General features: G+C 38.5%; 4 protein-coding genes across 6 annotated transcripts; 3 read left to right on the plus strand and 1 right to left on the minus strand.

The window, feature by feature from the left end:
* Positions 1–1,522: 1,522 nt before the first annotated feature.
* Positions 1,523–5,901, plus strand: LOC143876135 (transcription factor bHLH74-like). 3 transcript variants are annotated; one of them, XM_077377807.1, is made up of 8 exons: positions 1,523–1,948; positions 2,832–3,639; positions 3,753–3,983; positions 4,067–4,132; positions 4,230–4,298; positions 4,811–4,882; positions 4,992–5,174; positions 5,279–5,901. In XM_077377807.1, the coding sequence occupies exons 2-8, from the start codon at positions 2,941–2,943 to the stop codon at positions 5,399–5,401; spliced, it is 1,443 nt and encodes a 480-aa protein (XP_077233922.1). In that variant the 5' UTR covers positions 1,523–1,948; positions 2,832–2,940; the 3' UTR covers positions 5,402–5,901. The 3 variants fall into 3 exon arrangements, with proteins under 3 accessions (XP_077233922.1, XP_077233924.1, XP_077233923.1); XM_077377809.1 differs by having other exon boundaries at positions 2,980–3,639; XM_077377808.1 differs by lacking the exon at positions 1,523–1,948 and having other exon boundaries at positions 1,955–3,639.
* An 8,344-nt stretch (positions 5,902–14,245) lies between these two features.
* LOC143876136 (uncharacterized) lies at positions 14,246–28,359 on the plus strand. The gene is made up of 4 exons (XM_077377810.1): positions 14,246–14,434; positions 14,581–14,781; positions 20,348–20,413; positions 27,995–28,359. Exons 1-4 carry the CDS (start codon positions 14,264–14,266, stop codon positions 28,151–28,153), a joined length of 597 nt encoding a protein of 198 aa, XP_077233925.1. The 5' UTR covers positions 14,246–14,263; the 3' UTR covers positions 28,154–28,359.
* Positions 28,360–41,328: 12,969 nt separating this feature from the next.
* Positions 41,329–42,826, plus strand: LOC143875762 (receptor-like protein 44). Its single transcript, XM_077377364.1, has one exon. The coding sequence runs from the start codon at positions 41,703–41,705 to the stop codon at positions 42,528–42,530; it is 828 nt and encodes a 275-aa protein (XP_077233479.1). The 5' UTR covers positions 41,329–41,702; the 3' UTR covers positions 42,531–42,826.
* Positions 42,827–52,199: 9,373 nt separating this feature from the next.
* CSLC12 (Cellulose-synthase-like C12) lies at positions 52,200–58,092 on the minus strand. Its single transcript, XM_077377811.1, has 5 exons — positions 56,513–58,092; positions 55,613–55,921; positions 54,534–54,824; positions 53,189–53,302; positions 52,200–53,070 (listed from the first exon to the last, which is right to left on the minus strand). Exons 1-5 carry the CDS (start codon positions 57,242–57,244, stop codon positions 52,447–52,449), a joined length of 2,070 nt encoding a protein of 689 aa, XP_077233926.1. The 5' UTR covers positions 57,245–58,092; the 3' UTR covers positions 52,200–52,446.
* Between the last annotated feature and the right edge of the window lie 5,870 nt (positions 58,093–63,962).

The raw sequence follows: 63,962 nt of genomic DNA on the forward strand, positions 1-63,962 counted from the left end.
ACAGTGAATTGTTGAAACCAAAATACAATAGAAAACTGTACCGAAAGATATGGGTGGAAAGTATCAAAACAAGTGGTTGGCAACACTGGCTCCATTATTAAGGGAAGAAATTGGGGAGAGTACTCATTTGAGTATATGCTTGAAGAACCACTCCCCAGCTGGAGACCGTACGAGGACAAGGAGGTAAAGATAGATTCTATATGTTTATGGAGATGGAAGAATAAAAATAACATAGAAGAAAGGAAATATGGTTCATTTAGTCGCAGGGACAAGGAGATGAATAGATGAAACCTCTATAATTCGTAGCAACAGGATCATCTTATGGAAATGATTTTTTGGGGTACAACCTATTTACGACTTTTTGGGAAAAATACACTTAAGTCCCCCTGGGGTTTCTGACACACTCAGCTTAACCCCTAATGTTTAAAACGTTACAAGTAGACCCCCTGTGGTTTCAATTTGTATAAGGTAGGCCCCCTCTTTTGAAACACTATCAATGGTAATGAAGACCCCATACACCCCTCCAAACCCGAATCCAAACACTATAAAAAACACAGTGTGCCCACATTGTTTGGATGATCCAAAGCATTCATTTGATGGGCCCTGACATAGTGCCCAAAAAATCAGCTCCATATGAACATCATAACCCTTCAATCTGTGAACCAACCGTCAACTAAGGGGGTCTACCTTACACAAATTGAAACCACAGGGGTATACTTGTAACTTTTTAAACACTAGGGAAAAATACACTGAATAAATCACTGTGGAAGGAAATTGAAAATTTCCAAGCTTGCCCTTGAAAGTCCCTCCCTGGTTAATCTATCAGCTTCTTGATTTGCTCATTGTCTTACATGATTGAAAGAGACAGATGAACCGGCCACATGATCTATGATCTCGTCTATCTAATGAGTAAATCTCCAATGATGGGACTGACTTCCCATCACCCATTTTATCACATTCACATTTAGGGAGACCTTATCATCATATTGGGATCAATAGCCTTAATTCCATGATGCATTTGAGTTTGCAATACCGATCGGGTCAGAGAACGTCCATATCGTTGCTCCATCGTAACTACGTAGGAGTCCACCTACTCCAGCTAGCTTGAGTTCCCAAGGTTAGAACCATCGAAGTTTAACTTGTAATGACCCCTATTAGGAGGATCCAAATGTTGAGTAATAACTATTCTCGCCTCACTACTTGTACTTATGTTGTACCAACCTCGCCATAGGTCATATGCTGAAACAAATCGAAAACTTGGAATAGCTCTAACGTGGTGTACTTTTTGGAATAACCGTTATCGGCTAACTATTTTATGGCAAAAAATGGACGGTTTGGATCATCTTATGGAGTGGGAGCGGTATTTGTGAAAAATAATGGACCATACAGCCACTCATCATATAAAAACTCCCTAAATACATTAGAAAAATACTGTACCAAAAGAGATGGGTGGAAAGGACCAAAACAAGTGGTTGGCAACACAGGGTCCCATTATCAAGAGCCAAGAAATTGATTCTCTAGAACTCATTTGACTATGCTTGAGGAACCACTCCCCCAGCTGGATAACGTAAGAGGACAAGGAGGTAAAAAGATGATAAGATTCCATATGTTTGATGGATAGAAGAAGAAAAATAACAGAGGAAAGGAAAAGTTGAGAGGGAGAAGATAATATAAGAGGAAAAAAGATATGTGGGTTGTCAGTAAGGAGAAAAAATGAGTGTAGTACAACAAAGGGTGTATTGAATAGTTGGCAAGGTGTCAGTAAAAGATTTCAAGCTTGGGGTTGAAGAGAACCTGTTGTTTCCAGTTGTAAGCAAAGGAAAATTAAAAAACAAGATAAATCATGCCTAAAGTTGTGGAAGATTAGGTTTGAATTATTTTATAGGGAGAGTAGTTGGCTGTAGTTAATCATCCATACAGCTATTTCATTTCACCCCCTCTTTAGCAGGTAACAGTCTGTGATCTCTCAGCTCATTTCTATTCCCTTGATTTTCAGTTAGAATTTGATGCTTTTTACAAGGACCCAGTTGGGTTTTCTTTGTTGTTCTTATTTTTGTTTCTCTTCTGATTTTAACAAGGATTTGATGCCTTTAGGGTTTCTGTTAACCCCCATTTTAGAAAAATTCTGCTCTTGTCTCTGTTAGAACCCTAATCCAGTACCACCCATTTCCATTCTTGTGAATTTGAACAGAATTTGATGCTTTTAGAGTTTTTGTAGATACCCATTGTGGGAAATTTCCAAAAGGGTGTCTGTTCCTTGTCCCCTTTTCGTTGTTGGTGGTACTTATTTGAAGCTTCAAAAATTCTTATACTTTTGGGGTTACTGTAGAAATCATTGCTTTCATTATCTGGTATCATACCTTATAATCTGGTTTTGGAACATAGGAATTCAAACCTGGTTTAATCAAATTCATGAGTTTGGGGGTTTTTTGTGTTTAGCAAATGAGTTAGAGGCTGTCGAGTAAAAGAAGGAATCTGCTTTCCTTTTTGCTAGTTTGGTGAGCTGTTTAACTAATGCCACTCTTTTCTTCTTTGCCTCCTTTATGCTCTGAAAGGTTCACTTTCTTGTCTGTGGGGTATTTAACATTATAGTAGGTTTGATCTTAGGGTAGTTTTAAAGTAACTAGCTGGTGGAATGATGCTAGATTATATGCCTGATACATTGATTTCTCTTTTCTTTGTCTGAGGATTGCTTTTGCTTTCACTCTCTTGGTATAAAGCTGCCAAGGTTATTGTTCCTTGTTGAGCCCTGCAAGAAATTACCAGCTTTTTTCAGTCAAAACTCTATTTCTCTTTAGTAATAGATCTTCTTCTATTTTGGGCTACCTTAGTTTCAGGTCTGGGCATTGGGTTTTCCCATCTGGTGGGTAGAATTTAAAAGATTTCCCTAGTGGGTTGGGGCTGCAGCTTGTTTTGGGGGGTATTGTTTGATTTCAGAACATGGGTGCAGACAATAATGGTGATTTTGGGTTTGAACAGAGAAGGAACCTTCTAAATTGTGGATCCTCTGGGACGTATTCAGCTTCTCAGTCTGAAAAGATTGCAGAGACGATGATGAGCTCCATGTCTAATTGTACTGTGAAGGCCAATCCTTGCTCTTCTTCAAATGCAGTAGACTCATTCTTCTCTAATGGTTTGGATCCACTTGTTTCAGTGGCACATGATGTGAGCTTTAAAGGATCAATGGCTTCTCATCATCCCAATGATTTTCCTTCTTACAATATTGGTGTTCTAGGAAGCCAGTCAATTGGCAACACCTCTCACCTTGTTCAGTATCCATCTGAGACGAGTTTCGCCAAGGTTGATCCTAGGCTTTCATGCTTTGGCAGTGGGAGCTTTTCCAATATGGTCAGTTCTTTTGGTCGGTCCGAGCGTTATCAGATAGCCGGTTCTGTTTCTTCTCCAGATTACCCCTCAAATGAGGAGTGTGGCACTGAAAAGAGGACTTCAGTAAACACAAGGAATGGAATTGTGGGTATTGTTGAAAGATGTGAGGGGGCTGATCATGGCGCAACCAAGCAAGAGGATCACCAAATTTCCGATGACAGGATTGGCGGACAATCGATCAAGGCAAAGAAAAGGAAAAGGATAGCTGAGTGGCCTGTAGGGGACTCCCATTCTCAATTCGATAGCATTAAGGTAAACTTAAGTTATTATAATTCATTTAGTTGGTTCTTACATAAGTAGATTCAAGATCCTTTTGTTTTCTGACTCTTTAACCAGTTATTAATTTTGTTGCATCCTTAAAATAGAGTGTTGGCATGGAGCAACAAAATGACAATTCACATACCACAGTTCAATGTTCAAAAGAGAGAGAAGAAAAGAAACAGAAGAGTGAACAGAACCCAATTTCATCTGCTCGAAAGGTAAATAACAAACAGACTAAGGACCGTTCCCAGTGTGCGGATGCTGCAAAGGAAGACTACATTCATGTCAGAGCAAGGCGAGGCCAAGCTACCAATAGCCACAGCCTTGCAGAAAGAGTATGTTTGAACACAAGATATTCTTTTCTATTGCTCAATTTCTTGTTTGCCAAAAAATTGAGCCTGAAATCCTTCACATACAGGTGAGAAGAGAAAAGATCAGTGAGAGAATGAGGTTTCTTCAAGACCTTGTTCCCGGATGCAATAAGGTAATTCAGTAGTAATAGCTTTTTTATGGTTAAGCTCTTCCTTACATGTGAACTCTTTCATTTGTGACTTTTATTTAATCTTGTTCTGTAATTGTAGATTACTGGCAAGGCTGTTATGCTTGATGAGATAATCAACTATGTGCAATCACTGCAACGACAGGTTGAGGTATGCTATTCCACTAACCTACTAAGGCTCTGTTCATTTTGGATATTGAGAACCGATTTTTAGTCCAAAACTGATTACCGGACTCAACACTGTGTTTAATTTATTGAATCCAATAATCACTTTCGGACTCAAAATCAGTTATCAAAATCCAAAACGAACGAGGCCAAAGAAAGCATCATCTCTTTTTGTTTCGTTTTTTTCTGAGGCAAGCCACAGTTAATATTAATAAACCTTATATGCTGCCTATTAAGTCACCTCTAATCCAAAACCATGTCTCACCACAAAAGTTGCTTGCCTCTGCACTGTTAAGAGTAAATTGGCAAGATATCCTCTCCTTAAACCTTTCCTAAGCCATACTGAAAATTATTCAACTGATATTGCAGGAATTTGTAAACTTGGTATTAGTCCTTTAGGTTGTTCAGAAATTATATCAAGCAACTCATCTTTTTAATTATGCTTCTTTTTTCTACTTTTACCCCGTGATATTAAATGGTTACTTTGCTTTATTGTAGTTTCTGTCAATGAAGCTTTCCACTGTCAACCCAGAACTACACATTGATATAGAACGGCTTCTTTCAAAAGATGTAAGATCATTATAGTGATAGAAGATATAAACCACTTCAATTCCTTTCGGCGATGGTAATAAAATGATGAGTTTTATGATGAGCTTTATCTCTGTTCACTCCCCTGTAGATTCTTTACTCACAAGGTGGTGGTTCAGCTGTTCTAGGATTTATTCCAGGAATGAGCTCCTCTCACGCTCATTTGCTTGGAGCCCCACAGGGAACCAGACAAACTGAAATGCTGTTACGCACTATTGACAATTCGGGAGACATTCTGAAAGCTACAAACTCCCATTTTTCCTCCATGGCTCAGGTAATCCAAAGGGTTCGTTATATCCTACTCTCAACTTTTATTCTTCGGTAATACTCCATTCATGTCTGCCTACTGTTTAATGGATTTGTGGCATCAATTTACAGTTATCAACCATATGGGATGATGATCTTCAAAGTGTTGTTCAAATGGGCTCTGTCTCCGATGCTCCTCCCGACGGTTTTGGGCTGCATGGTGAAATGCAGTATTTGATTCAGGATATTCCATAAAACTGATTTATGTTGATTATACTGATTGAATCCCGTTTAGTCCTGTAGGTCCAATGAAAGTTGTGCTTTAAAATTTTCAGCGATAGAATGCCTAATCCTACCAACAGTGCACTTTCAGTATGCGCTCAAGTGGGGGGATGGACATTTAAGTGGGCTTGCCTGTTTGATTGAGTCAAGTATTTTAGGTTGGTTTGTTTATAGCAGTTTCAATTCAAAGATGTCATGACCCTTACCACAGACAAAACTTTCTTGTGAGTTCTATTCTGCGGCTCCTAACTGTTTGTTCTTCGATTTTTAGAAGAAGAAATGACTTGATAGATGCAGACCATGTATAGTCAGGATAATATTTAGGTGATTGATTGGGTGTTTGGAAGAAATGATTGTTTTCACCAGTATTATATAGTTTGTATGGGAGAAATTCCTCTGAAAAAAAAACATTGTTATAGTAAGATGTCTTTTTACAGTGCAAGAAATTGTTAACTGCAAACAGAGTTCTTGAATTGGGATGTGATCAGTTTGAGTTTCATGGCTTGAAGCTTAGCTCCATTCTGCTATCAGGCATATGGGCACCTCCTTTGAGTTTAAAAATTCTTATTACCGAATCATTACATAAAGCTGTGTTTTTATTATTTATTGAAAAACAACCTGTTGAAGTTGGCAACATCTAATAACAAAAAAAAGAAAAAAAGATTGTTTTTCTTTTCTTTTCTTTCTTTTTAACTCTTTCTGTTCTAGTTTAATTATGTTGTTCACCTTGAGAGAGTGTTTCTCTGATCTACTTTTTTGTTGAGCATTTGTCAATTTGATATTTAGCTTGGATGATCTCAAATCCATCAATATTCTTTTGGCTTACACTTGTGGAAACATACTTAGGCCATAATTCCATGAGTGGGAAACGAGTGTGAGAAGCTATGCAGGAAGTAGACCTGGGAAGGTATAGGTCTAGAAAAGAGAAAATGCGGAAAGTGAAAATCTCTAAATATGAAAGAGAAAATGCATGAGAAGGGCCATTTAAAGTCAATATGAAGTATGTGATAAACCTTGTTGGAAGGGAACAAGAAGTTTAATGAAAAAGTTAGGTTATTGTAAGTTAGGGAGGAAGGTTTGACATATATAGGTCAGGGTTACAAGTTTTATATGAAACTTAAGATGAGTTTTTAAGGTTTAAACGTACTCTTTGAAAACTACATTCATTAAACACTCACTTAGAAAAAAAAAAGGTAATCACCTGACTCAAGAGTGTGGGGAACTTTGCAGATTTTCTTGGACAAGGAAAGAATGTGGATAACAATAAATATATGGGATTTGCTAGCGTCCATCATCTCATAAAGCATTTCGCGGATGGTCTGTTGCATGTGGAAGGCTTCCTCCATAAAAAGGGGAAATGTTTTATATTTTCATTGATGAGAATAAATTCTAAATTTCAAAATTAATAATCGAAACATCGGCTCACTCTTTGTTAGAATTTTTAAACAAAATAATAAAAAGATTTGAAAAGTCAAAGATGCTTTTTCTTTTTGTTTAAAAAAATTTGGAGGGAAGATTCAAATTATGTTTTCCTCTCTTGTTTTAAAGTAAAAGACTTTTGCATATGTGGGGACTTGAACCCAAGACCTTGGTGAGTGTGCTTGTGGTGTGTTATCAAAACCAAAACCGTTTTTGTCTTTTAATGGTAATTAAGAGAGAAACGTTTATGTCTTTTAATGGTAATTAAGAGAGAAACGTTTTTTGTCTTTTAATGGTGATTAAAAGATAAACGTTTTTGTCTTTTAATGGTAATCAAGAGAGAAACGTTTTTGTCTTTTAATGGTGATTAAAAGAGAAACGTTTTTTGTCTTTTAATGGTGATTAAAAGAGAAACATTTTTGTCTTTTAATGGTGATTAATTATCCTCCAACGGTCATATTCTCATCTATAAAAAGAAGAGAACAGCACCATTGAAAATATAGTTTTTTACAGAAAACATCAAAGTTTCTGCTTGTCTTCTTCCTTTCCTCCGTTCTGATCTGAGCACAGTTCTACGGTGATTTTGGGTGGACCAGTCAGCGAGTGCACGTGGACTGGAGCCAACTTTGGCTGTTTTATCTTGGAGCATCGGTTCGCGGATCCCGGTTTGCACCGGTAGGGGGCGGATACGATTCTTAAGGAGAGTGACCAGTGGCACGACTCAGCCTTCTTTTTCTCGATCTGTTTTACAGAAATGTTTTCTACAAAAACTAAGTACTGATTTATTTACATTTCTAATTTCTGGATTCAATCAAGCCATATATCAGACCCTACTGGACAACATATAATTTGTCCAACAATCTTAAGAATCGTATTTTTCAAATCTGATCATATGGCTTCTGATAATCCGAACCCAACTTCTGTTGATACCATCTCTGTTGAGAATTCCAATCCAACGGTTGTTCGCACCTCTGTTGTGAACAGAATTCTCAACACCATTCCAGATTTTCCAATATCGAACGCCTTACTGGATTGAACTATAAAAGATGGAAACAACAGATCTTGTTTGCTCTACAACAAATTGGTGCCGCTTTTGTTCTTACACAATCAAAACCATCTGAAGATTCTGCTGATTTTGAAAACTGGAATAATGCTGATTATATTTGCAAAAACCCATCTCTTATTTGGTTTGGCAAATTAAAAGGTTGAGTACCTTATGACTCAATATTGTTATTGGCACCTAAACTAGTAGATTATATTTGTTTGGCTTTGATGATGGATTTTCTTATTGTATCTTTATACAATTCCCTCAACATGTTAAATTTCTGTTTTAAGAAATTTTATTGGTTTGTTGATAAAAGAAAAGGGAATTCATGGTTGATCATCATATGGGCTTGATATTTGGACCGTTTGTGGTGGCTCATAAAATCAGTAGCCTATGTTTTGATATCAACACCCATTTATCTAGTTAAATGTTTTGACACTCATTTGTTTTGGTAATAGTATATAGTTAAAAAAAAAATGATGCTTGTCAAGTGTTTGCTAAAATGCCTTTAAGAGATAAGCATCTCTTGTTGAATGCTTGTAAATGAATCTAATGGCGATATAAGTAATGATTTATTTTCAATGAGAAAAAATCCGCATTACTTGAATGGGAATGCTATATAGTTCATATACTATCAAAGTTTAAAGTTCTTGTTCTTGTTAAGGAACTTGATGTATTGGAAATGATGTTTTATATGTACTATGGCATGGGAACTCTAAGAGCCAAATTGGGTTTGGCATTACCCTAACTAGTTTATTCCATCTAAAGAAGAATTGATGAAATTCATCAATATAATGCATGTTAAAATGTCATTCTAATTTTCTGTATTTTATTTGAAAAATAAGTAGATTTTGCATATTGGAACAAAATTTGAACAATATATGCATTATGTGCCTATTATATACATATTCTGCAGGTTGTAGAAAGTAAGAATACTTATATAAAGATTGGATAATTGAATGTAATTGCGTATGAGTATCGTATGGACATGACTCTAAATTCTTGAATGGGAGGCTAACCATAATTTTTGGAGTATGGCGGCTTAAAATGTAAATGCCATGTACTCACTTATGGTTTGTTGCTCGAAAGGTACATGTGTACATCAAATTGGGATGGGTAGTACCTGATAACTCAGAATTAAGAGGTAATTGTTCAAATTGTGGGGGCCCTGTTGTTCAAGAAGGCTAGGTTGTGCTAATGGATCTCTAATTGAGAGAATCAAGGTATACCAGTGGGTACTTATTCACCCTTGGTGGTGGTGCGATTTCTTGGAAATCGGTTAAACAAACTTGTAGTACAAGTTCCACTATGGAAGCGGAATTTATAGCCTTAGCCCTAGCAGGAGCTGAAGCCGAATGGCTCAGGAATTTTATTGCAGATGTGCCTTTATGGCCAAGGCCAGTTCCCTCGGTGTTTCTATATAGTGACTGCCAAAAAATGCTATAGCCCAGGCAAAAAATAAGACCTATAATGGCAAAAGAAGGCATATTTGCCTAAGGCATAATTTGGTAAAGCAATACTTGAGTGAGGGAACAATAGCACTCGACTTTGTAAGGTCGGAGAGGAATCTGGCAGATCCTCTGACAAAACCACAAATAAACAAGGTGGTTTATGAGACATCGCAAGGAATGGGGTTAAAGCTCGTGGCATGAATCATTAGTGATGGACACCCAACCAATGTGAAAGGAGATCCCTGGAATTTGGTTCAATGGGTACTAACAAGTCACCGGATGGTTTGTTAATACTATCACCCCCTACTCCTAGATGCAAAATGATGAAAGATAGTGTTCACTGCAAATGAGAGAGGATGAGTTATAGACTCTTAATCAGATCATAACCTGTATTGGGTGGTATGTTACTTGCAGTGCATACTTGATGACTGACCTAAGTGAATGTGGAGGTAAGGCCGCTTCCTATGAGAATTTAACGAGTAATTCTCAAGAACATTCATGAGAACCAAGAGGGGAACAAGGCCAAAATGTTCCAAAACTGTGAATGAATCACCAAGGAATCGAATGTAGAGTGTGGATAACAGGTTAGTCAGTTACACCCACGAGGAAAGGTTGAAGGAGTCTAACTCTACCCGTACTCGGTAACGTAATCTGTTTATCCTAAATATCGGTTGAAGTCCAAAAGACACCGGTATGAATCCACTCTATTTTCTAATGTGCTCAGATACTTCCGTTTTCAATTTTCAACTGTAATTTGAATCTTGTGGGGGATTGTTAGAATTTTTAAACAAAATAATAAAAAGATTTGAAAAGTCAAAGATGCTTTTTCTTTTTGTTTAAAAAAATTTGGAGGGAAGATTCAAATTATGTTTTCCTCTCTTGTTTTAAAGCAAAAGACTTTTGCATATGTGGGGACTTGAACCCAAGACCTTGGTGAGTGTGCTTGTGGTGTGTTTTTAAAACCAAAACCGTTTTTGTCTTTTAATGGTAATTAAGAGAGAAACGTTTATGTCTTTTAATGGTAATTAAGAGAGAAACGTTTTTGTCTTTTAATGGTGATTAAAAGAGAAACGTTTTTTGTCTTTTAATGATAATTAAGAGAGAAACATTTTTGTCTTTTAATGGTGATTAAAAGAGAAACGTTTTTTGTCTTTTAATGGTGATTAAAAGAGAAACATTTTTATCTTTTAATGGTGATTAATTATCCTCCAACGGTCATATTCTCATCTATAAAAAGAAGAGAACAGCACCATTGAAAATATAGTTTTTTTTACAGAAAACATCAAAGTTTCTGCTTGTCTTCTTCCATTCCTCCGTTCTGATCTGAGCACATTTCTACGGTGATTCTGGGTGGACCAGTCAGCGAGTGCACGTGGACTGGAGCCAACTTTGGCTGTTTTATCTTGGAGCATCGGTTCGCGGATCCCGGTTTGCACCGGTAGGGGGCGGATACGATTCTTAAGGAGAGTGACCAGTGGCACGACTCAGCCTTCTTTTTCTCGATCTGTTTTACAGAAACGTTTTCTACAAAAGCTAAGTACTGATTTATTTACATTTCTAATTTCTGGATTCAATCAAGCCATATATTAGACCCTACTGGACAACATATAATTTGTCCAACACTCTTTGACACGTACATTGAAAAATGGTGAAACTGTGAAAGGGTGCCAAGATCAATGTCATTGGCCATTGGGTACTGATGAATGTAAAAATCGTTGGCCAATGGAGACTCAAAGGCGGTTAGGGCAAAAGGGTAATTTCATTACTCAGACCGATCTAGAAACTGTGAACTCCTTCGCATGGTATTTTATAAAACTTGATATTCTAAGAAATTGCTTACCCCTTGTCAAAGACTCCTTGAAAGAAAAGAATCCTTGAAGGCTTGGACTCTAGTCTATAAAAGGGAAACAAACTCCATTTTGTTTCCCGCTCTTGTTTTCATAGGCAAGTTGAGATCGAACCTGCGACCTCAAGGTTGAGGAACAAACCCTGAATCATAACCATTGAGCTACAAACACAACCCCATTTTGTCCCACTCTTACCCCATTTTGTCCCACTCTTACCGTACTCGTCGTTGCTCTTGTGTGCATGCGGCAGGTCTTCTTCAAGGTATCATCCTGATCAAATAGTGACGATGAATTATAGGATTCAATGTACAGAGACATGTACGTGCAATGGAGGCCGTTGATCTTGTAGAACATGATGGGACAACTGATATGCTCTTGGTTCCAAACTGAAAAGAGAGATTTTATACGGTGTAAGCCCTTATAGTCCCTTATTTTTCAAAAAGGACTGTGCGGACCACACTGTAGGATCCATATCGTCCATATGATGCGCCATAAAGTAAATAAGATGTGCCCAAAAAATCATTTCCATTGGATGATCCTAGCCCTCCTATCTATAGATGAACAGCATTTGTAGAGTTTTTATATGGTGCGTGGTTGTGTAGTCGGTAGTCTAGTATTTTTCAAAAAGTACTGTATGGCTGACCCCGTGAATGGATCCAAACTGTTCATTTCCATAATAATGTGCAGTCTCTATACAGATCGAGGGTTAGTATCATCCTGTGGAAATGATTTTTATATTTACAATGTAGCCCAACATATTTAAAAAATCTTAGTAGGGTTTTTTTATTTTAAAAAGTTAAATTCTTCATATCATTAGACTTTCATTGCTATAGCCTTTTTCAAGAAACTAAGGTAATTTTGTAATTTTCATACAAATTTCTTTGCCGTTCGAGTTTCCATTGTAAACTTGATGGCATGCAATCATTTGACATTACATAACACAAATAATAGGTGAGCTACTGTATTTCCTCAAAGCAAAGGTGATTATTTAAGAATTCTTCATATGCTCAAAGTGGAAATGTAAAAACTAACCTATTTTCTGTTCTCTCTTTGCAAAATGAAGTATAACAAGCAAAAGTAAAATGAAATGGACTTCGCTTGTAGACCAAGGATCCTCTTGCATGCTCTTTTTTAAAACTCTGTAAGATAAAACTCCCATTCAATCTTTTTAGGATAATGCTTGTAAATAATAAAACTAATCTAAATTACATACAAGAAACCCGTAATCTCATAAGAGTGCGAGGGCGATGAGCAGCAATGAGCAGCGACAACAAGAGCGAGAGGCAGTGGGATCATCGCCCTTTTGTAAAATGGTATGACAAAATTGAGCAGTCCTATGAGTTTTGTTAAACGTCTGGATCTGATCTGAAGTAAGTTTTGATTTTATCATTGGGATCCGAAATTTGTTCATGGATCATGATAATTTGTCTAGATCATGTCAATTTTGGACTTGGATGGTCCATTGTACCATTTGGGTCAGGGATGGCAAAATTGGCCGAACTGAACCAAAACTGAGCCGAAACTGAACTAAAAATTCAGTTTCTGTTTGTGCTATACTCTTTTATGCATGAATTTCCTTTCTACCTCTATTGTGTATGGAATTTATGGTTTCCATTGGTGCAAATCCAATCACCTCCGTAACTTCGCTCTTCGATCCTTCGCTATCGCAAGAATATAGCGATCGAGGGCCCACCAGCAGGGGAATTAGGTACCGGCGAATGACCAAGGGACACACTACCCGATAGATACAGATGCCTGGCAATATGCGTAACTTCAACGAGACTCTGAACAGTTGATCATATGATCAACTGTGGCTTCGTGGCTTGTTCTCACAGTATTCTACCGATATTCCTTACTTTTCCGATTAGCATCTCCTGACTTATGCTAGTTAGCAGCTTAGCTAGGGATGAGTTATATATATATATATATATATATATATATATATATATATATATATATATATATATATATATATATATATATATGTTTGGTTCGGTTCTGGTTTGGAGTGCAAGTATGTTCGGTTTTGGGGTCGAACCGAACCGTTATCAACCCTAATCTGGGTCCATGAAAGCCCCTTGAAAGGCTTTTGAGCATGGTGAACTCCCAGCAGAGATGTAGTTTCAGCAAATGCTAGTAAGAGGGCTCACCAACCCTGAAAATTGAAAGTTAAAATAGGCTACAGATATTGGTGCCTCCATGTTTTGATAATCGCAATAACTCAGCTCGCCTTTTCTTATCTAAACAGCTGTAAAAGTGATTACAGTTCCCCATACAGCTCTTAGAAGCCAATTAAAACGGAAAAGACAAGCTTAGTTTGTGCAATGATTAAAACATGGTACTGCCCATATCAGTAGCCTTAAAATATCTAATGAATGCAGTTTTAGTTAATAACGGGCCCGCAAAATGAAGAGACCAGATACCATATACGTGTCCATGCGTGAGGACCACTCCCCATTCTATACTCCCTCTATTCACACTACCATGTTTTAATAATTGAAATAACTGACCTTGTCTTTTACTGTTTAACCAAACTTTCAATGGTTATTGCTATTCCCAAATAGTTCTGAGAAGCTCGTTAAGAAAGAAAAGACAAGGTGGGTTAGTACAATTATAAAAAACATGGTAGTTTCAATATTAGTAAACTTTTTTGGCTATTGATATTCGCACTACAATGTTTTAATAATTGCACCAACTGACCTTGTCTTTTACTGTTTAACTAAGCTGTCAATGGTCATCGCGATTCCCAAATAGTTTGGAGAAGCCCATAAAGAAAGAAAAGACAAGGTGGGTTAGTGCAGTTATGAAGACAAGGGCTACTGATATTCGCACTACCATGTTTTAATAATAGCACTAACTGCCCTTGTCTTTTACTGTTTAACCAAGCTGTCAATGGTTATCACAATTCCCAAATAGTTTTGACAAGCAGATTAAGAAAGAAAAGACAAGGTGGATTAGTACAATTATGAAGACATGGTAGTGCCAATATCAGTAACCCTTTTTTCCAAGTCTTAAGATTTAAGAACTCTTTAGGTCCTGAAATCTCCCTACTTGGTATTTCCACGCTCCTCCAATGGAAGCGTTTTCTCTTTCTCTCTTTCCTTCTCGAATTCCATCCAAACTTTCTTACTTATCCCAAGCCCAACATCTTAATCCTCTCTGTGCAATAATCTCAACCCATATTCAAAACCCTCGAATTCCTTCTCCTCTCCGAGCTTCAAGAAGAATCTCTAACTACACACAGGTACGGCTACCAATCTCCTATCTATCGATCTTTTTTATATTTTCTTTTGATTCCTTTCAAGACCCATTTAAATAAATGGAAATAGTATCTGGGTTTTGATTTGCAGAGAAAGAGAGGCATTGAATTACCTGTAAAATTTTAATCAGGAAGCTGGGTTGGTTGCAGAGCCTCGTGAATGGGCTGGGGTCGGTGGTTTTGAAGACGATGATGAGACAGATGATGAAGATGATGAAGATCGGAGCTTGGATCTTTTAGTCCGGTTTATACAGAACATTTTTCGTAAGATCTCAAGGCGGGCGAGGAAGGCCGTTCGATCAATTCTCCCCCTTTCAATCTCCACAAAGTTGGTTAGTCTTCCATACTCAATTCTTCATTGCCCCCAATTTTAATGATTTTGTTTGTATTAGTTTTTTAACTATGGGATGTATAATGGAATTTGATTATTGCTAGAAATGAAAAGTTGGTTGGTCTTCTACACTCAATTCTTCATTGCCCCCAATTTTAGGCCATGTTTGTATTGCAAGGAAAACATTTCTTTGGGAAAAATTTTCTTTCCACAATTTAGAGGAAAATGATATGATTATTGTTAATTTAAAGGGATATTATCATAAATTGAAGGTCCCTCTATGTAAGAATTGATTAGGGTTGGCGTAAGTTGTCTTTTTTCGTAAGTAAAAAAAATTAAGAAATTTTAGAAATATTTTCCTTTCCAATCTTTTCCATAAAATTCCTGTATTCCAAACAGGGCCTAATACTGGCTTTTTTTTGTCATTCAAAAAATATATATATATACTGGCTTTTTAGTATTTGTTTCAACCATGGAATGCATAATGGAATTCAATTTTTGCTAGAAATGAGCTTGGTTGATGGTTTAAGATTTGAGTTTCTAAGTAGTATTTGATTAAATTTGTGGTTGTTTTTTTATGCTGGAGAAAATGGAGGAGATTTCTCCTGCAAAATTGTATTAGTTATCCAAGACGTGTGACTTTTCGCCATGTAATAATGTCAACAAACAAAAAAAACTTTCAGGATGTGAATATATGATCTGATGCAGAAAAGGTCGTGAAAGGCAGTAACTATCGTGGACATTTTAAACAAGAAAGTGACATATCAAATGATCTCTTTCATATATTTCTTTAACAAGAAACCTTTTACCCTTTGTTAATATAATATGCGTAATACGAACGGCATTAAGCCCATTGATTTACGGAAGAACAATGGTAAGCAGGGGAGGACGGTTGATCCTTGTTCATAATTAAATCTATTCACCTTAATATTAGCATCCCTGTGGCTACCGCTGAGTTTGTTATCCGGTAAACATCGGAGAACCTATAGATAGAGGCGAGCAATAAGGTCAAATATCTCATATAAAATGTCCCATATTAAATACCCCAATGATGGGTGGATCATGTCTTAGGTACTAAGTTCCATAGTGATGGCTGGAAGTCCATGCTTGAAAGAGTCTAAGAGTAGATCTAAGGACATCTGGTCCCCCATTGTTGTACTAACAAAGCCCCTAGAACAAGCATAATTGATGATAATTGTACAGATAGAATTATTAATGTCCTAGAAAATTTACACTTTATGGGACTGCATTGGACTGGATTGACTGATGTAAGTTGAGGGAACCCCCCCCCCCCCCCCCCCCCCCCCCCCCCCCCTTCTTGTAATTTTTGGTAATTGATCATATTTGACAGGATTAAATTGACTGCCCTGTTCTTGTTTGGGGTGACTTAGGCTTGGGTCGTGGATGATATTTGTTGCTGAAGGAAGTTGTGACAGGATGTAAATTCTTCTATTCTCAATGAGATCTTAATCCATTTGGGGTGGAGTGGTGGCAATGATCTGTGAGGTGTCTCAGCCTTGGTACTAGGCGCACTTGGAATTGTAGCATATCACCTACGTAATGGCTTTTGGCTTGTTCTTTTTTTTTGTCTGCGGGTGGGTGGGTGTGGGTGGTGGTGGTGGGGAAGGGGCGGGGGATGGGGAAAATGGTTCAACGCATGCATATCGTAGGGTAGTTTTTCAAATCTATTAAATGGCTCACAAGTGGGGTTTTTTGGGAGTTCTAGAGGCATCCGCCAAGGAGACCCACTATCCCCTTACTATTCATCATGGTGGCAGAGGCTCATAGTTTTTTAATAAAAGGAGCAAAAGAATGAAATCTGGTTGGAGGATTTATGAGTAACAGAGAAGCACATCTAATTTCGCACCTACAATTTGTAGATGATATCCTCGTATTTGTTGACAACAACGAAGAGGAACTCATGAATCTAGGAGCGACTTTTAGATGGTTTGAGTTTGTATCGGAGCTCAAGATAAATATGGGAAAATTTTTAGAAGTTGGTATGGGTGTAGAGGATGAAGAAATGGGGAACCAACACGAAATGATTGAAATGTTTCTGTTTCCATTTTTATCGATACACATAGCAAAACCGAAACACATATTGAAACCAAAACCGTAAGTATATTAGTGTTATACTATAACAATATGTGTTTCATATAAATATTTATATGAATTGCATGTGACATAAAATATATGTATTTTGAATAAATATTTATATGAATTACATATGAATGTTATATGTGTTGAATTATCAGACATGCATGACAACACATGTCACTTGATGTTCGATGTTGTTAAAACCATTATGGATGGCTATGTTTCTTATATGATTGTTTCTAAATGTGTATTTCTGCTTATTAGTATTTAATGAGGATTCATCATAAAATTCTATTATTTGCATAAATTTCCATATGTTTCCTTGATTTTACAAGATTTCAACCGAAAATTTCAACCAAAACCGAAATGTTTATTTCAAGGCAACTGAAACTTAAACCGGAATTTAAAGCTTTGGTAAAAACAGAAGTTTCCCCATAACATATCTAGGACTGCCCTTAGGAATGAGAATACTAGGACCATCACTTTGGGAACCTGATCATTGCAAGAATGGAGATAAAGCTACTTTCTTGTGAGAAAGATATCCTTTGGAGGTAGAATCACACTCAATAAGGTGGCCTTGGGAGACTTACGTGTATACTTCGTGTCACATTTCAAGGTTCAGTCAAAAGTGTAGACTAGAATGGAGAAGCTTCAACGTGATTCCTTATGGGAAGGTAAGGAAAAAACAAAAAAATTAAGCATCATATGAATTGGAAGAGAGTATGTAAGTCAAAGAAACAAGTTTGTCTTGGAGTAGCCAATCTAAAAGTAATAAACATGGCATTTGTGGCAAGTGGCTTTGGGGATTTGGTGAAGAAAAATATGCTTTATGGCACATAATTATTGGGGGAAATATGGAGAGTGATAAGGGGATTGGGAGTGTAAGAACCCAGATATAGGAAAAGGTTCGGGTGCATGACGTTCTATTTGTATATCACATCCTTTGTATTCGTTTTTTAAAGGACTTATGGTTAGGTAGGTCACGTTTATGCCATGCATTTTCGGACCTTAATCTTTTTTCTATCCATAGAGGGGTTAGAGTTCGTGAATGGTATGAGAGAAGGGGATATGAGTCTATTGTATGGAGAATAGAACTTATGAGGGATCTAAAACAAAGTGAATCGATAATTTGATAAATCTCCTAGGAGATTTACATATCATCTCAGGAACCTGATAAGAGAATTTGGATCCCGGATACACAAGGTGTAATCTCCATATGCTCTTTCTTCCAAAGCATATTGGAGGATGGAGGAATGCCACATGTAGCAAAGGTGTGGCAAATTTTGGCTCCACCTTTGAGTTGTATCCTTCGCATGGATGAGTGGCAATAGAAGTCAACAAGTATGAGAAATTCAAAAGGAAGGGGATTCAATTAGCGAGTAGATGCATGCTGTGCTTGAAGGTAAAGGAAAGAATCGACCGTGCGATGATCCATTGCCCCTTTTCAAGAAAATTGTGGTGCATCCACCTGGGAAGTTTTGGCATGTCATGGTATTCCTAAACTCAATCGAGAAAATAATCCTTGATATATATATATATATATATATATATATATATATATATATATATATATATATATATATTGTGTGTGTTGTGTGTATGTGTGGGTGGGTGGGTGTGTGTGTGTGGGGGGGGGGGAGAGAGTGCATTGGTAGTGCTAGAAGAATCCTATGCTGCCTCCTCCCATATGTAATTATTTGGCACATTTGGAAGGGCGAAATGATCTAATATTCAATGAGCTCCAATGTCCCATATGAAGGATAAGTATGGAATAAAAAGCAGCTCGATCCAGTGGGCAAGAAAAGTAAAAGTGATGTCCTCCATTCCAACCTATGAAATACTAAGGAATTGGAGAACAACCATTTGGCAAAAATATGTGAAATGTTACACAACAATGGTGGGAATTACCACCCTACGAATGGTTTAAATTAAATCTCAATGGCAGTTAAAGAGAAAAAACTGGACCTAGTTGGAGTCGGGGTGCATTCTGTGATCATAATGGTGATATGTTCTTAGGGACTGTCAGGGAATGTGACTCAAATGAAGCGGATGTGCATGCACTACTATTGGACTCTGGATTTTTGCAACATTGATGTGTGGAAATCTTGTGGTGGAAGGTGATTAACCAAATGTCATCTCATGGGCACGAAGAAATTCATTGTGACCTTGGAGACTAGCGAGCATAAACTTGGAAATCCTCGATTTCTGCGGAAAGATAGCCCCTTTGTCTGTGCACAAGCCAAGATTAACAAGTTAAATGGCAGTTACTTTGGCAAAGGACGGGGTGGGTATAGAATCCTTGATTGTAGGATAGGGGTTCCCACTGTAGATTGTAATATCCTTTTATCAGTGGTTTTATGCATGTTATTGTAAAAAGAAGAGCTGTAAAGGCTTGGAGAAAGAATCCAAACCAAAGGGAAAGAAAGAAGAGAAGAAGAGATGAGAAATAACGGAAGTAGAAAGGAATTCGTTTGGTTGGAAGGCATACCACCACAAACCTGGAAAAGTTTGTGTATCAGATCAGTGCTCTGGTACCATGTTAATGTAAAAAAAGGGGTGTAGAGGCCTGGGTAAAGGAACCAAGCCAGAGGCAAGAGACAGAGAGAAAAGAAACAAAGGAGAAGAGAATTCGTAGGTGTTGGAGTCCATACCCCACGAGCCACATAATCATCACACATAGGCATATATAAATATAAATAAGCTACCGATATTGGCACTCCCATGTTTCCTTTTTAATTGCACTAACTCATCTTGTCTTTGCCTTTTTAATTGGCTTATGAGAGCTTTTTGGGAACTGTAATAACCTTTGACAGCTGTTTACATAATAAAAGACAAGCTGAGGTTCAATCCCAACTTACCTATAAAAAAAAAAGACAAGCTGAGTGAGTGCGATTATCAAAACATGGTAGTGCCTACACACACATATAGCCTGTGCAATAGTTTAAGTTGACTAAAATATTTCCTTGCTATTTACACTTGTACCTTGTTAGAAGGTGATTACACGTATATCTGATGTATATGTCTGATTGTGAGGCTAACTATCGCTTTGCACCCAAAATATTTCTGTAGTTAATGGGACTATGTTGAGATTTGGAATTTCTCTTTTTCATGCAAATACTAATGTCAGCCCCATTTTCCTTTTTATGATTAGTATGTGAATTTGATTTAATTCTTTAGATATTTTCATTAGCATTATTCTACTAGACTGTTTCAGTATTTGTCATCTCAATCACATTGATAATTCTATTTATATTCTTTTCCTTTTTTTTAAACCCAGAATTTATCTCGGAACCCGGGGTGCCACCTTAAATTTTATTCATAAAGAAAATCTTTTCACTTAGATTATAAAATATATATTCTTTTATGTAAGTCATTTTGCTTCATATGTCATATTTCTGCTAAAGGAAATCACAGTAGAAATAATTCATTTGTATATTTTTCCTTACTAGAATTTTTTTGATTTGGTATAGGTGCGATTCTCGGTTAATGGAATCATTATATTGGCATTTTTATGGATTTTGAAGGCATTCCTTGAGGTAATATTGAATTCTTTGAACAATGCACAAATATACACACAAACACAGCTGTTATCAGTCTTAAAGGTAAGAACAGATACATTTATATGACATGTTAAATTGCTTGAATATATATACAAAAATAGGTATCCATGAGTTGACTATCATATTTTTACTTTGGGCTGAATTCATTTCATAATCTCATGTCTTACAAAAAAAAATCTTTTAAAATTCTATTACTTTCTAATTCATTCGCATAATCTCCAAATATATATATATATATATATATATATATATATATATATATATATATATGAGGAAAATGATTGTGAGCTTGAAGCTCATATAGCTTATATGAGCTTGAGGGCCCAGACACATGGGTCCCACATTTTTTGTGGTGATCCAAACCATTCATTTGCAAGGCCCCATCATAGATAGGGTGTGTACCAAAAATCAGCTCCATTGGATCATCCTAACCCCTCCAAAAGCGGAGGGGAAAAATGGGCAGATTTGTGGCAAACGGTGTTTGTCCATTTTGCCCTCCACTTTTGGATGGGTTAGGATGATCCTATGGAGCTGATTTTTTGTACACACCCTATCTATGTAAGGCCCTTTCAAATGAATGGTTTGGATCATCCTAACAATGTGGGCCCACATGTGTTTGGGCCCTCAAGCTCATATAAGCTATATGAGCTTCAAGCTCACAATCATTTTCCTATATATATATATATATATATATATATATATATATATATATATATATATATATATGAGAAAACTGTTGGTGAGCTTAAGCGCACCATTTTTTTGGTGCGCTTAAGTTGTTATAACGCCTCCCATTGGTGCGCTTAAGTGGGACCCAAACATTTAAACGAATGGGAGGCGTTATAACAACTTAAGCGCACCAAAAAAATGGTGAGCTTAATCGCACCAACAGTTTTCTCTCTCTCTCTCTCTCTCTCTCTCTCTCTCTATATATATATATATATATATATATATATACATATATATATATATATATATATACATATATATATATATATAATCTAAGTTTTTATATAGTGTCCGCATTTACGTGCAAGTATTATTATTATTATTTTTTGAAAAAACACAGTGTGGCCCACATTATTCGATGATCCCATCCATTTATTGGCCCCACCTTCAAAAGGCAGTGCCCCGAAGTCATCTCCATAGAATGATCCTAACTAGGGTTGCAACTTGGGCCCAGTTTTACCCGACCCGCATCAACCCGACCCGAAAATATGCAAGGTCGGGTTTAAAGAACATGGGTTTCGGGTAGGGTCGGTTTTGGGATTAGAAAACCCGAGTGTTGGTCGGGTCAGGTCGGGTTTGAAATTGTAAAACCCGAAACCCGACTTTACTTCCTTTCTTTTTTGTATTTTTAAATACGAAAGTATTAACTATTAAGTAACATTGGCACGGCTTTCCATCTTGCCAGCTATTATTTCTCAGACTCTCTCTCTGCATCCTTCTTCCTCGGCAAGCTCCTTCCTGGACAAGTTTTCGACATGCAGGCCTTTCCATCTCTTCCCGGAATCCTTCCCTTGGAGAATCTACAGTACTTTAAAAGCCCTTTCTTATTTATAAGAAAAAAACCCCTTATAAAACTCTCTCTCTCTCTCTCTCTCTCTCTCTCTCTCTCTCTCTCTCTCAACACAAACACAAAACCCTTGAGAAGGTCCTTGTTGAAAGAGTGATGTTCTAAGGGAATGGGCACCCTCGCTCTAATGACTAGCGTTTAGGGGTGAGTTCTACCCGGTTAAATTCCCTACAGTCCTTGCATATCTGTGAGAAATTTTCTAGGGTTTTCACTTCTCCTTTGTGGGTGTTTTCATCTTCCCTTGATTTCTCTGTGGCTTATAATTAGAACTTGCCTTCAAATCGACCTCTAGGAGATGAAATCTAGAAGCTTTGACTAACAGTTCTTATTCAAAGGAAAGCAATAACGGATAATCCCATGTTCTGTAGCACTACCTCATTACCAATGATGAACGGGAATCTGGAAACTTGGTAGGAATCCCCAATTTCATTGGAAGAGGTTCTCAATCCGTGTGTCTATGGCTTTCTGCTTGGTGGCGTCTCTAATTTGAATAGAGAGGTTCGAGAAATCAAGTCCAGTGCTCCCCAGTTTTCCCCAATACGGTCTGTTCAAAGTAAATTAGTTTGACTTTTGGCACCCTAAAACTAGTGGTCGTTGGATCACTATATTTGTTTTACATCACCTTTTGCTTTGCAGCGGATTAATGGAAAATAAAAACTTTACTCGGTGAAAATGTTTACTATATAAAAGTTTTACTTGGGAAAATTAGTTTACAAAAGTTTTACTGTGATTGGAAGGAGACATTGCAAACAGGTTATTAGGGCTGGGCTCATGTTAGACCATAAATCACTTTTCAATTGCTAAACCATCGTAACATTTACTTTAATCTCTATATTCAGCAGTAAACACTCATTTTTGTTTTTTCATGTCAGAGTATTCATCAAATCAAGCTAAAAAATGCATCAACCTAAAAAAACCCGACCCGACCCGAGAAATTATCATGGGTAGGGTCGGGTTTGAGAATCATGGGTTTTCCGGAAAAAACCCGACCCAACCCGACCCGAGATATTTTCTCGGGTAGGTTAGGGTTCTTCGGTTAGGATTCTTCAAAACCCGACCTGCCCGACCCGAGTTGCAACCCTAATCCTAACCCTTCGAGAGAGACACAACACATTATAAGAAAACTCTACAGATCGTGGGCGCCATATAAAAACTGTATATAATCTTTTGTATAACATTTTTTCTTGAGTAATTAAGTACATACAATGAAAAGATAAGAGGTCCTTTAGATTGATGTAGAAACTTCTGAATGGCATTTCACAATAATATACTTTTTATGCTCTCTAGAGTTTGTTTCGAAGATCTTTATAAGATCTACGACAAGTATTTTCTATGGATGTCACAAGATTTCACAGTTTGAGGCCTCAAAATGTGGATCAAAGTCCACTGATGGGATTAGTGATGAAAATTTAAGTTTTATGTTATAGTTTGTGATTTCAGTATTACTTGTCATTCTGTCTTTAGGAAAGGATTACCAGGGTTGAGTTTGGATTAGTTCAGTAGTTAATTTTGTATTCATTCCAGTTTTAGAGGTTTTGAGTTGTACTTGGATCTCTACAACTGGTTATTGTGTTTACAAGTTGGAGTTTGGGTTTAACTCATAGTTGATGGGACTTTATTTATACATTATGTGATGAGATGAATTTTAGGCTGAGTATTGTTACATTTTGGCCTTTGGGGCCACAAACACAGATTAAGCATTTTATTGAATTGGAACCACCTTGGACCATGTCTAATGCAGTCCAATTGACAAAGATTGATGTGAGCCACAGTATCAACCTACCTGTGGGTAGAGAAACTCAAGGATCAAATCAATTTCTTATAGAAGCCCCAAACCAGAAAGAGTATGTCGGAAGAGTGGATTCTCCAATTCTGTCAGGGAACGGAACAAGGAATCCACATTTTACAATGATTGATCGAGTAACTTGTCTTCAACATGAGAATAGGTGGAGGTAATGACAGCGATGCGATAGTTGTTGCACCGCCCCTTCCAATCGAATGCCCTTCAGCCTCTGATTGCTCAATCTACATATCCAGTTCAAAATCGGCAAGACCGGAACCTGTGAAGGGTTAACTTGGTTCACATTAAAACTAATTATTATCCAGGATTCCTGTTCAATTCCCACAATAACCTAACTGTGGGAAAAATAATTGGTGACAGTACCTTGATGTTCCAATAAATAGACTCATAATACACAAGTAATGGCCTTGAATTATGGTGAACTTTCCAAAACTTGTCGATAATCTATGATGTTTTTTATGACAATGAAGATCTGGGTTTATTTATTGATTTAAACTTAACTAGTAAAAAACGAAGCCAACCCAAATCAAGTGTTGATATGGAGGATATTTTTTTTAATGGATGTATATGGAGAGTGTTTTCAATGATGGGACACTTTGTATGACATTTGGAAGTTCATTGATGATGAAAAGTTGACCAGGATATCAACATTCAAAATATCGACCATGTGGGATGATCAGTTACATAGGTATAAGACCTACAAAAGAGGTATGTTTCTGATGCAATGTTGATACAAAGGATCATTTAAGGTTGTGACTGTTTCAGTGATGTGCTTGCCCATTGTAATATAGTAAGATTGGCAAATGCTTTATTGAAACTCAAACGTTCGTTGTGGACATTGAAGATTTGAAGAACATCAATGTCAAGGTTGTACAAGAGTGCAGAATTGAACCGGAAGATTAATCTCCAAATTTATGATTAATCTTTCCTTTATTGATCTTCTGTGTTAGTTGGACACTCCAATCTTTTGTGTTACTTGGACAATACAATTTTTTGGCTGACTGAAGTGTTTGCATCCTTTAGCGATCTTCTGTGTTACTTGGACACTCCAATCTTCCGTGTTACTTGGACAGTCCAATTTTTTGGCTGACTGAAGTGTTGGCATCCTTTAGCGATCTTCTGTGTTACTTGGACACTCCATGTTTTTGGCTGACTGAAGTGTGGTACTTTTGAACACTTGGTGATGTAGGACCGGGAAGAGAAGTAGTAGAAGAGGGAAAAGAAAGAAGAATAAGAGGAAGAGTAGAAGAAGAAGAATATGAGAAGAGAAGATGAATAGAGGAAGGAGAATAAACCTGTAGAGGGGAGAAGCCAATCAATCTTTATTCTTCAAAAGTTCATAATTTCTACAACATAAGGCCCATATATAGGCAACTGAAATAAAATTCCATGGAAAGTTATTGAAAGCCCTAAATCTAAATAACATGGAAAGTAAAATCCTAGAAACTAAATAACATGGAAAACTAAAACATGCAAATAAATACTAATGGGCAAATATGCCTCTTATTGGGCCTACTGTCTGCATCACTTGGACACCTCTACACATGGCACAAAACTCCTAGATACATAGGATGGAGTGTTAGAATGAGCCCTAAATCTAAATAACATGGAAAGTAAAATCCTAGAAACTAAATAATATGGAAAACTAAAACATGTAAATAAATACTAATGGGCAAATATGTCTCCTATTGGGCCTACTATCTGCATCACTTGGACACCTCTAGACATGGCACAAAACTCCTAGATACATAGGATGGAGCGTTAGAATGAACTCTGGGGTAACACAAAACTCCTAGATATCATAAAAAATGTCAAAAACTTTGGACACTGGCGGACACTTAGCATCCGGGGTAACATAGCCTATCTTACAACAAACAAGAGTTTTTCCATTGTGAATTCGCATGGAGCAGTTAATGAATTCCGGCTCTCCAACTGAGAGAGAAGTGATGCAGTATGAGTGAAAAAGTCAAAACTACTTACAAATTAGGCATAAACTTCTTTTTCAACAGTAGGCACTGAAGGGTATGTAACTTTTCTAGGAAATGTGGTAAAAAATTAAGAAGAGTACTGACTGGAACAAACCGGAGCAATTAAAGTATTGACCCATCCAATTGGATGACTGTAAGAGCTGTATAGAGCAATGCAGGCGAGTGCTGTTGTGGCAGTGGCAGTAGGCCCCATTATATTGAAAAACTCGTATAATTGTTGTAATACCATTGCGAGGATGTTCTGGGTTTTGTTTTAGATACAATGGTATTGGTGGGGTCAGAATCATATTCGATTTGCATGGATTCTGTATTTTTTAAGGATCTCACTGTAGGCCAACTGAGGGGTAGTTTCTGTTGTTGGTGAGGTTTTATTTTATGGTATATGGAGGGTACCAATATAAGATTTTGTGTTCTTTTTAGGGACATCTTGTCCCCATCTCAATGTAATTTGGGCACATTTAATAAAGTTATCTTTTAAAAAAAAGGCAATATATCATATCAGTAGATGCTCTCTGCCTCTTAGGAGTCCAAGAAAATCTCTGCCAGCTACAAACCACAGGTAATCATCAGAACTTGCAAGGCAATTTTACACAACTGCATCAGCATGCTTGATGATGGTGGGGTATGTACAAATATGTATATATTGGTGTGTTCATTTAGGATTTATATTGGATGATACCTTTACAAATTTGCACAAGCGAGACCATATTAATATATCTGTATCATCACAAATTCTCTCATAACAAGAGTAAATTAGCATGTCTATAAACTTCGAAAAAATGAATTCATTGAACAGGAAGAGGGCCGAGATGGACCCCAAACAAAATTACAAGAAATAAAAAACAACAAAACCAAAAAACTATACAATTCTCAAGGAGGAAGGAAGTCAAACCACTCCACCTCCAACCTCCTAACCCCACTCCTAGCCAATGAGTCCGCTTCCCCATTAGCCGATCTCCGAACATGAATGAAAACAATAGATGAACCCGCAATTAAATCATCTATTTCATCAAAATAGACCCAGATCTCCAAGGAGGCGACACCAACCCCTTCAACCATGTAATCACATTCAAAGAGTCTTCCTCCACAATAATGCTATCCATGCTATCTCTATCAAGCCTTTTTATGGCATGATTAGACCTGGCAAACGGGCGGGCCGGGCTACGTCGGGTCAAAATGACCCGGAAAATTTTACAGGTCACTAAGCTTGGACCCGCACTCGGCCCGTACGGGCCGGGTCAACCCGCGGGTCACCCTGATTTTTGACATAATTTTTAAGATTTTATTTATTTATAAAGGGATTTGCTAGCCACCTTCTCCAACCCTACCTTCTCCAATTGCATGTAATCATGTGATGTTAGCCCATTCATGTTGACTTTTTGAGACTTTTTGAGAGCTGTCTTATGTGCAAAAAGCAGGAAGTACGATTTGTGCAAAGGTGGCTAGCAATAAATAAAAATCATGTGGTACTAAACTTTATAGAAAAAAATTACGGCAAAATGGCACCAAAGTAGAAAAAATACGAAAAAAAATACCGAAAAATGTAGCAAAATATGGCAATTACGGAAAAAACTACAAAGAAAATGAAAAAATATGACAATTACCTAAAAAAGCGTAAAATAAAACCTTTTTCCACTTCTCCACGGGCACCCGCGGGTCCACCCGGCCCGGTCCAGTTTTGACGGGCCGGGTGGACCCGTTGGTCAATTTCAAACGGGTCACTGATTGGTGACCCGGACCCGTAATTTACGGGCGGGCCGGGTGGACCCGCGGGTCCGGGTCACTTTTTGCCAGGTCTAGGCATGATAAACCGCCATCACCTCGGCCTCCGAGGCATCACAAACTCCAATAGGACTGGAGAAAGCGCATACAACTTCACCACATGCATCCCGACACAAACCACCAGCTCCGGCTGGGCCCCGGGTTCCCAATACTCGACCCATCAAAGTTAATTTTGAGCACGTCAAATCGTCAATAGGCGGAGCCTCTCATCTCTGAACGATCTGAAAAGCTTTTCATGTTGCTGCCTCGAATAGTGTTTGTAAGCATCTTAGAGTGTAAGTTGCCATGCTCCTACATTGTTTCAGGTTTTTTTTTTCAAATGTTTGTTTAAGGTAGTTCCTGGAGTCTCTTAATAAGTTACCAGTTCTTTAATAATGCTTTTACTCTCTTCACTTTGTCTTTCTTTATAGGTGGTGTGCACACTTGGGACTATAGTGTTTGTAAGCATCTTACTTATTCGCGGCATTTGGTCTGGGGTAGTCTACATTCAAGAAAACCGCTATATTAAGACAAGTCGGATTGACAATGAGACCGATGGCATATGGACCGGCGCTCAGCCTGCTGCTTGATTCATTTCTGTCCTCTTCTTTCTTGGAAGTCATAAGAGCTCAATATATTGGGGGAAAAAGTCCCATTGTATCATGTAGTAAGAAGATCAATAAGGTAATGATGGAATCATTCCTGCTTCTGTACTCAAAGTTGTTTGTACTGATATGGTTTTATACCTAGTGTTGATGTGCCTCATATACTTAATTCATTAGATAGTGTTTGGAAATTGCTTAGGCCATGTTGGGCAGCCATGAAAGTTTTTTCCCACAGAAAATTAGTTTATCATGTGGTGGGAGAGGGACATGAGAAATGAGAGGGCATGAGAGAGGAGAGGGTGAGAAGTGGCTGAAAAACAGGGAAACTAAAAACTCTACTCAAAATAGTGTTTTTGGTTTCATTATTTTCCAGCCCCTTCACACTATTTCCTCTCAATTCTTTCCCTCTCCCAGAAGTGGCTGAAAATCAGGGAAATGAAAAACACTACTGTAAATAGAGTTTTTGTTTTCCTTCTTCTTCAGCCACTTCACACCATTTCCTCATTCATTTCTTCTCAGTTCTCTCCCTTGCCTACCCTCCCTACCACTCTCTCAACACTTTGATAAGCTAATAATCCATGGTTGCCAAATGCGAAACATGGCCTTAGTCTTCACTTGTTCCTCTCCCATTATTAGGTTTAATGTTTGCTGTATTAACAATTTCTGCCAACAGCAATGAATTGTCAAATGTCTTGTCGAAGAAACATGCAGTCTCAGGCCCCGTTTGTTTTGGATTTTGAGAACGTTTGTGAGACCAAAACTGATTATTGGTCTCAAAATTAAGGCCATGTTAACTTCAGATTAAGAAAACCGATTGGGAGTGACTCTCAATCAGTTCACATAATCCTTAGGCCCTGTCCATTTTAGATTATGGCAACCGATTGTAGGCCCCAAACCTACACAATCTGGAACGAACAGGACCTAAATTGGACGCCAATAATCTGTTTTGGACTCGCAATTGATTTTCAAAATCCAAAACAAATAGGGCCTCATCGGATGGGCTAGTCTTTCAAAACTCTAATGTGAGCCAAAATGTTGCTTACTCAGGACGACTTGGGCGAATCAATTAATGATGTGGTCGTTGCTCAGGTGACTTGAAAGAATTGTTGATTGACTTGGTAGGTCAAGTTTTATAAGACAGCAGTGAGGTCAGCCATGTTATACGGCTCAGAATGTTGGGCCACCATGTGTATAAGAAGATGAGTGTAGCGGAGATGCGAATGCTTGGATGGATGTGCGGCCAAACAAGGTTAGATAGAATTAAAAATAAAGACATTCGTAAAAAGGTGGGGTGGCACCAATTGAGGAGAAGATAAGAGAGCACTGCTTAAGATGGTTTGGACATATCCAAGTAGGCCTTTTGGATGCTCCAGTGAGAAGAGGCGACTCATGCGAAGTTGATAGAGTAAAAAGAGATAGGGGCAGACCGAAAATAACTTGGGCAGAAACAGTGAGAAAAGACTTGAAAGCTAGGAACATAGAAGAGAACATTACCTTGGATAGGATAGAATGGAAGAAAATGATCCACATAGAAAAACCCAACTAGAGGTAGAATTAGAGCCAGGTAGAAATTGGTACAATAACTCAGCCAAGGTGAATTAATGTGGGGTGTTTTTGAAACAATTAGGTGGGCAACTGATTTGATGGTTAGGATCATCTAATATGGATGCCCTTCCTTTGATATTGACACCCTTTCCATTTTAGGGGTTGCGGATATCAATTTCCTCCTATTATGGATGTCCATCGTGCGAGGTAGGCTTTTTTCGAGGCCTCCTCTGCCTTTGAATCGATGACTGGTACGCGTTTCTTTGGCGTCTTGAGCTTTTGCACGACACCAAAAAAAGTCCATGATGGAAACGAGAGGTACATGGTCAGACTCGTCTGATCAGAAACACAAATAGACGCTATATGATAGGTATAACACGATGAGTAACCCATATGGGAAGAGAAACTGTTGATGCCAAAAGTGGGTCCCACGGTCCCACCTTTTGTACTGCATCTGTTATGACTGATCCTATCTCTCTTCTTCCTTGTGAAATTATGACAAAAATTTGCTTTTGCCTGAACCCCAATAATTTTACTTGGGAAATGATTTAGGGAAATGTTTATCAGCACTACTGTATTTTGATATTAAGAGTATGGTATGGCCCTCACTACAGGATGATCCAAACCGTCCATTAGATGGGCCACAGCCTAAATAGGTTGGGCCCCAAAAATCATTTCCATAGGTTGATCCTAACCCTCCGATCTGAATGTTATAGGGTTGATCCTAACCCTCTATAGATCGGAGGGTGAGGATCAACCTATGGAAATGATTTTTGAGGCACAACCTTTTTTAGGCTGTGGCCCATCTAATGGACGGTTTGGATTATCCTGTGGTGCTGGCCATGCCATACTTTTAATAAAGTGAGGAGTGGCCTCATCAAAATACAGTAGTGCTGAAAACATTTCCCATGATTTATTCACCTCCTTTTTTTTACTTGGGAGTTGGGACAGTTCCCTTTAAAGGGGTTGTCTTAATTCATAAATACACCAAAGGGGCTGTCCCAAGTAAAAAAAAAAAAGGGCGATTAAATCACTTTCCTTTTACTCACACATGTTTCGTGGTGGCCCACATGATGAAATGGCGTGATCTGTACATCCATTGGCAATGTGGTAGTACCAATCCGCCACCCATCATATCAACGGCTCTGATCATCTAACAGATGTGATGTGTCTTAATTTGGGAAATCAAACTCCTAGGAATTCACCTCATTTTCTTTCCTGGGACAGCCCCCTTGTAGTGTAAAAGAGTAGCCCATAGCTAGTGGGGTGGGTTCAAAACGCATGTTTACATTGAATGCTAGTTATAGAAACTTTGTTTGAGAATTTATGAGGGCATGCACATTAATGGAGAATGTAATTAAACTCACGCAGAAAGCCTAAGAAACAAAATCCCCTTTTCCTTGTCTCATAAATGCCTTCACCACCCCGTTGGGAAGCTACCCTTCTCCTGTAGGGACCCAAAGAGCCAGTGGTGCATGCATGCTCTTTAACATGTTGTGTGATGGGTTTAAGGAGCGTAGAAGGAGGACTGGGGGAGAAAATATAGAAGGCATGCATGAGAACAAGGGAAAAGAAAATCTCCGTTCAAAATAGAGTTTTTCTTTCCTTATTTGTCAACTACTTGGCACCATCTCCCAATTCTCTCCTCCTCCCATCACATGGTAATCTATTATTCCACGGAAAAAAAATTTCAAGGTTGCCAAACATTGCCTAAGGCGGTTAATGGGCCCGATTCGGATTGGATCCAGGGGCGGAGCTACATGTAGCATAAGGGGGGCAACTGCCCCTCTTGAGTTGAGCCAAACTCCTTAATAGGCCCAACTCAATTGTTCCCAGCCCCCTTTAAAATTTGAAGCAGATCTCAACCATGTCATAACAAACTACTTAAATAATCTTATAATTTATAGTAATCCATTCAAAACATAAGAGGGCAGTTTTTTAGCTTGTCGGTTCCTAATTGGATTCAGATATGTCTGCGGATCTCAAATATTAATGTATGATTTTTTCGGACCCTAATTGGACCTTGAAATAAGCATGTGTATAGCATCTATTGAATTAAAATTAGTTTCCATTTTACAAGCTCTATTTTAATCGAATCGGATCTTGAGGATCAGTCGGGCCGTCCTACACCATCAGCAAACCGACTGTCATCATTCCTCTTTGTATGGATTTTCTTTATACCAAGTGCATTTCAACCCCCTTTGTCTCTCTTTCTATTGAATTTTCTTGACACTGATGCCATGTGTGACAGCCATGGAAGTTTTTTCATCGAATATTTGTTTTATCAAGTGATGGGAAAGGGGCAAGGAGGAAGGGGGGCCAAGGAGAATTGAGAGGGCATGAGTGAGTAGAGGGTGAGAGGTGGGTGAAAATAGGGAAAAGAATAACTCTATTCATAATAGAGTTTTATTTTTCCTTCTTTTTATGCAACTTGCATCGTGCCCTCACTCATGTCGTTTCCATTCTCTTCATCTCCTACTCACCCTGTCCCCTCTCTCAACACTTAGTAAGCTAATATTCCATTAGAAAAAAAGGAAGTCATATATCTGCCCCTTTTGATTACTTGGGACACCCAGCAGCTGTGTATCAATGAGTGCAGAGGGGTTAATGTATTTCACGTCAGAAGGATTCGATGGGGCTGATTGCCACGGACACTGCTGCTGTGTGTCCCACGTACTCAAAGGGGCTGATATATCACTTCCCTAAAAAAATCATGGTTGCCAAACATGGCCCAAGAACATTAAAAAATTATTAACTTTTTTCTACAGAAAATTAGTTTTTCAATGCTTTTCTACCTCCAAAGTGCATTTATTTTTTATTCCAACAATCAATCTTGGACAAAAAATCCAAAACGAACGGTGCTTCTCCATTTTGGATTTTGAGAATTGATTTTGAGTCTAAATTGTTGGGTTTTTTGCCGAAGAAAACCCACTTTAATTACGAAGCAAATAAATATGTGGATAAAAGAATCAAACAATCAAAAGAGTAATCACACAAAAGAACACAAAAGATTTACGTAGAAAACCCTCTAACGAAGTGAGAAAAATCACGGGGCGAATCAGACGAAATATCCACTAATCATAAGTAATACAACGTCTTTCCCTCAAGTTTTCACCCTAAACTTGAGACCATACAAGAAATAAGAGAGATAAAAGGTTACCTTGTTGTGGACAATAAAACCTACTTTCTCACAAAAAATTACCCACTTCGATCTTCAAGTTGAAGAAACCCAAATCCTCACAACGTCTCAGTCGAAGAAACCCAAATCCTCAGAACACTCCAAATCTTTGGTTTTGATTCCACACAAAACTCGAAAAAGAGCACCCAAAAAAAACCCTCGTCTTCTTCTTCTTCTCTTCCCTCTCTCTTTTTTTTTTTCCTTCTCGATTTTTCACTCGTCAAATAAAGAAACCCACGAGTGGGATTCCTTCTACACCATAACACACCCACTAAATTCTCTCTCCCACGTACCTTTTTCAATTAGGAGACTTTGTTTCCTATTCTAATAGAATATTAATAAGTGGGTGTGGGAACTACATGGACTGGACGCACAACACAAATATCATTACAATTTTGAGTTTCAGAAGTATATAAGCTTAAGTAGGCTTACTTCAAGTGTCTCTTGCCTACCAAATGAACATCAGGGAACTTCGTTGCTTAGGCCCTATTTCTTTCGGGCTCTATACCTTCAGAAGTAAAATGGGTGAAAAATTTTACTCCGATTTTCAACTTAAAATGGGTGTGAAATTTATTTCATGCCCATTTTATGTCTTTGAACAGGGAGCCTCAACCTAAAATGAGAGTAAAACAAATTTTACTCCCATGTTTCCACTTAAAATTGGGTGTGCAATTTATTTTATGCCCATTTTGCGCCGAAAGAAACATAGCATTAGAGATATAACTTGGGGTCAAGCTCATAGCACTATTAGACAGTGCTCTATGTTGTGAGCATGGGGTGAGATGTGTCTGATCCGGATAAGAGAGACAACTCATTTTGATCCACTTAGCACCTAATTGAAATGATCGATTGTCGAATTTCCACGTCATAAGAGGATCAGTGTTGGCTCAATCGACATGTGTCCCACTCTCATCTAAGTGGCAAATTGTCACAATCTTAGAAAAATATCTATCAGACAAAACTTGTGGACATTCTTTCCAACAATTTTCATTAAATTAACTTACATTATGTGTCTCTCTTTATTGGCATTCATATGAACACCATTGATTTGAAAGGCAAAGACTGAAAGATGACATAAGGTTGGCCCAAGATAACTGTCAAAGGAGAAGTCTGTCTGAGGGACCATGGTGGATTTTGGGGGAGGGGGGCAGAAGTAAATGGAGAAGGCCCAAAGGGTCTGATTGTGGGAGGTTGAGAAACCCCAAAGACCACAAAAATAGTTCTTAGAGGGTGGCCCATATCAAGAAGCAAAAGAAGATAGATTTGGAGATGCTGGCTTTGTCTCATGGGTTAGGGTGGCACTTTCAATTGGTACAGGATGTTGGTTTGTGGGCATGCATGTGGGGATTTCATTCTAGTGTCACCCACTTCAATTCTTTGGCTTTTTTGCTTGTGTGCTCTCCTTAATTTAAGAGGTCTCTCTCTCTCTCTCTCTCTCTCTCTCTCTCTCTCTCTCTCCACATGGAATGCTTCAGTAGAGCGTGGCCTCATCACCATTCATTTGAGAGTCTTGCTTTGAATCTTCTGTGGCCCAAAAATCGCACCAATTGCCTATCCTAACATCTAATAATATGTACTTTTTCTCATTGAAATGAACGGTATAAATTTATTATTGAGCGGTCCTTGAACGTCAACGACAAAAAATACACAAAAATGGAAGCTATGATTACATGATTGGCATGATTTTCGGGCTATAGGAGATCCAATGCGAAGGTGTATTTTGATCATTCAAAGGTGGGACCTACTATATTGTATAGCCTATTAGAGAGCCTTTTCACGCTCGGCGAAGCTCTCTGATCAAAAGAAAAAAGGAAAAGAGAGAAAAAGCTTAAATACTTCCTTTATCCTCCTCCATTAGGCTCTGTTCACTTGTTTTTCCGGGAAAGGAAAAGAAAAGGTTTCCCAGGAATTTAACGTGGCATTAGGAAAAGAAATATGGGGAAACTATGTAGGAAAAGGTTTTCCGCGCCTGTTCACGTCCGCAAGAACTGTGCAGGAAAAGGTTTCCCGAGAAACAGCTTGCCTACCTTTTTTCACTAGTTTTTCCGGGAAAACAAATCCGACCAAAATAGTGGGATTTGGTTTCCCACATTTGTGAGAAAAGTGACATTTCACATCATTTTTGGCAATTTCCATGTCATTATTTGACATTTTCCACCTAGGCTTGTTACTTTCTCAGGAAAGCAAGTGCACCAAAATTCTGTCTTCTCAAGGAAAAAAGAGGCTGTTTTGGAGGGATTTGCTTTCCCGAGAACTCAAGTGAACAGAGCCTTGGAGGATATGGAAATTAAGAAAGTTCATCCAAATTCTAGTTGTGCAGGGAGAGTCCTAAGACATGTACATGCCTACAAATATTTTGGCATACAAACCAATGCCTGAATATATGTGTGTATGTGGTAGCAGGTGACTTTATTTGCACTTACAGATCAAAAGTTGAGTCAGATTTGAGGGGAAACTATAGTTGCACTCCCTTGTTTTAATAATGGCACTACTTGTTTTCTTAAAACCTTTTCTTGGTAAGCCGTTTATGTCTTTTATCCGGCTACTGTTATTGGTAAATGGTACTAGTAGGCTCTGATAATTGCACTATCTCAGCTTGTCTTTTCTTTTTTCATTGCTTCTTAGAGCTAGTTTTTTTGGGAATTGAGATCACCTTCGATGGCTGGTTAAATAGTAAAAGACAAGACGAGTTAGTACAATTATCAAAACATGGTAATGCGAAAATCAGTGGCCTTTTTTTTAAATTGCAATACACAGAACAACCATATTTTGATATTTTCAGTAACCCATCTTGTCTTTTAGTATTTAAGGAGCTGTCTAAAGTTCATTACATTTCCCAAAAAGATCTCACGAGGCAATTAAAAAAGAAAAGACAAGCTAGGTTTATGCAAATATTAAAACTTGGTTGTGTGTAAATAAAAAGAGGAGTGTCATTATCAAAATCAGGGAGTATGGATTTTAATTCCTTATTTTGAAGCGTCTAGGAGTGTCATTATCAAAATCAGGGAGTACGGATATCAATTCCCAATTTTGAATTGTCTATTCTAAATTTCTAACATACTCAGGCTCATGTACTATTGTAAGTACAGGTTGCCAGTAGGATAGTCATACAAAATAAAATAAATAAATGAATGAAAGGAGAATGAGACTTGCACCCCCTTGTTTGATACTCACACCCTTCTTTTCATTTTAAACTTCTTTACTCGGCAGTTGACAAAGTAGAGCAATTATATTTGGTAAAGGATACATTCGTCCCCTGTTTTTTACATGGGACAGCCGACTCCAGTGTAAAAGAGTAAGTAATAAATACACTAGATGAGGCAGTCCCAAATAAAGAAAAGGGTCGAATAAAATTTGCAAAGAAGCTATGCTGCAATAAATACAAGTGGGCTCCAGCTAAAACCATTTATCCGTTACAATCTTAACCGTCCAATTTATGGACTTCTTTGTACTGTTTTTAACTTTACTAGTGTTCCCCATAATGCAGGGGTCTCAAGGTGGCAACTGGGCCCGAGGCACGCCCAGCACAGCACGGCACGATTGCTACAGTGGGCCGTGCCAGGCTGAAGGTTTAGGCACACGGCATGAAACGGCACGGCACGAGAATCGGCACGGCATGCCCGGCACGACAAAAAACAGAGGAAAAAAAGGCTTTATGTGGCTGTTTTCTCGTGCTGGCACGGCATGGCACAACATGGGCCACGGGCCGCGGGCCTTGCCGTGCCTAACCTCCGGCACATTCGTGCCGTGCCGTGCCCTGGCCCGCGGGCCGTGTGAGCTGCGAAATCGGCGCGACCCGTTTGCCACCTTGACAGGGGTCTTCGAAGTTCCAATGGTGAAAAAGAAGATTTCGAGTAGTTTAGTGGTCCTCAAGAGTCAAGACCACCTAAAATTCTAGTACAAGTTCTCTTTTGGTAGGGATTGGTGGGACATGTACAAGTAAAGGAGGGGCCCAGTTTACAGTCCCACCTCTTCCACATGTCTTTTTTGGTGAGCATTAGGACTTAAGGTCACTCTTTTGACTACAATTAAAGAAAAGGAAAGAGAATAATTAGGACAAACCCCACTATCTTTCCTATGATCAATTGATCGGCCACCTGTAGATGGATATCACCGGCAAATATTCCATCATAACCTTACTTTTGCAGGTTGACTGTGAAATGAAAAGATCACTTCCCGATATTTTATGAGAGGTGGATATCCCCGGGTGTGTTAACGGGTCCGGATAGGTTCGGATCGGATCCAACTATGTTACAATATGTTCGGATTCCTTGTCGCTCTGATCCTATTCAGTGAAATTCGGATCCAATTTTTAGGCCCTGTATGTTGTTTGTTTTGGATTTTGACAACCGATTTGTGAGTCCATAACTGATTATTGGACTGAAATTTTAAAACAAACTGGGCCTTGGTGTCTAGGTCACGATTCATTTCAAATCCGACCATCCATCTAATTGTCTCATATCCATGGTTTTAAATTTCGACCGAAAATCCGAATACCGACACTGAAACCACTAAAAACCGAAACGGTCATTTATTTCGGCTGAAATTTCGGTTTTTCCGAAATTTGACCCAAAAAATCTGTTTTTTTTTAATCAATTTAATATTTCACCGAAATTTCAACCGAAATTTAATATTGAATAAAATATTGGTTTCGATTTTTGTACCAGATTTCGACCGAAATTTAAAACCTTGCTTATATCATACTTATGACGTACAAGGTTAGAATTAAAAAAAAAAAAACGAGTTAGAATTTTTTATCCGTTATTAATGTGTCTATGCAAACCATCCCTTATGTATACTAATCTTAACTTTTTGAGAAAATCTGCCGATCAAATCCGATCAGATCGTTCACAAATAAACAGAAAATATATATAACACAAGCCACAAGATGAACTCCGAGATTTAAGTGGTTCGGTCAAGATGCCTACATCCACGGGTGAAAACACAATCTTCCACTATGAAAAAAATAATATACAAGGATCACAATAGATTAACCCAAACCCACAAACCCGCGACCCCTTTCCTTGCCCTCTAATCCAAGATCGTACAATAGAGATAAACCCGAGAGGAACCCTCTCTCTCCCTCTCTTCCCTTCTCCCTCTAGCCCAAGCTTCTCCTCTTGGAATCACACACGAGAGAAGAAAACTGATAGCCCTTTTGTAACAAGGTTTTCCTAAAACCTAAAAGGACTTTCCACTTTTAGTTTCCCACCACAAGAAAGTTGCATGGGAAACAAGGCAACTTTCCCAACAATCGCCACATTAGCTTGTTTCTCAGTCACATGTCGCCACCAGTATATTGTTACCACAAACCTCAATTGGCCTTCCGAAGTAGCAGCCACACATACCTCGAATCATCTCGGTTCTAACTCCTCCCGACTCTATCAATACAACCAATGCACATGTGTAGTTGCCAACCCATTGACTCACCCAATTAGCCTTGAAGAGGGATCTCGATCCACCCTCCCCAACACAGCACTATCACTTTCTCACCATCATCTGCAACTTGGAAACCACACTCTACACCAACTGCGAAAGAGACCCTTCTCGTGCATGCGCTACCAGTCTGTTTCCAACAAATCATCAAGATCTACGAACACTAGTGACCATGTCCAAGACCAGAAGATAAAATCCGTCACACTTCTCTCCTTTCATTAGAACCATATAGCAGCATGTGATTTGCACGGCTCCACCTATAGCCGAATGCCTACAACCCCTGGAGTCTAACCGGCCAAATGACACGAGATTCTTTTGTAGATTTAAGACATACGTCACACTAGACAAAATGCGAACAACTCCATCAAACATCTTGATCTTCACCGTTCCTCTTCCCATGACATCATAAGTAGACTCATCACCCAACGACACTACAGTTGCCCTTGTCTCCTGGAACGCAATCAAAATATTTCTTCTTTGAGCATATATCAACAGAGCACCCTGAATATAGAAACCATTGTTCATAAGGAGAAGTGTGATTACCAGTGGAGAATGTGAGAATGTCTCCAACTTGTTTACTCTGCTCATAAGTTATTGCCCCCACAATATTCGTAGCACCAATGTCTGATTGGTCAGCTTGCCTCGGACAATCTCGCTTGATGTGACCATATTCCTTGCAACGGTAACATTACGCACCCTTTCCGCTGACCCGGGATCTTAACTTGCCTTTTCCCAATCCCATATCAAGCGACCTTCCTATTTGACTCCCACCATGAACAACTAACCAATGCTTTTGATTCCAATCAAAAACATGTTTCTTCCGCATCTAATTTGATAAGAGCATGGTTTTAAATTTCGACCGAAATTCGAAATTTTGGATTTCGGTGGAGACAGACACCGAAATGGCCGAAATCCGAAATGCCCGAAACGTACAAAATTTCGGTCGAAATTTCGAAAGGAATATTAATTTTTTATTGCTTTACAAAATTTTAGCCTAAATTACCAAAATTTCGGCCCAAAAAACCGACATTTCGCACATCTTTACCGGATTTTGACTAAAATTTCGGTTTGGGCTAGGTCCGAAATATATGCCAAAACCGAAATTTCAAACCATGGATATGAGTGATGATGTGACTTCCTCTAACTTCATTGTATCTTTACCAGACAATAAAGACATCACCGGGTTGTCTTACGAATCACGAAGTGATGTAAGAAGCAAAAGGATAGTGTCTTCTTCCTTCAACTTTTCAGCATCCTTGTGGAGCTGCTCCAAGCCAATTGAACACCGTAATTTGTTCTAAAAGATTTCGGCCTTCCTGCATCTTCCACCCGTACAAATGCATCTTCAGATAAAATCAGTTGGCCAAGCTTTTTATATTAAAGCTTTCCCAACTTCTCCCTTAATTTAGGCGCTTCTTCTTCCTAACGTTAAATATAACATTAGCAAAACATAATCAAACTGATTGCCTTTGACTCTATATCTTCCCACTCGGCATCTGTCATCTTCTCCGTCTTCCCATCATTTTATTTCAACACCTTAGTGAGGCCCTGTTGAATCAGGATGTCCTTCACCCTCATTTGCTATTGGATGAAACTACTTTTTTCGTCAAATTGTTCGATGTTGAATTGGCTATAACTTGATTTTAGCTCCATTTTAGATACTCCTCACTTCTCGTTGTAGGGCTCCACCTCGAACAAGAGTCTCTCAGACAATCTTTCTACATCTAACGATCATTATAAGTGCAATTGATTCACAATACCCACGACTACTCCATGCGGCCCTGGCGATCACTCCGCCTGAGCTCCGATACCACATGTTAAGAAAATCCGCCATGCAAATCTCATCTGATCGTACACAAATAAACAGAAAAGTAAAGATAAACACAAGCCACAAGATGAACACCAAGATTTATGTGCTTCGGCCGAGATGCCTACTTCCACTGGGGAAAACACGATCTTCCATTATGAGAAAAACAATATACAAGAATTGCATTGAATTAACCCAAACCCACAAACCCGCAATCCTTTCCTTGCCCTCTCACCCAAGATCGTACAAGAGAGTAACCCAAGAAGACCTGAGAGATAAAACAGAGAAGAAAACCTCTCTCTCGCCCAAGCCCCTCTTCTTGTCATCGACAGAATCAATTTGAGATATTGTTCATTAAGAAAGGAGGGAAAATGATTTTGATTAAAGATTTAAAATGGTGAAAATAATCTTTATACGTACTCTTTCATGTACAATATAAAGAGTATTTTCATACATTAGCAACCTCTGTTCGGATCTAGGACACTCCAATGGATTATATGGCTATGTTTGGGTACAATCAGGCATAATTTTGAACCTTTGGATATGGGTCCAAATCGGACCCTTTGGATATAGGTCCGAATAGGATCTGAGAGATCCAACGGCCAAGCCCAAGTTGTTAGAACCAATTTTCTTTATTTAGATTGTCTTTTTCTTATTTATGTTAGACGAAAAAAAGTAGTGAAAAATGACATACGTGGGAGTTTTACAGAAAGTAAGGCGGGACGTATTAGGCAGGAAATAAGCAAACGATTTTTCAAGGATTTTCCCTTTTAGTAGTAAAGGATTCTAGTAGGAGGTTCTAAGTAAGTTTCCTTAATTTCGTTTTCCTATTTTACTGATTTATCTTTTCTTTTTTATATTCCTTAGTTTTTATAAAACATGGATATTATATGGCTACTCAAGAAGGAAATAATTACACAGAGTGCACATACTATCATCTTCTTTATTTTTTGTTTTGATACAACTGTGAGTTGGGACCCTCTAGCTAAACGAAATTGATGTGTAAAAGAAGCCAAAGATTACCACCAATGGTGGAAAGGCTGGCTACCAAACCTCCACCAAAATAACAAATAGCCCTCATCTTCCTAACTTTGAAATTGATAACACCACCACCAAAAGTACCTACCACCTTCACGGGACTTCACGGTCGTGCACCATATAATTTCTCAAAGTACTAAACTACTAATACCCCACACTACTCCAACACTAACATAAAACACCCCTTCCAGGCATGAATCCACTAAACCAATCTCCCAACAAACAAGAAACTCAAAATACGAAAACCCAAACCCAAACTTCCTTGTCATCCCCCTCATTTCTCCTTCATTTCCGTTATTCTATGTTCTGATTAAATCGCTTTATAGTAGTAGAGAAGAAAAAGGAAAGCAAAAAGAGAAAGAAACCCCCAAAACCCAGCACAGATTTGCAAAACCAGCCATAAAACAAGGAAAACAGAAACAGAAACAGAAAAAGAAAAACCCCATTTTCACCCCAATCCAGACCAAAATAGAAGAGAAGAAACAAAACCCAGAACCAAATCAAAAAACCCATTTCAATCCATCCATCAAATGGCTCAAACCAAGATCCCCTTCATCTCAATCTTCACTCTCTTATTTTTCCTAACCCCCCATTTTCCCCCAGCCACCCCAGATCCAGATGATGAATCCTGCCTAACAAACCTCAAACAATCTCTTTCAGACCCAACAAACAGTCTCCATAACTGGACTAAATCCACCTTCTCTGCCCCTTGCAATGGCTTCACATCCTACCTACAAGGTGCCACGTGTAACAACGGTCGAATTTACAAACTCTCCCTCCCAAATCTCTCTCTTCAAGGCACTATCTCACCATTCCTCTCGAACTGCACAAATCTCCAAACCCTAGACCTTTCTTCCAACTCCCTCTCAGGCCCAATCCCACTTGAACTCCAATCCCTAGTCAATCTCGCAGTCTTAAATCTCTCCTCAAACCAACTCTCAGGCCAAATCCCACCTCAATTAGCCTATTGTGTTTATCTAAATGTTATAGACCTTCATAACAATCTCCTCACAGGACAAATCCCACAACAATTAGGGCTTTTAGTGAGGCTTTCAGCTTTTGATGTGTCTAATAACAGGCTTTCTGGTCCGATTCCTGGGTTATTGGGGAATAGGAGTGGGAATCTGCCTAGATTCAATGCTAGTTCATTTGAAGGGAATAAGGATATTTATGGGTACCCTTTACCTCCTTTGAAGAATAGGAGTCTTTCTGTTGTGGCTATTGTGGGGATTGGGTTGGGAAGTGGGTTATTGAGTTTGGTTTTGAGTTTTACTGCTGTTTGTGTTTGGTTGAGGGTTACTGAACAAGGGATGGCTGGGGAGGAAGGAAAGATTACTCAACTTATGCCTGATTACTGATTTTTTATTTTGAAGGGTGACTAATGAGGTAAGAGGAATCATGGGTTTTTTTTTTTCTTTTTCTTTTTCTTCTGATTTCTCTCTTTGTTGTTGATGATGATGGTCTTTGGGGTTTCTTTCTCTTTTTCCTTTTTTATCTTTTTGGGTTTTTTTTTCCCATAACCATTTGTTATGAATCTCTCATGGGTTTGGTTCTATGATTGTGATGTATACTCTTGTTTTTTTTTTTTTTTTTAATCTGACCAGTGTAAACTAATTCAACTGGTTTTCAATGGAATATTGCTGCTCTTTTAGCATCTCTGTTTTTTTTTTTTGACAAATTGCAGAAGCAGAGTATGGGTTTTTCATTTTCCCTTTCAATTTTTTGATGAGGGGTTCTCTTCATTTTTTTTATTTTTTTTTATTTTTTTTGAGATTTTAGGTCTTAGGGGGAATATTGGGTAAAATTGGTGTTCCCTGAGTTTGTCTCATATGCTATAAATATTATATTAATTATCCTGTTATGATATTAAAAGCTGCATTTGAGGCTTATTACTTGATGTTGAGTGTTGTGCTAAAATGAGCCTATGGTACGCCCTAGACTAGAACACCCACCAAAGTGAATGAAAAAACAGTAGTAGGGAGAAGATGATTTAGATAATTAATTATGTTCAATCCAATCACATTGAATCAAGATCGGTTTAGTTATGATGTTGGATGATCTACACAGTCCCTACAGTGGGCCCTATGGTGGGTCGATACATGTTTCAAAAGTCACTTGCTTGAAGATCCAACGGTAGGATTAATGCAGTGTAGACTGTCAAGTATCTTTCTTATTTCTGTTTAGTTGAAGAAAAATGCTTAAAAGAACTTCCCATTAGCAGCAATCTAGGCCCTAAATGTGCCTAGAGGATGTAATTGGAGGGTTTGATCTGACCGGCAATCAAAATTTCCAACAGATTATCTTAGCTTCTTCATTCATCAAGCCACATTTAGGAGCTGTTTGGATACAGCGATTTTATAATCGAGGATTTGTAATCCTGGATTTTATGAACTAAAACCTGGATTGTACATTTTCAGGATTGTAGAATCCAGGTTTTAACTTATAAAATTCAAGTTTTAACTTGTAAAATCCAGGATTTTACCAACTGCTATTATAAGATCCGTGTATCCAAACATCTAGTTAGGGTTCCATTAAAACATGCAAAAAGAATTGTTTTAGGTAGGCACTAATCTTATGGATGGGATGTGTGATGAAATTATCTAAAAGACCAACAGTCCTTATAAGGTTATTAGTTAGGATTAATCCTTTGTATGGTGGATACTATTATTTAAGTAGTTATGATTTTGACTAGTATTTAATAGTTAGTATTTTAGGTTGACTCATGCATTTTCATAGTTTTTAATCTAGTGTGAGTTTCATAGTACTTTCTTTAAATTATAAGTTGCAATTTCATGGATTAACTAAACAAGAAAATAGGGTAAATGGGATTAGTACAAAAAGCGTATTTTTTATGACCAAGTTTTTTAATGAGGTAAAACAAAAATAGTTAGAATATGAGTTTAAATTTGGTAAATGATATATTCACCCCCTTTTTTTTAGTTGGGACAGCCCCCTCAGTGTAAACGAGTAATCATAAACATGGTTTAAAATCTCGGTTTCGGCAACCGTTTCGGACCCCACAGAAAACTGAAATTTCGGCGAAATCCGACCGAAATTTGGTAATTTGGTTCCGAAAATGGCGAAAAATGAAATTTCGGAAAATGTCGGTTTCAGTCTCCACCTAAATCCGAATTCCGGTCGAAATTTAAAACCATGGTCATAAATGATAAATGCCCTAGAGGTGGTTGTACCAAGTGAAAAAAGGTGGTGAATATATCACTTCCGCTTAAATTTATGTGTTATCTAATGAAATTTGAAACGAATATGATCAATTTAAGACAATTGATTTGGTTGATCCTTAATAGGCAAAATTACATGATCCTAGTCCCATGTTACATGGAGGTGCTTTTATAAGATTATTGACAAAAAATCAACAATTTAAGATTAGTTATTACACGTTTGATATCTGACTTTATATCCATTTCAATTCCCCTTTGTAAACCTAGTTATACCAATCACATGAAGTGTATTTCGCATGGAGAAATGCGTACAGGGGAATGATATTGACATTCATAACATTAGGTATTTGCTAACCATGACATTTATCTTATCTGATCTGCTCTGACCTTTTTCTACACATAGGACAAATTGACATGGTGGCATCCTTAATTCTAAGAGGATAACCCAGCAAATACCTGCATGCCACCTGGTATTGGTAGGGGTAGTTTTGTCATTTTAAGAAAAAGCAATAAAAACTAAGATAAAGACAAGTAGTCGTCAACATGTTAAGAGGCTACTGGTTTTTGATAGTGACACTCCGCATTTTATTAACTACTTTCTAATTGGCCATTGCAGACCTTTGTGGATTGTAAGAGCCTTTAAAATAGGCTGCTGATATTGGCACTACCATGTTTTAATAATTGAAATAACTTACATTGTCTTTTATTATTTCAATTATTACCTGCAATAACTAATAAAACATAGTCCGAAAACCCGGCTCGTTAACTCGGCAATTGCCCGGGTCGACTCATCCTGGTCATTAACTGAGTGATGGGTCGAGAAACCCATGCTGAATTTTACCTAGTAGGTTTTCTTGGAGCTCTGAATCTTGTGATTAAATTAAGAATAAATTAATCTACTTAAAACCATAATTAGGGGTGCAAAGTAATAAATTTTGTATGTGAAAAAATTCAAAGAGATGTTGCCTTGGGTTTGGTGATGATGGGTGTGAGTGGTTTTCATAATGGTGTTTTGTGGGTGGAGGGGAGATTGGCTTTATGTCATTTTCTTTATCCCTTCCCCCACAGCAAAATACACTGCACTAGATCTTTTTTCTACCCTAGAGTTTCACTTTTTCCCTTTCATGTTAGGTTGGAGTCACTCATGAGGTCCAAAGTTCATGCCTCCCATTTTTTTTTTGTATTTATTTTTCGGCGAATTTCAATAAACTTAGGGGGAATCAATTGAGATAATAATACTCAATGTCCATAATCTATCATGATCATATGAAGGTGATGAACAGAGCTAGCTGCTCACAGCCTAAGAAGGAGATGTGGGGCCCATCCACTTAGTGTTGTACCTTGGGCAGGCGGTGGGCCGCACTCATCGCCTCCTTTGAATTGCAGTTATGATAAAACTTTAGGAAGATTAATTTTACTCAAATTTAGAGCAATTACCTGTGCCTTAGAAGGTTAATTTTCTTAAACATGGTTTATTACAATCAAATCGAAGCTAATGATGATCAATTATACCTTACAAAATGATACATTGTGATGTTGACAATCACTAGCAGAATTTAATTTATTTCTTCTTTCCGAATCATGTGGCCATAAAGACTTAAAACCTTCCCTTTTCCCGTGTTTTATTTAAGTATTTTGGGCATTTGAGTCATTTCCTAAAGTTGCCAACCATGCATTCTCTCCCCCCTATACAGGTCTTGACCTGTGATTTCAGTAAACTCTCTTATTCCATTTCCCATCACATCTCCACAATTGATAATTCCACCCCTTTTAAGCTTGGTTAACCAACTGAGAATCTGAGATAGAGACTCAACCCCCCCTTTTAAACATTTTCTTACAAATGATTTCAGTTTTGAAGAAAAGTCAAAAACAAATGGAGGTGGAAATCAGGAAAAATACAAAAGAAAAGGGGTGGAAACATCATTTCCCACCCATCAAACACTCATTCATATTCTTATACGTCGATTTTCCAACCATAGTCAAGTGGGTTGGTGTAAAAAGACAGAAGCATGGTTGTGTGCATGTTTTTAAGGTTTAGCTTTTGAGAAGTGACACTTATTTATATTATGGCCTCACAGCTAGTTGATGGAGAAGGATGATTATGCTAGGAAATTCTACACATCTCTCTCTGTCTCTCCTCAGATTTTATAAGGTGTGTGTATGAAGTCCTGTATTTTTCAAAATGTACAGTGGTACGCACCTCATTGAATGATCCAAACCGTTCGTTTGTTGGGCAACAATGTAAATTGGCTGTATTCTGGAAATCATCTCTACAGGATGATCCTCAGCTTCCAATCTATAGAGGTTTCTATAATGTTCAATCCCTCTCTAGATCTGAGAGTTAGGATCATTGTATGGAGATGAATTACAGGTACAGTTTTTTTTTCGTTGCGGCCCAACAACTGGACGGTTTGGATAATACTATGAAAGGGTCCCCACTGTACTTTTTGAAAAATACTGGATTTCACATGCACACACCATATTAGAACTCCTTAATCCTTAAGCTGCTTCTTTTCTTAATGTTTTGATCTGTACACGTTTTCAAGCCATAGAGTTTACTCATTAATGTAATTGCTAGTTAGGAGTGTCAATGGATCCAGATCAGATCCACCTATGTTTGGGCTACGATCAAACCCTATTCGGAGTGTTCTTCGGATCCAACTCTTTGGGAGACCAACCTAAAATAAAATCCATCCAAATAAAATCCTAATAAACAAATTCCAATGAAAATTTTTTAAAAAAAATCTCTATTAACTCTTTGATCAGTGTGGCCTTTGATTTGGTCGGCATTATGATCTTCTAGTCTTTTGATGATCGCCATCGGAAGGCATTCCTTCGCCATAGCGTGGACTCGATCGACGGTTTGAAACGTTGGATTGTTGATCCGAGGGTCCTGGACAACCCACTTAATTTTCTGATACTCTGGACCGCTTCGGAGGGATGCATCTGCATCACTTTTGTAGATGATTGTTCAAGAATGTCATGGCTTTATTCAATGAAAGATCGTTCGGAATTTTTTTTTACTTTTCAAATCCTTTCATATGGAAGAAACTCAGTTTGGGATCAATGTGCGTGTCAAATGAATACATGTCTAAGCAATTTCAATATTAATGTGATCAGCATGGCATTTTACATCTCACATCATGTGCCCCCACTCTTCAACAGAATGGCGTTGCTGAATGTAAGAATCCATATCTTCTTGAGGTCGGACATTCCTTATTGTTCCTTATGAATGTTCTTAAAATTCGTTGCGGTGATGCTCTACTTATTGCTATGTAATCAATCACATGTCTTCTTCTCTCGGTCTGTACCAGTGTTTAAAAATGCGGATTTGACGCGGAACGCGGCCAAGAAAAATCCTTGTTGACTCGGCGCGGACGCGGCCAAGAACGCGGTTAACACGGTTGACAAGGTCATAACTCGAGAAAGTCAAAGGAGTTTATTGACTCTGTAAGGCAAAACGCGGAACGCGGATGTGGTGAAACGCGGAATGCGGCCGAGGTAAAAAGGAGTCGACTCGGGTGAGTTCCTTGCCGAGTCAAGGAGTTTTTAAACACTGGTCTGTACTCCATAGCAAATCTTCTCAGTCTGTCATATTTTCCTAACGGTCCAATTTTTTCATTCCCGCGTGTGTTTGAGTTTTGTTCAACTTCTTTATTTAGGGGCGATAAAATTTAATCCTCAAGCAGTTAGTGCATTTTCTTTGGCTTTTATTGTATTCAACCTGGTTATTCGTGCAACGGTCCAATCTCGAAAAATAGTTTCTTTGAAATACTGCATAGGTTATGTCAAGTCTAGCCAGAGTTAGGTAGTGGAGTGCTCCATCCATACTTCTATAAATGTGAGGGTCATGGATCTTTTATCCTTCTTTTACACTAGATCACTTGTTGTATTGTATAATGCAAGTGTATTAATTGGTTTGCAACTCATCAGCTTAAACCTTTTGAGTAGGTTCACATCACCCTTCTTTTGGGACACAGGCATCCTTGGATCTTTCCATGTCAACACCAAGATAGTATTGCGCGACACCTAGGTGTTAAAGTATAAAAGATTAAATAAAACCTTCTCCAACAGATCAAGCTTTTGAAGTAAGTGGTTGTTTCACGTGGTATCACAACAATTGGCCTGGGTTCAAAACTTCTTGATATTAAAAATCCACATGTAATGGCCAATCCAAAATGAGGGGCCACATGTAGGCCAACCCTAAAAAGAGGGTCCACAGGTGAGGGGGAGTGTTAAAGTACCAACAGCTTAAGCTTTTGGAGTAATTGGTTGTTTCAGACTAGGTCCTTCATATCAAAGTTTAACTTTCAATCCATTTTTAAGACTATGGATGTCAGATCTCTCTCCCTATTATGATGGCATCCTCCGTATAGACTCATGCCGAACCATGATAGACTGAGAGCAGTTAATAAAGAGTGGGTTATCAAAATTACTCTTATTGTATCCACTGTGCTTAAGTTCCTGGTGAAGCTTATCAAACCACGCCCTAGGAGCTTGTTTTCAACCTATAGAACTCCTTCATGAGTTTACACAAACTATTCAATGTCTGCAGCCTCAACCTTCTAGCTGTTTGTACGAGCATACGCTTACTTTTAGTCATCCATGAAGAAAAGCTTCTCCGCATCTATCTTGCTAAGGGTCCAGCGCGCCAAAGGGATGGGCGAGAACAAGAACAATTCTCAGTGCATACTCTTTACTACTTGATTGAATGTCTCATCGTGGTCAAGTCCCTGGTTATATCCCTTAGCAACAAGCCTTGCCTTGTACCTGTCTATGGTTTCGTAAACCTTCTTTTTCACCTTGCCCACTTGTAGCTTACAACATTCTTATTTGTTGGTTTGAGAATAATGTCCAATGTCAAGTAAAATCTAAAATGCCAAGTGTTCTTTAATGTAGAGTTTAAAAATCCAGAGAGGGATTAGTCACTCTTGCGAGGACCTATATTTGTCATTAGCAATTTCGAGTCAAACTTTTGGCAATTGTCAAAATAAGGGAGAAACAAAATTTTCAAGGCATGATTGTACCTACTAATGCATGGGATTGGCTCTCCTCAAAACAGAAAGTAGTTGGGGTTTAGTCTATCAGTTTAAGCCATCCATATTACAACATAGATATGTTTGTTAGATTCAAGCCTGTAAAACAGATTGATCAGTACATGACAGTATTCAATACACAGCGTAGTTTGCCTAGGATTATCAATAGTGCTCATCCTTTTATCAAGTCAAGATGATAACAGATCAACCCCTTCTTGTGCCGAAGATCTTACCATTTCTGAAGGCACTGGGGAAACATCTCTTTTCAATTTCCATTCAAGAGTTCTTATGTGTTTCCACGCCCTTTTGATCATTTCCAAGAATGCTTGTGGATATATGGCAGCTATTTGTGCATTCTCCTACTTGAATAAAGTTACGAACCCGAATCGGTTCGTAACGTGATTGATCTTCTTAGAGGGAAGATCAGCCTCTTGATCCACTTTGAGGGAAGGATCAATCCTCCTTTGTGCAAAAAGACACAATTTCTAATAAGATTTCTTCATTGATGAAATAGAATATTACAACTTATTTATAACCCATAGAACCTATTCAACTTTCCTAGTTAATAAGAATCCTACCCAAATCTGCTTACTAATTAAATAACAGCTTTCTATTGTAAGAGTAGCCAATCTACTAAGAGTTATATCAAATCTCCATATCCTACTAAATATAAAAAAGTATTAAAAATATTGCTAGCAGCCACATTAATATTAAAAGCCAATTTAGATATTGCTAAATTCTAATTTATTCAACTCTAAGTGGGACCCATCTATCTAGGCACGTATCATTCCACCCCTCTTGGAATCAACCTTGTCCTCAAGGTTGAAAATTAAGCGCTGGCTCGTTGGTGAAAGATTGCGCAGAACCGTTCAAAATTCTTCCATCTTCCTTTTCTTTTCCTTCTAGCTCTCTTTCTTCTCTTCGTTTTGCGATTAGTCATCAAATGTTGAGGAAGCTCCATTTTCAAATCGATCTGATCGTGTTTTTCATCAAAACTCCATCGTCGTGCTTGTTTGGAACAATTGGGATTTTGATGCACGAATGGTCGCGGATGAGAATATTCTTGATGGCGTGCAGACTGAGACGAATGATGAATTTTTGGGCGATAACTTTGTCGAGATTAACAACGCTTCTTTTTTTCTATTTGCTTTCTTTCTCCTTTCTTCTTTTCCCTTCTTTTTCTATTTCGCCGTCTCTTTTTCAATGTGTAGGGCTTTTCGATCGTCACACTGATTTTTTTAAAGTCTTCTACGAATCGTTGCCGTCCTTCCATCATCTTCGAAAGCAGTGCTTTAATCTCCTGCAGATCTTCACGTATGGATTTTCAAAACTATGAATACGCAGCCATGGTGCAGGATCGACCGCTCTGATACCAATTGTTACATACCCGAATCGGTTCGTAACGTGATTGATCTTCTTAGAGGTAAGATCAGCCTCTTGATCCACTTCGAAGGGAGGATCAATCCTCCTTTGTGCAAAAAGACACAATTTCTAATAAGATTTGTTCATTGATGAAATAACCCATAGAACCTATTCAACTTTCCTACTTAATAAGAATCCTACCCAAATCTACTTACTAATTTAAATAATAGCTTTCTATTCTAAGAGTAGCCAATATACTAAGAGTTATATCAAATCTCCATATCCTACTAAATATAAATAAGTACTAAAAATATTACTAGCAGCCACATTAATATTAAAAGCCAATTTAGATATTGCTAAATCCTAATTTATTCAACTCTAAGTGGTACCCATCTATCTAGGCACGTATCAAATAACTTGGTGTATGTCATAATTCCCTGATAGGTATGATTCCATAAGATAGAAGTGCCGTAGGGTTGCTTTTGAAAATCGATGTCAACTTAGAGCAGATGGGAGAAAAAACAAGAGTACATTCGCTAAGAATGCTTGAGGATCTAACGGATAATTTGGACCCTGCATTTTACTTGAAATATTTGTTCTGTATCGCATGTTTATTTCTTCGCGCTGATCCAATATATGCTACCCATTCATGGGTATAGTTGTTAGCCTGGTGGATTTTACGCGCAACTTTGCGAAAAGAGGAGTTTAATCTGGTGCATTCAGAATGATTGGAGAATTATCGATTCATCACTTCACCCCTTCTCAAACCAGCTTTGTTTGAAGTCAAAATGCATTCATGGCGACAACATTGAGTTTTTAAGGTTTGGGTTTAGTAGATTGGTGATAAATTGAATGTGTATACACTAGTTGATTGGGTATCTCTTCCAAAACCATGGAAGATATTCAGATCTAAAAGGATCGCACTGTCAAGTTTTTTATTTATTTATTTAGGTTAGTGTCATAGGGTTCAAGGTTTTCAGCTGCATTAAGGGATTATGCTCAGGTAATTGTTCTGCCTTTTTTTTTAGTATAGTTACATGGACACGGTTTTCATGAATTCTGAGAAAAGGTGTGCAAAGGTGACCCAGCAATGGCTCACCTTCAATTTTCTGTTGATATGATCTTTGTTTTGGAGATACCTGCTTTGGTAAAGCTACCTTCTTTTGTGGTTGAAACTGTAAAAGAATCAAATTACATAGTGATGTTGATATTAGATACTGTTATGGCCTTGGGAAATCAGTTTAAATTAGTAAGTCAGTTTATATTGTATCTTCATGCAGTCCCTAGAGATTTCCAGCAGTATTTTAGAGTGTGGAGTGTACCAACTACAAACTTATCAACCATAATCATTTCACCACATCTAATCAGTTGATGGAAAGAATCCAATGTTTATGTCATGACTCTATTAAGAAAGAGAAGAAACATGCTTCTCTGTACTTCAAATAGTGACTGAACTGTAACTAAACTTTTTGTTGAAAAACAAAATTTTCTTACAAAAGAATTAGAGCCAAAAGAATAAAAAACAACTTACAATGCAGCAGCATATTATCTACACCTCTACAAAGAGGAGTTTGACAATTTATCACCCAGGGAAGGAACAAGAAAAGAAACCCTCGCTGCACTTCACTATTCCTCAATGGCACAGGTGCCATAGCTGAGGCATCTCTATTTACTTTTCAATTATCCTCCCTATTCTCTTACTGGACTTGTTCGCCAATCAGATCAAGACCCACTAGCAGGAAGGAGACTCCCTGAAAGAGGAGGAAGTAGAAATGTATACCCTGCGCCGACAACAAGCTCCTGGCCGAAGCCGTTAAGAGAAGGAAGGCGAGTGCCAGCTCCTTAGTATAGATCCTGTTGTGCTTCTTTCGGGGTTTCTTTTGCCGCTGAAGAGATTCCTCCTTTTCAATTGCATCGAAATTGGGAACAGAGGTGGTGCGCTGGGGTTTGGGTTCCTTCTCAACCAGCGCGAGGAGATCTCCCTCGGAGGAACGGCCTGATTTTTTGGTGACCACCCATTCATAGGCACTTCCGAGCTGGAAGAGGCCGGAGATCATCGCATTGAATTTGGTCACAGACATGGTGTTCTCGAAGAGGAGGTACGGGACGATGAATGGGAATGATTTTGGGGCGGGGAGGATGTTGAGGAAGGACATGGTGGCTGGGATGTAGCAGACCACCCATGCGGGGAGCTCGGCTTCGGGAACAAACATGGTCATGGGGAGGATGATGCAGAAAAGGGTGAAGGAGTAGAATGGTAGAATCAGTTTTCTTAGGAGGAAGAATAGGAATATGAGGTTGGCCTTCTTCCAAATGCTGATCTGCACCCATTGGAGGAAGAACATATACATTGTTAGGAGGAGGTAACTATTAATCATGATTAAGAAATTGATTACATTGAGATTATTGATAATAGAGGGGAAAAGCTAAATTATGTACCTTGGATCGGATAATGTCGGGCAAACAGAGCCGAAACAACTGCATTGGACCAGAATGCCACCGGTGTTGTTGTTTCCTGTAAGCTTCGTATGATTCCGGCAATTCACATTGGCACTGTAGCATGAAATGAAATAGCTGATGAGAGAGAAAATCTGTGGATTTCATTCAGTTTTATGAATGGAAAACAGATACGGCATAGATTCTCTATACAATTAGAATATAGTATTTTCTCCCTTCAATTTCACCAAAGGGACTGAGTGTTGGCCTAAAAAATGGGGAGCAAAATAGACCCAAATTTAATATGTAAAAGTCTAATGACATGACAAATAGGATCATTGTTTCAAAATGTAGATGCGGGCCAACATACAGCCAAAGCAAATCCTAGTTAACTCGGAGCAGCGCGATCGAGTATTCAGTTGACACGGTCAATAACTCAAGGCTTAAAGGAGTTTTGATCGACATTGTAGGGCAAAACAGACTCAACAAGAACTCATCCAAGGTAAAAGAGAGTCAACTCAGATGAGTCAACAATGATGTGGAAGAGTTTCGTAACTATGCTTAGGATCATCAGCTCAGTGTATTTTTGGGCAGTGGGCCATCCACAATGGGACCCACTTGGAAAGTAGAAAATTATCATACATGTGGGGTCATTTGGGTGGAGATGGGAGTCAACTGAAGAAAAATATTAGTAGACTTAAGAAAACTGAACAAACTTTGCTCAATTTGGTTGTACAGAAGGTATTCAGCTAAGGAAAATGACTTCTTCAATCAATGTTCTGATAATTGCACCCTTCACTTTATTGAACACTTCTTAATTTGCTGTCGATAGCTTAATTGGATATTGTAACAGCCGGCTAAGTAGCAAAGTGTAAAATAAAGAGAAGAGTGCCTTTGTTAAGTTAAGACAATTGGAGTACAGATATCATTTCCAATCCAAAAAGCTCTATTCCACCAGTGCAAATAAAGAAAAAAATTATTCCACCAGTGGAAGCTTATATTCTTCCACAAAATTAGAATTAATAGCAAAAAGAAAAGAAAATTTTCAAATGGGACCCACAGAAGCCCATTTGAAATGAACAAACTATGGACATGCTTTGCTTTTCAATAGAAATTGACAGATACTGAATCACTATTTAGAAAGAAAGTGCACACGCAAGGACTCATGTTGTGCTTAACAGCCCACGAGAGAAAAGTTTAAAATATAGAAAAGGGGGGCAACAAAATGGTGGAAATGCAGGGGAAAGGGGGTGGAAATACCATTCCCCAAACAATAATTAGCAAGAGAAAAGAATAGGAAAGAACTTCAAAATGGAAACAGTGATAATGGTGATTGAAGTCTTCATACCTCGACGTCGTTAAGGAATATGAATTTCCAGCCATGGAGATGAGCTCGGACGGCGATGTCCATATCTTCCACTGTTGTCCTCTCCAACCAACCTCCAGCTTCCTCCAAGGCCTTTATCCTCCACACCCCAGCAGTTCCATTGAACCCAAAGAAATTAATGAAAACCGCATTGACTTGCTGCTCCACCTCGAAATGGAATGACAGATTTATGTTCTGCAACCTTGTTAACAGGTTCTCGTCCTTGTTCACAAACGACCATCTCGCTTGGACCAGCCCCAATTCTTCGTTATCCTACGCAAAATAAGGTAGGAAAATTGAGAACACGGATGATTACGAGATGATAAACCAGATAAATTATTTAAATTGAGAACAAGCTAGATGATCAAAAGAAAAAAAAGAAAAAAAAGCAGGTAAAAGGTAGAAATTAAGAGCCCAGATTATCACAGTAAGGAAAAGTAGCAACAATAAGCATCCATGAACTATCTATTATTTTCTCAAAGATATATTCTCTCATTATGAACTGCTTCATATCTCACAAGGTAATTGTGCTGCAGATTCGTTGGCTAATCACGCTTGTTCTACTAGACTTAATGAAACCTTTAGGAACTAGTTGGATCTCCCAAGAGACATGAGAGGGGTTGTTAGATGCGATCAGCTAGGTATTCCTAATATTCGAGTTGGAAAAGAATTTTAGATTGTGGAGTGGTTTCTTTAATATTTGTTTGGGTTTCAGACGCAAGGTGGCGCACCCTCTTGGACTTCTTTAATTTCTATCAATAAAATCAGGCGCTGCCTTGGGTTCTTAGATAAATTCCAGGTTAAAAAAACACATGGCCAAAAGGTGGGATTTTGGAGGCCAACCAGCTGAGTAAGAAAAGCAAAAAAGAGAGGTAAATGTTAGAAATTAAGAAAAAACATGTGCAATAAAAATATGGAAAACTTGCAAAAAGGTGGAATTTAAAGACAACCCAAACAATAACAGAAGAAAACTCGGCAACAAGCAGGAATTGAGAACAACCCAAATGATAACAAGAAGAAAAACCAGCAATGGCAGAACGTAGAGTGGTCAATTTATGCACCTTGAAATGGGGGACGGTCTTCGTCAGAAAATCAGGGGTGGGTTGGAAATCAGCATCGAATATGGAAACGAATTCGTAATCCTTGACGTAGCTGCAATTCATGGCGGACTTCAGATTGCCAGCCTTGTACCCGTCTCTGATCACACGGTGCCTGTACACGATATGAGCACCATTCTGCTGCCATTTCTGCACCTCGTCTTTGATCAGCATTTGGGTGGTCGGGTCATCCGAATCGTCAAGAACTTGGATCAATAGATTAGACTTTGGCCAGTCTAAATTACAGACCGCCGCGATTGATTGCTGATAAACCTGCAGAAAAATATAAAATATTGAAGATTAATTTGGTTTCAAAAATAGAGGGTCATCGAAAGAAATTCGCCAATAAATATTGCAAGTGCCTAATTAACCGTAACACAAATAAACAAAGAAAAGGATTTTTTTAAAAAAAGAGGGTAGAAAAAGGCTGATTCGAGGTAGCCAGATCTACTAACAGTTCAATTTGAGAGGAACCATAACTCTCCGAAACTTAACTGAAAGTTTCAGTTTTGTTTGCAAATTCTCTCTACATTTTCATTAAGAAATAACTTCTTAAATACAAACACAAAGGTGCGCAACATCACCAATCCATTTTCCCACTCATGTCCTGTTTGTTTGGATAATGTGACAACCGATTGTGAGCCCCAAACAGATTAAGCGACTCAAAAGTCAAAATTAAATGTAATTTTGAGTCCGATAATCGGTCTGAGGGTAGCAATCGCTTGTTATAATCTCAAACTAACAGAGCTTTACACGACACATAAGTAATTAACACCCACTATTCAAAAATGCATAATCCTACAATAACTACTCCATAACTACATCATATAGACCATAACATGTTTATATCAAAAAACTCCATACCTCTTTCTCATTGCACATGGGGATTTGAACAAGAACATTAGGAAAGTAACCACCAGCCTCAACATCTTTAATCCCATCCTTCACAACAGGCTTAATCTTCTTAAATCGGATCCAAAACCAACCCAAACATAGAACCAACCTATCAGCACTCTGTATAAGGAAAAGCACAACACAAGCATTGGCCAGAAACTGTAAAGGGGGAGCAAGATAATCCACCCTAATCAAAACCCACCTCGAATAAACCCAATCAAAGAACCCCTTAAACCCAATCGGCCTCAAAATCAGTCTTTTAAACTCTAACCTCGTACTATCAAAATGCCAACCCTTATAATAAGCCATAATCTCAAACCCTAACATCAAAATAGAAACAAAAAGAAGCACCTTGATACAAGAATAAAACCTACTCCTCACAGTTGAATTCTCAATTGGGTTTTCAGAATCAGCGTCCGTCTTGCCGGCGGCGAATCGCCGGCGTACGGCTCCGGCGAGACCAAACATCGCCGTCGCGATAGAACTCAGGCAGCCTGCAGCTTTGTGGGCTTTGAGGAGGAGAACCCAAGTAATCTGTTTTGCATTTTTACCTCTCTTTTTGTTACCATTAATCGATCCAAAATCTTCTTCTTCATTTGGGTTCTCTAATTCGAGCATAGACCAGTTAGGGTTTTCCATTTTTACAACTACAGGTGTTCCTCTATGACCCTCTTTTGCCCACCAATCGAATGAAGGAGCCATTTTTGTTTCCTCTTTTCTTTTGCTTTCTTTTGTTTTCTGAACTAAAAACTATATGAGAAAGAGGATTTCATAAATGGGTTGAGAGGAATGGAGAGAGTGGGATGAGAAAGGTGGGATTTTGGTTTGGGTTTTATGAGAGAGAGGAGGAGGGTATTTGGAAGAATAAAAAACTGGACTACATTCGCATCCAGCTTGCAAAAACTATCTTACATGAAAACGCTAGAGAAAGATGGCACAACAGCTCAACACGTTTTAATGATTTGAAAGGAAGGTAAGAAGAAGAAGGCACGTTCAAGGTCAAAAGGAGAAAAAAAAAATTATGTGTTCTAAAGGTCTAAACTAAAATAGTAATAAAAAAACAAAGATCTATTGACCAAACTCTCTATATGGAAGGATGTCTCTAATTTATCTAATCATATTTTATCTCTTCGAATTTTCACCGACTGCAAGAAAAAAAAGGGGGGGAAATGAGCTTATAAAAGATTGATTTTTTTTATGAAAAAAACCAAAATGAAAACAGCAAAAAAAATAAATTACGGAAGAGGGAAATGGGTTCGATCAAAGAAAGAAAAAGCCATTACCTTTCTCCCCTTCTTCTTCCTCTACAAAAAAAAAAAAAAAATCTATAATTTTTTTTGTTTTTGTATTTTCATTTTTTTGAATTTGTTTTGAAAAGAGGACGTTGGACGTGCATATAATTGGCAAAAGTCCAAGTGAAGGAGACGTTCTCTCTCGACTCAGACGTGATCGAAGGAGAAGAAAGAGGAATTTTGGGTTTTGATTTTTTTTTTTTCCTTTTTTTGTTTGGTTGTGGAGAGAAAAATGCTTAACAAGAGCCAATAGCCGTAGCTTTTTTCTGTTGCAGGACCGAGTCTTCTCTGTAAAAGTAAATGCTAACGTTGAAAGGGTGGATAAGATTTCATATGTAGGATCAAATGTCGAAAGTGACATCGGATTGATGGATTAATAACAAAAGACCCAACATGGGTTATATTTTAAGCAAGGGCAGATTTCAACTTTCAGGCAATGTCTAAACAAGAGGTAGTGGAGGTCCTGGAGGAGAGCTTTTTTGTTGTAATTACAAAATTTTGGAAGGGGTACTTAGGAGATTCACTGAGAAGAAGAAGAAGATATAAGGTAATAAGATTGGTTTTAGGATTGGGCCTAAAGCTCAATGGTTTAGGCTTTGTATCCCAACCGATCCAAACTTACCTACTACAGAAAGATTGGTTTTATAATGAGGGGGGTATTTTCAGAATAAGACATGTATGATGTATCGAGGGTTAAGAATATTTTAAGGAAGTAAACAAAGATGGGAATTGCTAGCGTCTATCACAAAAGGCATTTCGCGGTTGGTATGGCTGGTCTGACATGCGACAGACCGGCTGCGAAATGCCTTTTGCGATGGACCCTGGCAAATCCCATCTAAGATATATTAGGGAGGTTGAGAGCTTGTAATCTAATGGCACTAGACCAAGGTTGCCAAGGCGGGAATCGAAAGCGGGATTCGATTCGGGATTCAAAAGCGGGAATCGAAGGCTACTGGGATGGTGGGAAGAGGGAATCGTGGGTTTGCCAAAGATTCGCCGGGGAATCGCTGAGAGTCGTTGGGTAGTTGGGATTCGCATGGAATCGCCTGGGAATCGGGGTTCCTATAAAGTGAAAATTGGAGTTTTCATAAATTGGGAATCGGGGTTCCCCACAATCGGGAATTCGAATCGAATCACGGTTCGGATTCGCGAATCCCCAACTCCAGGTACGAATCCTACTTCTCTACACTAGACTATTCAATCAGCAAAGTCAATCAATTCAATGGTTAGAATCATCTAATCTAGCATAAAGATGGTGAGCAATTTAGATCTGAAAGACCCTGTTTCTTCTTCTTTTTTATGTTGGGAACCGATCGTGAGTCCAAAACTGATTACTAAATTTGAATCTACTAATCAGTTTTGGACTCGCAATCGGTACCCAAAATCCAAAAACAAACAAGGCCTAAGCAATCAGATGGGGGAGACCCACCTTTCCAATTTTGTAGTAAAACTAGTAATACAGAAATCATCCGGATCTTAAATCAATGTAATCTTTTCAGAAATTGAACTTAAATTGCAGTCTAAGTGCCTAATCAAAATGAAATTTCGGGCAATTGGAGATCCAAGATGGACCCCACTTAGTAAATTTAATACTTGGTTTGGCATGGAGTAAATCAGTCATGCAAAAGTTAAAAATAGGTCCCAAATTCCTTAACTGATTGAATGAGACGTCCTCTCTTTATCATCACTAACTTCCGAAAATGACCCTTCATATCACTCTGCCTCATTCCGCGTGCATCTAACGTGAGATGACTGTTATGATCCCCAGATACACGCTCCTAGCATTGAACCAGAAGGGTAAAATAGTCATTTCATTACTAGTGCCTGCTCAGGTACGCATTGCCAAAACTTTTATCCAAGGCGGGCCCCACTAACTGGTCGATTCGAATTTTAAGGAAACTAAATAAATATGGAAGAATTTACAGACAAAACCCACACTCTCACGTGATAATCTAATAAATAAAGGGCGATGATATTTTCACTCCCCCTGTAATTTGATTTGACGTCAAATTCACGTTATAAGGGGAGTGCATGCGTAATGTAAGGGGTGTGGAAATATCAGCGCCCTAAATAAATAGGCCGTTCAAAATTCAAAACACGGCAGAATATCATACGGGCGATATGGACTTTTCAGACGATAAATAAAGACAGATGGGTGGTATGGATTGTAATTTAGTCAATGTACAAGGGTGAAGAGAAATTAAACGGTGGAATCTTAAAAGAGTACGCCGCATGTGACGGTCAGGAGTTATTGCCGTGTTACCCGGGGATGATGGCACGTGTCGATGCGTGGTCCTTGTCTCTGCCAGAATTTGTCCCCATTGACCGGCGCCGGTCGGTGGTACTGCGCACTCTCCGGCACTCCCCGTCAGCAAATTTATATGCTTCTTGTTTTCTTATGAAATTTCTTCTGTAGGGCCTGAGGTGAAAATATCAACTCCCTTTATTTAATGAGAAAACGGTTCGTGTAGATAAGTTATCTACACACTAGCTTAAAATACAGTGGGGGCCACATTATTTGGGTGATCCAAACCATTCATATTTAAGGCCCTCACATAGATAGGGTGTCCACAAAAAATCAGATCCATAGGATCATCCTAACCATTCGAACTGTGGAGGCAAAGAATGGACTAATTTGTGAAGGTTTAAAGACATCCATTTTACCTCCACAAATCGTAGGGTTGGGATGATCCTATGGATCTGATTTTTTGTAGACACCCTATCTATGTGAGGGCCTTTAAAATGGATGGCTTGGATCGCCCAAACAATATGGGCCCCCACTGTATTTTAAGCTAGTGTGTAGAGAACTCTCTACACATATGTGTAGGAACCGTTTTCTCTTATTTAATATACATTTGTATTCATCCCTTTTTTATTATCTTTCACAAGCGGCACTAAATAAAAAAAATATGGGTGCAACTCGGGTCGGGTCGGGTTGGGTTGGGTTGGGTTGAGGCCAGTTGCCCGAACTTAACCTGAACTCAACCAGAGTTAGGAAATCCCAACCTGATGGTGCCCAAAATCCGACTGCACTTACAAGCTTGGTGGAGCTTATGATCCTACACTCACAAACAAAGCGTCAGTCGACTCGGAGTTGTGGCTCTATGCGGCCACTTCAACACTCAAGTCAAAGATGGGGCAGCACAGACAGAAAGGATGATGAGAAGTGGTGAGGGCCAGAACAAGTTACCAGCAAGATGGAGAGAGGATTGGATCCCTTTGCTTCAGCGTGTGGATGCCCTTTTATGGGGGAGGAGACCCACGATGTCCAGGACGCCAGTTGTGCCCTTAATTTTGCCCACGTGGGGCGGAATGAGCAGCGGTTACAATCGTAGGAGCGTGATTCCCTGAATTCCCAAGCGAAGTCGGGGGAAGGTGGTCTTGGCAGGAACCTTTGATCCCTTTCATGAACGTGTGAGGCGGGTTTAGCGTAACGGTCAACCGGATTTCCCGCTTGGTGGCGGGATTTCCGCTGCGGTGTCTCGTTCTCCAGAGAGTCAGTACTGATGATGTAAGACGTCGCTTCGGTACGATATGAGGCGCGGGTTCTAGCAGACAATTGGGTCGGAGCCGATAGTTCCTTTACATGGGCTTATGTTGAGGGTGTTTTGTATTTGGAGTTGGAGTTAGGGTCGGTACCAGATATACCGATTTTACCCCAACACAATCCGAACATGATCTGAACCACACCCGATCTGACCCGACATTTTTTCAGGTTGAACCCAACCCGAGTTGCACCCCTAAAAAAAGTAAGAAATTATGTTTTAGAAACTCTTTTTGAAAAAGATAAACATATTCACACGAGGGTTGCTGGCAAAACGAGAATCCCCCCATCCTCTTTATTTTTCTAAACGGAATCCCACATCCTCAACGTGGAGAGAGGACACGCTCGCTCCAACAAGAAAAAGCTAAGTCGTTGATTTTTGTAGCCTTTTTAATATTATTACTCATGCGTGGGACCAAGACTATGCGAGTCACCTCATGACAAGTGTCTTCATTTCATATACTACATGCTTACGGGACTCCAAACTTTCCTTTTAATATTGATCGTGAAAGTGGACTTTTTTTGTGTAATTGTTCTCTCATTATAAAGTTGAGGCACCTTTGTGACCAATCCTAGGGCTGCAACTCGAGCCGAGTTTTACCTGACCCGAAAATAGCCTGGGTTGGGTTAAGGTTTCATGGGTTTCGGGTTGAGCCGGGTTGAGCATTCAAAAGCCCGCATGAATCTCGGGTCGAGCTGGGTTTGAAGGGGCCCGATCCATCCCGACCCGAGTTACATGAGTTATAGTATTTACATTTTTTTCTATTGTTAGTTAAAAGTTAAAAGTGAAAACTCACGCACCCACTGTTATTGTATGTGAGTGTAATTTCTACTTCTATGAGTTGAGTTGATTCAAGTGTTTGATTCAGCATTGTTTGATTGTAATTACAACATTGTTTGATTACATCATTGTTTGATTCAAGTGTAATGTGAGTGTAATTACATCATTGTTTGATTCAAGTGTAATGTGAGTGTAATTTCTGCTTCTATGAGTTGAGTTGTCTTGCCAAACAAGAATTTTCCTTAAAAAATTGCGTCAACGTGAAAAAACCCGCCCCGACCCGAGATTTATCATGGGTAGGGCCGGATTTGGGAATCATGGGTTTCCGGAAAAAAAACCCGACCCGACCCGACCCGACCCAAGATATTTCTCAGGTAGGGTTGGGTTCTCCAAAACCTGACCCGCCCGACCCGAGTTGCAGCCGTAACCAATCCTAATTATCAAGGGTGTATATCACATGGGCACATGTGTGTAGTCTATTGAAGATTCCTATTTGGAGGAAAGACAAGGCCAGGACTTCCTAATGGTTCGCTCTCTCCATTTGATGGCGTTGTCGCATTGCACTCCTTTATTTGGTGCTTGACAATCAAGCCACCATGACCCACCGTAAGGAATAGTCTCATGTGTTTGTACATTTGCCTCCTCTGTTTTCCCTTTTAATGAGGCTTGGCAGTGTAAGATTAAGGCCTAAACAAATCACTGCTTTACTATTTGGTTGCCCGGCATAAGCTCGAAGTGCAGTGGGACTGCAATAAGCAGTCAACAGGGAGGAGACAAGCATTTGATTTGCATTACCTCTGACAATAGTGGTAAGTAGTGTTTGGTTGCATAAAGAGTAGCGGAATAAGTAGGGGGCTGCCATTACCAATCTAGACAGAAGAGACAGAGACATCCCAGGGAGTTCGATGCTCTGTTGACAACTAAATGCGAAATTTTGCTAACGTGGCATCCAAATCCCAATCAAAATCCGTACGCCTTCCTAGCCTGTATGCAACCAAAAAAACACAAAGTTTTTCTTGGCAGAACTCTAAAGATTATGCCCTAAATTGATACACCGAGTACTCGACAACAGAGTTTGGACTTTCGTATCTATCCAGTCTTCGAAGAGCATAAGCTCACCCCCATTAGAGATGTGTGTCCTCATTGTTGGAAATTAGAGTTGAAACCCATACTATCTTGGAAATTAGAGTCACCACTTAGGAAAAGGGCCTCGGACCCCATATTAACTCCATGTGCACCTATTTGCATTTCCAAATTGGGTTCACATAGGCACTGATGTGTGTCCACATAGGCACTGATGGTATTGAAAACATTATGTATGTAAATATCTTTGTATATAGTATAATATAGGGACTAATATCCACACTATATTTTAATAATGACACTACTAATTTTGTTATACAATTTCTTAGTTAGTTTTTGACAGCTTTGACAATACTAAGCTGCTATCAAGTATCAAGCATCAACATCAAATTAGAGACGTGTAAAGCAAAGTGAGCAATGCCAATATCAAGATATAGTTGCACTACAAGAAATATGGTTTCTACCAGAGTATATTTACCATTGGTGTTCTGTTAAAACCATGGTTTTAAATTTCGACCGAAATCCGAAATGCCAAAATTTTGGAATCCAGTGAACCCCAGAACCGAAATCGCAAATACCCGAAACGTTGCACTATTTCGACCGAAATTTCGTCTGAAATTTAAGGAAATTCAACCAAAAATCTCGATTTTTAAAATTATTTAATATTTTCCCTAAATTTCGACCGAAATTTAAAACCATGGTTAAAACCACCTCTAAATG

The sequence above is a fragment of the Tasmannia lanceolata genome, unplaced genomic scaffold, assembly GCF_043159265.1.
Source record: "Tasmannia lanceolata isolate RefF3 unplaced genomic scaffold, GAP_Taslan_0.1 ptg000004l, whole genome shotgun sequence".
Classification (NCBI taxonomy): domain Eukaryota; kingdom Viridiplantae; phylum Streptophyta; class Magnoliopsida; order Canellales; family Winteraceae; genus Tasmannia; species Tasmannia lanceolata.

Bases quoted from the DNA above. Each gene is read 5' to 3' on its own strand.
- LOC143876136 (XM_077377810.1), top strand. From the start codon at position 14,264: ATGGAAGCGTTTTCTCTTTCTCTCTTTCCTTCTCGAATTCCATCCAAA. The intron at 14,782-20,347 runs GTTAGTCTTCCA...GATTTGGTATAG, and splicing joins TTTCAATCTCCACAAAGTTG to GTGCGATTCTCGGTTAATGG. The intron at 20,414-27,994 runs GTAATATTGAAT...CTTTCTTTATAG, and splicing joins TTTTGAAGGCATTCCTTGAG to GTGGTGTGCACACTTGGGAC.
- CSLC12 (XM_077377811.1), bottom strand. From the start codon at position 57,244: ATGGCTCCTTCATTCGATTGGTGGGCAAAAGAGGGTCATAGAGGAACA. The intron at 55,922-56,512 runs GTATGGAGTTTT...ATTTTTCTGCAG, and splicing joins CCATGTGCAATGAGAAAGAG to GTTTATCAGCAATCAATCGC. The intron at 54,825-55,612 runs GTGCATAAATTG...TATTTTGCGTAG, and splicing joins AGACCGTCCCCCATTTCAAG to GATAACGAAGAATTGGGGCT.
- LOC143875762 (XM_077377364.1), top strand. From the start codon at position 41,703: ATGGCTCAAACCAAGATCCCCTTCATCTCAATCTTCACTCTCTTATTT.
- LOC143876135 (XM_077377807.1), top strand. From the start codon at position 2,941: ATGGGTGCAGACAATAATGGTGATTTTGGGTTTGAACAGAGAAGGAAC. The intron at 4,133-4,229 runs GTAATTCAGTAG...CTGTAATTGTAG, and splicing joins TTGTTCCCGGATGCAATAAG to ATTACTGGCAAGGCTGTTAT. The intron at 4,299-4,810 runs GTATGCTATTCC...GCTTTATTGTAG, and splicing joins CACTGCAACGACAGGTTGAG to TTTCTGTCAATGAAGCTTTC.